The 72,089-nt window shown below is 42.1% G+C and overlaps 3 protein-coding genes across 6 annotated transcripts in view; 1 reads left to right on the plus strand and 2 right to left on the minus strand.

The window, feature by feature from the left end:
• Positions 1–20,040: 20,040 nt before the first annotated feature.
• tedc1 (tubulin epsilon and delta complex 1) lies at positions 20,041–39,530 on the minus strand. The gene is made up of 8 exons (XM_020501516.2): positions 39,322–39,530; positions 35,663–35,747; positions 35,342–35,547; positions 32,841–33,011; positions 32,552–32,641; positions 29,568–29,654; positions 22,688–22,873; positions 20,041–21,683 (listed from the first exon to the last, which is right to left on the minus strand). The coding sequence occupies exons 1-8, from the start codon at positions 39,454–39,456 to the stop codon at positions 21,252–21,254; spliced, it is 1,392 nt and encodes a 463-aa protein (XP_020357105.1). The 5' UTR covers positions 39,457–39,530; the 3' UTR covers positions 20,041–21,251.
• Positions 39,531–44,015: 4,485 nt separating this feature from the next.
• Positions 44,016–49,501, minus strand: dnal1 (dynein, axonemal, light chain 1). The gene is made up of 8 exons (XM_020499871.2): positions 49,369–49,501; positions 48,504–48,542; positions 48,219–48,328; positions 47,882–47,937; positions 47,691–47,746; positions 47,451–47,577; positions 44,659–44,799; positions 44,016–44,410 (listed from the first exon to the last, which is right to left on the minus strand). Exons 1-8 carry the CDS (start codon positions 49,369–49,371, stop codon positions 44,364–44,366), a joined length of 579 nt encoding a protein of 192 aa, XP_020355460.1. The 5' UTR covers positions 49,372–49,501; the 3' UTR covers positions 44,016–44,363.
• A 5,864-nt stretch (positions 49,502–55,365) lies between these two features.
• fut8a (fucosyltransferase 8a (alpha (1,6) fucosyltransferase)) overlaps positions 55,366–72,089 on the plus strand; it is a 164,329-nt gene continuing 147,605 nt past the window's right edge. For all 4 annotated transcript variants that reach the window (XM_031787870.1, XM_031787871.1, XM_031787868.1 and 1 more), the window contains exon 1: positions 55,366–55,515. The gene's annotated coding sequence lies outside the window, so the exon portion shown is untranslated. The remainder of the gene's footprint in view (positions 55,516–72,089) is intronic.

Below are 72,089 nucleotides of genomic sequence, written 5' to 3' on the forward strand. Positions count from 1 at the left end.
CATCAGCTGATATCTCAAAGTACTGTACAGAAACCCAGCCTAAAACTACAAACAGCAAGCAATGCAGGTGTTGAAGCACGGTGGCTAGGAAAAACTCCCAGAAAGGTCAAAACCTAGGAAGAAACCTAGAGAGGAACCAGGCTATGAGTGGTGGTCAGTCCTCTTCTGGCTGTGCCGGGTGGAGATTATAACAGAACATGGCCAAAATGTTCATAAATGACCAACAATGGTCAAATAATAATAATCACAGGCAGAACAGTTGAAACTGGAGCAGCAGCACGGCCAGGTAGACTGGGGACAGCAAGGAGTCATCATGCCAGGTAGTCCTGAGGCATGGTCCTAGGGCTCAGGTCCACCTCCGAGAGAGAGAAAGAGACAATTAGAGAGAGCATACTTAAATTCACACAGGACACCGGATAAGACAGGAGAAGTACTCCAGATATAACAAACTGACCCTAGCCCCCCGACACAAACTACTGCAGCATAAATACTGGCGGCTGAGACAGGAGGGGTCAGGAGACACTGTGGCCCCATCCGATGATACCCCCAGACAGGGCCAAACAGGAAGGAAATAACCCCACCCACTTTGCCAATGCACAGCCCCCACACCACTAGAGGGATATCGTCAACCACCAACTTACCATCCTGAGACAAGGCTGAGTATAGCCCACAAAGATCTCCGCCACGGCACAACCCAAGGGGGGGTGCCAACCCAGACAGGAAGATCACATCAGTGACTCAACCCACTCAAGTGACGCACCCCTCCTAGGGATGGCATGAAAGAGCACCAGTAAGCCAGAGACTCAGCCCCTATAATAGGGTTAGAGGCAGTGAATCCCAGTGTAAAGAGGGGAACCGGCTAGGCAGAGACAGTAAGGGCGATTCGCTGCTCCAGAGTCTTCCGTTCACCTTCACACTCCTGGGCCAGACTACACTCAATAATATGACCCACTGAAGAGATGAGTCTTCAGTAAAGACTTAAAGGTGAGACCGAGTTTGCGTCTCTCACATGGGTAGGCAGACCATTCCATAAAAATGGAGCTCTATAGGAGAAAGCCCTGCCTCCAGCTGATTGCTTAGGAATTCTAGGGACAATTAGGAGGCCTGCATCTGGTGACCATAGCTTATGTGTAGGTATGTACAGCAGGACCAAATCAGAGAGATAGGTAGGAGCAAGCACATGTAATGCTTTGTAGGTTAGCAGTAAAACCTTGAAATCAGCCCTTGCCTAGCACTGGAGTAATATGATCAATTTTTTGGGTTCTAATCAGGATTCTAGCAGCCGTATTTAGCACTAACTGAAGTTTATTTTGTGCTTTATCCGGGTAGCCGGAAAGTAGAGCATTGCAGTAGTCTAACCTAGAAGTAACAAAAGCATGGATACATTTTTGTGCATCATTTTTGGACAGAAAGTTTCTGATTTTTGCAATGTTACGTAAATGTAAAAAAGATGTCCTTGAAACAGTCTTGATATGTTCGTCAAAAGAGAGATCAGGGTCCAGAGTAACACCGAGGTCCTTCACAGTTTTATTTGAGACGACTGCACAACCATTAAGATTATTTGTCAGATTCAACAGAAGATCTCTTTGTTTCTTGGGACCTAGAACAAGCATCTCTCTTTTGTCAGAGTTTAAAGTAGAAAGTTTGCAGCCATCCACTTCCTTATGTCTGAAACACAGGCTTCTAGCGAGGGCAATTTTGGGGCTTCACCATGTTTCATTGAAATGTACAGCTGTGTGTCATCCGCATAGCAGTGAAAGTTAACATTATGTTTTCGTAATGACATCCCCAAGAGGTAAAATATATAGTGAAAACAATAGTGGTCCTAAAACGGAACCTTGAGGAACACCGAAATTTACAGTTGATTTGTCAGAGGACAAAGCATTCACAGAGACAAACTGATATACAGTATTTCCGACAGATAAGATCTAAACCAGGACAGAACTTGTCCGTGTAGACCAATTTGGGTTTCCAATCTCTCCAAAAGAATGTGGTGATCGATGGTATCAAAAGCAGCACTAAGGTCTAGAATCACGAGGACAGATGCAATACCTCGGTCTGATGACAACAGCCTTTTCAACCATTTTTGAGAGGAATAGAAGATTCGATATAGGCCAATAGTTTTTTATATTTTCTGGGTCAAGGTTTAGCTTTTTCAAGAGAGGCTTTATTACTGCCACTTTTAGTGAGTTTGGTACACATCCGGTGGATAGAGAGCCGTTTATTATGTTCAACATAGGAGGGCCAAGCACAGGAAGCAGCTCTTTCAGTAGTTTAGTTGGAATAGGGTCCAGTATGCAGCTTGAAGGTTTAAAGGCCATTATTATTTTCATCATTGTGTCAAGAGATATAGTACTAAAACACTTGAGTGTCTCTCTTGATCCTAGGTCCTGGCAGAGTTGTGCAGACTCAGAACAACTGAGCTTCGAAGGAATACGCAGATTTAAAGAGGAGTCTGTAATTTGCTTTCTAATAATCATTATCTTTTCCTCAAAGAAGTTCATGAATTTATTACTGCTGAAGTGAAAGCCATCCTCTCTTGGGGAATGCTGCTTTTTAGTTAGCTTTGGGACAGTATCAAAAATAAATTTCGGATTGTTCTTATTTTCCTCAATTAAGTTGGAAAAATAGGATGATCGAGCAGCTGTAAGGGCTCTTCGATACTACACGGTACTGTCTTTCCAAGCTAGTCGGAAGACTTCCAGTTTGGTGTGGCGCCATTTCCGTTCCAATTTTCTGGAAGCTTGCTTCAGAGCTCGGTATTTTCTGTATACCAGGGAGCTAGTTTCTTATGAGAAATGTTTTTAGTTTTTAGGGGTGCAACTGCATCTAGGGTATTATTGTGCAAGGTTAAATTGAGTTCCTCAGTTAGGTGGTTAACTGATTTTTGTCCTCTGACATCCTTGGGTAGACAGAGGGAGTCTGGAAGGACATCAAGGAATCTTTGTGTTGTCTGTGAATTTATAGCACAACTTTTGATGTTCCTTGGTTGGGGTCTGAGCAGATTATTTGTTGCAATTGCAAACGTAATAAAATGGTGGTCCGATAGTCCAGGATTATGAGGAAAGACATTAAGATCCACAACATTTATTCCACGGGACAAAACTAGGTCCAGAGTATGACTGTGACAGTGAGTAGGTCCAGAGACATGTTGGACAAAACACACTGAGTCGATGATGGCTCCGCAAGCCTTTGGAGTGGGTCTGTGGACTTTTCCATGTGAATATTAAAGTCACCAAAAATTTGAATATTATCTGCTATGACTACAAGGTCTGATAGGAATTCAGGGAACTCAGTGAGGAACGCTGTATATGGCCCAGGAGGCCTGTAAACAGTAGCTATAAAAAGTGATCGAGTAGGCTGCATAGATTTCATGACTAGAAGCTCAAAAGACGAAAACGTCATTTGTATTTTTGTAAATTGAAATTTGCTATCGGAAATGTTAGCAACACCTCCGCCTTTGCGGGATGCACGGGGGATATGTCACTAGTGTAGCCAGGAGGTGAGGCCTCATTTGACACAGTAAATTCATCAGGCTTAAGCCATGTTTCATTCAGGCCAATCACATCAAGATTATGATCAGTGATTAGTTCATTGACTATAATTGCCATTGTAGCACTATTTTGAGATGTGAGGTATCACGATCTCTTTCAATAATGACAGGAATGGAGGAGGTCTTTATCCTAGTGAGATTGCCAAGGCGAACACCGCCATGTTTAATTTTGCCCATCCTAGGTCGAGGCACAGAAACGGTCTCAATGGGGATAGCTGAGCTGACTACACTGACTGTGCTAGTGGCAGACTCAACTAAGCTGGCAGGCTGGCTAACAGCCTGGTGCCTGGCCTGCACCCTATTTCATTGTGGAGCTAGAGGAGTTAGAGCTAGAGGAGTCACCCCTCTATACCCCTATATCACCACCTATATAATTATATAATCTCTCTATACCCCTATATCACCCCTCTATACCACTATATCACCCCTCTATACCCCTATATTGTCACCTATATCACTATATCACCACCTATACCCCTATGTCAGCCCTCTATACCCCTATATCACCACCTATATAAGTATATCATCTCACTATACCACTATATCACCCCTCAATACCCCTATATTGCCACCTATATCACTATATCACCACCTATACCCCTATATCACCCCTATATCACCACCTATGTAAGTATATCATCTCACTATACCACTATTTCACCCCTCTATACCACCCCTCTATACCACTATATCACCCCTCTATACCCCTATATCACCCCTCTATACCCCTATATCACCACTCTATACACCTATATCACCACTCTATACCACCACCTATACCCCTATATCACCACCTATACCCCTATATAGCCACCTATATCACTATATCACCCCTCTATACCCCTATATCACCCCTCTATACCCCTATATCACCCCTCTATACCCCTATATCACCACTTATATCACTATATCACCCCTCTATACCACTATATCACCACCTATATCACAATATCTGTCACACCCTGACCATAGTTTGCTTTGTATGTTTCTATGTTTTGTTTGGTCAGGGTGTGATCTGTGTGGGCATTCTATGTTGTGTGTCTAGTTTGTCTGTTTCTGTGTTTGGCCTGATATGGTTCTCAATCAGAGGCAGGTGTTAGTCATTGTCTCTGATTTTGTTTTTACCTTTATTTTACTAGGCAAGTCAGTTAAGAACAAATTCTTATTTTCAATGAAGGCCTAGGAACAGTGGGTTAACTGCCTGTTCAGGGGCAGAACGACAGATTGGTACCTTGTCAGCTCGGGGATTCGAACTTGCAACCTTTCGGTTACTAATCCAACACTCTAACTAGGCTACCCTGCCGCCCCGGGAACCATATTTAGGTAGCCTGTTTGGTGTTGGGTTTTGTGGGTGATTGTCTCCTGTGTCAGTGTTTGTACCACACAGGACTGGTTTCGGGTTTTCACATTCATTGTTTTGTAGTTTGTTCATGTATAGGTTTTCTTATTTAAGAACCATGAACTTCAACCACGCTGCGTATTGGTCCGCCTCTCCTTCCCAGGAAGAACCCCTTTACAATATCACCCCTGTATCACCACCTATATCACCACCTATATCGCTATGTCACCCCTCTATACCACTATATCACCCATCTATACCCCTATATTGCCACCTATATCACTATATCACCCCTCTCTACACCTATATCACCCCTCTATACCCCTATATATCCACCTATATAAGTATATAATCTCTCTATACCACTATATCACCACTATATCACCACCTATACCACTATATCACCACCTATACCCCTATATAACCCCTCTATACCCCTATATTGCCACCTATATCACCCCTCTATACCACTATATCACCCCTCTATATCACTATATCACCCCTCTATCACCACGTATATCACTATATCACCACCTATACCACTATATCACCACCTACACCACTATATCACCACCTATATCGCTATGTCACCCCTCTATACCCCTAAATCACCACCTACATCACTACATAACCCCTCCATAACACTACATCACCCATCTATACCACTATATCACTACATCACCATAGTCAGCTGACTCACACACTCCTTGAATCTCAAATCAACCCTTAGGATAGCCTCTGACTACCCCCCTAGGTACTTTATCCTCTAACCTCCTAGGCACTTTACACCTCTACCCCCCTAGGCACTTTAATCCTCTACCCCCCTAGGCACTTTTATCTTCTACCCCCCTAGGCACTTTAATCCTCTACCCCCCTAGGCACTTTAATCCTCTACCCCACCTAGGCACTTTAATCCTCTACCCCCCTAGGAAATTGTATCCTCTAACCTCCTAGGCACTTTAATCCTCTATCCCCATAGGCACTTTTATCTTCTACCCCCCTAGGCACTTATGTAGATCTGAGAGGATTGGATAGGTGAATGCAAAATGGCACTCGCTTACACCTATCCAAGATCTACACAAGGGCCTGTGGGCTAGGGGTTGATTATTCTGTGTGACAGCCCACCCTCTCCTAGTAAATAAAATAGTATTTAAAACAGTTATGAATTATTTTTTACCTTTATTTAACTAGGAGAGTCAGTTAAGAACAAATTATTATTTACAATGATGGCCTACCCCAGCCAATCACGGCCAGATGTGATACAACCTGGAATCAAACCAGGGACTGTAGTGACGCCTCTTGCACTAAGATGCAGTGCCTTAGACTGCTGCGCCACTCAGGAGTCCGAATCTCCTGTTAGTAGAAGAACTTCAGCTTCCCTTGAAAAAGGCAAAGCCAAAATGGGTTTGCTGGTATTGCCATCAATAAATGTAAGAAAAAGCAAGAAAAGGTTTATTTGTACAGCCTATTCTCCTTCCATAGGGCTGAAAAGAGAACTCAGGGAAACAGTCTCTACTAAAAGTTAGTACATTATACATCTAAGGAGATACAGCGAGACCCACAGCCATACATCTCTATGTCACAAAAGGGAGTTCCACAGGGACTTCAAAACAGTTGTGCATTCAGATTTACTGGTAGTGGCTGAACACAGGGGCCGCTCACAGAGAAACAGTGCTGTCAGTGTATTACCCATCCAGGAGAGACAGTGAAACTACAGTCAGTAGGATTATATTACCCATCCAGGAGAGACAGTGAAACTACAGACAGTAGGATTATATTACCCATCCAGGAGACACAGTGAAACTACAGTCAGTGGGATTATATTACCCATCCAGGAGAGACAGTGAAACTACAGACAGTGGGATTATATTACCCATCCAGAAGACACAGTGAAACTACAGTCAGTGGGATTATATTACCCATCCAGGAGAGACAGTGAAACTACAGTCAGTGGGATTGTATTAACCATCCAGGAGAGACAGTGAGATACACAGCTATCCAGATATAATATCAGTGAACTAGTGAACAGGTATGTTGGGGAATAGGGGTTCAAAGCTACCACTGAGGTGAACCAGCTTTAGCCTTGGTGAATATAGCTCTGCTGTGTGTGTGTGTGTGTGTGTGTGTGTGTGTGTGTGTGTGTGTGTGTGTGTGTGTGTGTGTGTGTGTGTGTGTGTGTGTGTGTGTGTGTGTGTGTGTGTGTGTGTGTGTGTGCGCGCCCATGGTGACTGACATGGGTCCCAGTGTTACACCCCCAGCAGTAAAAAGGATTCTGAGGGTTACTGGAGGTTAGTAGGAAAGCCTGTTAGGGCTCCTCTTCATGCTCTAAGATATGAACACACATACAACTAAGATATGAACACACACACAACTAAGATATGAACACACACACAGCTGAGATTTGAACACACACACAGCTGAGATATGAACACACACAGAGCTAAGATATGAACACACACGGCTGAGATATGAACACACACATAGCTGAGATATGAACACACACAGCTAAGATGTGAACACACACAGCTGAGATATGAACACACACACAGCTGAGATATGAACACACACAGCTGAGATATGAACACACACAGCTGAGATATGAACACGCACAGCTGAGATATGAACATACAAACCGACCCAGAGGACTGGGTGATCTCGTTCTCCGAAGCCGTTGTGAGTTTGGTCTTTAATCAGGTCAACACTCACAAGGCGGCGTTCTCTGAGCATGCGCAGAACAGCTGTCAGGCATTTTCATGATCATCTTCAGTGTCTCCCTGTCCCAGTCTGTAATCCCCAGACCACCATCATTCTGTTCCCTCTAAGGCTTCATGCCACAATGACTACTGCCCTGTAGTACTCACATCTGTAATCATGAAGCTTTGAGAGGCTGGTTATGGCACACATCAACTCCATCATCCCAGACACCCTAGACCCACTCCAATTTGCACAAGACAACGCAATCCACACTGCCCTTACCCACCTAGATAAGAGGAATATGCATGTCAGAATTATGTTAATTCACTACAGCGTTCAACACCATTGTACTCTACAAGCACGTCAACAAGCTTTGGACCCTGGGACTAAACACCTCCCTCTGCAAATGGATCCCGGATCTCCTGACAGGCCACAGGTGGTGAGGGTAGGCAACATCACCTCCACCATGCTGACCCTCAACACGGTGGCCACACAGGGGTGTGTGCTTAGTCCCTTCCTGTACTCCTTGTTACCCACAACTGCGTGGCCACACACATCTCCAACACCATCATCTAGTTTGCTGACAACACGACAGCGGTAGGCCTGATCACCTGCGACGACGAGGCAGCCTTCAGGGAGGAGATCAGTGACCTGGCAGTGTGGTGCTGGGACAACAACCTCTCACTCAACATCAGTAAGACCAATGAGCTGATCGTGTACTACAGGAAATGGGGGGTGAACACGCCCCAATCCACATCGATGGGGCTGCATGGGGTGGGTCGAGAGCTTCAAGTTCCTCTGTGTCCAAATCACTAAGGACTTAATATGGTCCACACATGCGCACAGTCATGAAGAAGGTGCGACAGAACCTCTTCCCCTCAGAAGGTTGACATTTTTTGGTATGGGCCCTCAAATCCTCAAAAAGTTCTACAGCTGCCCCATTATGAGTAGCTTGACTGGCTGCATCACTGCTTGGTATGGCACCAGCACCGCCCTCGATCGCATGGTTCTACTGACGGTTTTGTCGACAGCCCAGTAAACCATCTGTGACGGCCCTATCTTCATCAAAATAGAGGCCGTCGAAATGGTTCCGTCATTAAAATATCTCAGAATAACAATAGACTAGAAGCTCACTTTCGAACAACACACCACTGAAACAACTAAGAAATCACAGCAAAGCCTGTCTGTCATCCGGCGTATGTGCAACCTGTCCATCAAACCCAAACTCCTCCTCCTACCATACCGGAGCATCATGGCCACCACTCATCGACTGCAGCATCTGGACTATTTCTGCCTGACTGTTCTTTTCTTCCTCTGTTTTATGTATTTGTGTGTGAGCTGTGCCAAGATTTTCCTCTTGTAGGACAATAAACATGATTCTGATTCTGATTACTGGGGCTAAGCTCTAAGCTTCCATCCAAGACCTCTACATCAAGCTCCCTGCCGTCCAGGACCTCTACATCAGGCTCTCTACCATCCAGGACCTTTACATCAAGCTCTCTACCATCCAGGACCTCTACATCAAGCTCTCTACCATTCAGGACCTCTACATCAAGCTCTCTACCATCCAGGACCTCTACATCAAGCTCTCTACCATCCAGGACCTCTACATCAAGCTCCCTGCCATCCAGGACCTCTACATCAAGCTCCCTGCAGTCCAGGACCTCTACATCAAGCTCCCTGCCGTCCAGGACCTCTACATCAAGCTCCCTGCCGTCCAGGACCTCTACATCAAGCTCCCTGCCGTCCAGGACCTCTACATCAAGCTCCCTGCCGTCCAGGACCTCTACATCAAGCTCTCTGCCATCCAGGACCTCTACATCAGGCTCCTTGCCATCCAGGACCTCTACATCAAGCTCCCTGCCATCCAGGACCTCTACATCAAGCTCCCTGCAGTCCAGGACCTCTACATCAAGCTCCCTGCCGTCCAGGACCTCTACATCAAGCTCCCTGCCGTCCAGGACCTCTACATCAAGCTCCCTGCCGTCCAGGACCTCTACATCAAGCTCCCTGCCGTCCAGGACCTCTACATCAAGCTCTCTGCCATCCAGGACCTCTACATCAGGCTCCTTGCCATCCAGGACCTCTACATCAAGCTCCCTGCCATCCAGGACCTCTACATCAGGCTCCCTGCCATCCAGGACCTCTAAATCAGGCTCCCTGCCATCCAGGACCACTACATCAGGCTCCCTGCCATCCAGGACCTCTACATCAAGCTCCCTGCCATCCAGGACCTCTACATCAAGCTCCCTGCCATACAGGACCTCTATATCAGGCTCTCTGCCATCCAGGACCTCTACATCAAACTCTCTGCCATCCAGGACCTCTACTTCAAGCTCTCTGCCATCCAGGACCTCTACATCAAGCTCCCTGCCATCCAGGACCTCTATATCAGGCTCCCTGCCATCCAGGACCTCTACATCAAGCTCCCTGCCATCCAGGATCTCTACATCAAACTCCCTGCCATCCAGGACCTCTATATCAGGCTCCCTGCCATCCAGGACCTCTACATCAAGCTCCCTGCCATCCAGGATCTCTTCCTAGGGTACTCTTCCTAGGGTCCAAACACATTAAGACACTTACTGTACATATAAAACAAAAGAGAAAACAGTACATCATGTAACATTATTACACCACTACTTATCTACACAACAAGATGTATAATACAACATTACAATGTACGTGTGTGTAGAGAACGTGTGCTAGTGTGTGTATCTTCACAGTCCCCCCTGTTCTATAAGTTGCATTTTTATCTGTTCTTTAAATCTGATTCTACTGCTTGCATCACTTACCTGATGTGGAATAGAGTTCCATGTAGTCATGGCTCTATTTAATACTGTGCGCCTCTCATAGTCTGTTCTGGACCCGGGGACTGTGAAGAGACCTCTGGTGGCATGTCTTGTGGGGTATGCATGGGTGTCTGTGCAGTTTGTCAACACCTCTTACAAAAACATGGGTGAAGAAGTCACTCTCTCCTACATTTTCAGCCAGGAGTGATTGACATGCATATTATTAATGTTAGCTCTGTGTGTACATCCAAGGGCCAGCCGTACTGCCCTGTTCTGAGCCAATTGCCATTTTCCTAAGTCCTTCTTTGTGGCACCTGATCACACAACTGAACAGTAGTCCAGGTGCTACAAAACAAAAAGTCCTGTAGGACTTGCCTTGTTGACAGTGTTGTCAAGAAGGCAGAGCAGCGCTTTATTATAGACAGACTTCTCCCCATTTTAACCACTGTTGTATCAACATGTTTTGACCATGACAGTTTTACAATCCAGAGTTACTGCAAGCAGTTTAGTCACCTCAACTTGCTGAATTCACATTATTCATTACAAGATTTAGTTTAAGTTTAGGGTTTAGTGAATGATTTGTCCCAAATACAATACTTTTAGTTTTTGAAATATTTAGGACTCATTTATACCTTACCAACTTACTAACTGCAGCTCTTTGTTAAGCATTGCAGTCGTTTCAGTCACTGTAGTAGCTGATGTGTATAGTGTTGACTCATCTGCATCCATAGACACACTGGCTTTACTCAGACTTTGCTTTTCCTAGATATGGCTACTATATTGTGATCATTACATCTGATGGATTTGGATACTGCTTTAAAGCAATTTTCTGCAACATTAGTAAAGATGTGATCAATACATGATGATTTCCTTCCTGTGCTGTTTGTAACTACCCTGGTAGGTTGACTGATAACCTGAACCAGGTTGCAGGCTCTGGTTACAGTTTGAAGATTTCTCTTGAGTGGGCAGCTTGATGAAAACCAGTCAATATTTAAAATCACCCAGAAAATATACCTCTCTGTTAATATCACCTACATTATGAAGCATTTCACACGTCATCCAGATACTTACTGTTAGCACTTGGTGGTCTATAACAGCTTCCCACCAGAATGGACTTTAGGTGAGGCAAATGAACCTGTAGCGATATTACCTCAACAGTATTTAACATGAGATCCTCTCTAAGCTTTACAGGAATGTGGTTCTGAATATAAACGGCAACACCTCCACCTTTGGCATTTCTGTATTTTTTGAAGATGTTATAACCATGTATTGATACCACTGTTTCATCAAAGGTATTATCTAAGTGAGTTTCAGAGATTGTCAGAATATGAATAACATCTGTTATGTTGTGGAAAAATTGCAAGATTATGTTAGAATGCTTTTATTGCATCAATGGTTGTTTTATTCAACAGAATATAGAATTCTGTTAACTATTGTGTGTTCTACTGAGGATGGGCCTCTGGGAGATAACACTGACAGGAGATTTACCATGTCTTTGGGTGATAAAACCTAAAGAGCATTCCAGAGCATGAGTTAATGCTTCTGTTCTATACGGGGCCAGACACTGGTCTATACAATGAAAACTGTTGACACAGCAGATGCTGTCTGGTATGTATTATAGGTATCTTTCATACAAATCTTAACCTTGTGACCCATTCTATGTATCGGTTGTTCGTCATGTAGGTTGAAATGGGTGTATCTTGGCTATAAAATACCTTTGTACTCTTGGCTCGCCGCTCTCAAAGGCTCATCAGAAATGGTGAATCGTGAATGTTGTTTCTAAAGAGACATATGTTAATGTGGGCTATTTTTAGCACTTTTATGGGATACTTGATTGTTTTCATTGCTTTACTAGGAAACTTAGCAGAAGTAGACATGCTCATGTTATTTATGTTAGTGCAGGGTGAGCTGCACACAGCCTCAGTGCTAACAGTATAACTCTGGTTTATAGGCACATGATTACTGCATACAATAGCTATGGGATTAGCAGAGGCATTCAGGGCAGTAAGAGGGACAGACATTAGGTGACTTACATTGTGTCTTCCAACTCCGCTGGGATAATGTACATTTTCAGAAGCATTATGACAACTCAGCGACACAATGGTAGGGATTAACTGAGCTGGGGTCATTGATATAGTCAATGTCTCAACGCAGCCTTATAATGCTGTGAAAGGATCCAGGAACCCAAATGACTTGGGTGGATTCCATCCTCCTTATAAAACCAGCTTTGCTTCCAGAAGGTATCAACATTTTCAATAAATGTTACACCCACAGAGATACAATAGTCCCGTAGCCAGTTATTGAGGGCTAAAAGTCTGCTGAACCGTTCAATGCCACGATTTAGGGAGGACAGAGGGCCAGATATTATGGGGCGTTTGTTGTGGTGTCAAGCAGAGACCCAATCACTTCTTTAAAATCCATATTCAGCTGTTCTGAGCTGCCCTTCATAATGTCATTGAATCCCACATGAACTATGATAGACTACATTTTCTGATGCTGGTTTAAAATGTTTGGGAGCAGCTTGTTGGGAGCAGCATTGTTGGGAGTAGCATTGTTGGGTTTAGAGCCTGCAAGAAAGGCATTTCAGTGTACTTGTGCACCTGGCAGTAAAACTTGAAACAGCTGAGATATGAACACACAGCTGAGATATGAACGCACACATACATCCCACTTAGCACAGACATTGGGTCTAGTTCCCATTTACATTTGGTTGAGTTGTCAACTAACGTGAATTCAACATAAAATCTATGAAAAATGTCACCGTCATTGGATTTAGGTTAAAGGTTGGATAAAAAAAAAAATGAAATTCCTTTAAGTTAAGGACTTTTTTCAAATCCAATCAGTTTTACGTGTTCATTCAACCACATCACATTGAATAATTTTGTTGAAATGATGTGGAATCAATGTTGATTCAACCTGTTTTGCCCAGTGTGATAGCTCAGACCTCACACTCACTTACACAGCTGAGATATTAACATACACAGACATGCAAACAAACACACACAAAACAATACACTATATTAACATACTATATATCACTTTAATCCAGCAGGACATCTGGCTTTCTCCAATCTGCTAATTTTGTGTTTATCAAACACCCTTCTAGTTTGGTAACTGGTTTCCTGTTTATCAAACACCCTTCCAGTTTGGTAACTGGTTTCCTGTTTATCAAACACCCTTCTAGTTTGGTAACTGGTTTCCTGTTTATCAAACACCCTTCCAGTTGGTAACTGGTTTCCTGTTTATCAAACACCCTTCTAGTTTGGTAACTGGTTTCCTGTTATCAAACACCCTTCCAGTTTGGTAACTGGTTTCCTGTTATCAAACACCCTTCCAGTTTGGTAACTGGTTTCCGTTTATCAAACACCCTTCCAGTTTGGTAACTGGTTTCCTGTTATCAAACACCCTTCCAGTTTGGTAACTGGTTTCCTGTTATCAAACACCCTTCCAGTTTGGTAACTGGTTTCCTGTTTATCAAACACCCTTCCAGTTTGGTAACTGGTTTCCTGTTTATCAAACACCCTTCTAGTTTGGTAACTGGTTTCCTGTTATCAAACACCCTTCCAGTTTGGTAACTGGTTTCCTGTTTATCAAACACCCTTCTAGTTTGGTAACTGGTTTCCTGTTTATCAAACACCCTTCTAGTTTGGTAACTGGTTTCCTGTTTATCAAACACCCTTCTAGTTTGGTAACTGGTTTCCTGTTTATCAAACACCCTTCTAGTTTGGTAACTGGTTTCCTGTTTATCAAACACCCTTCTAGTTTGGTAACTGGTTTCCTGTTTATCAAACACCCTTCTAGTTTGGTAACTGGTTTCCTGTTTATCAAACACCCTTCTAGTTTGGTAACTGGTTTCCTGTTTATCAAACACCCTTCCAGTTTGGTAACTGGTTTCCTGTTTATCAAACACCCTTCTAGTTTGGTAACTGGTTTCCTGTTTATCAAACACCCTTCCAGTTTGGTAACTGGTTTCCTGTTTATCAAACACCCTTCTAGTTTGGTAACTGGTTTCCTGTTTATCAAACACCCTTCCAGTTTGGTAACTTGTTTCCTGTTTATCAAACACCCTTCTAGTTTGGTAACTGGTTTCCTGTTTATCAAACACCCTTCCAGTTTGGTAACTGGTTTCCTGTTTATCAAACACCCTTCTAGTTTGGTAACTGGTTTCCTGTTTATCAAACACCCTTCCAGTTTGGTAACTGGTTTCCTGTTTATCAAACACCCTTCTAGTTTGGTAACTGGTTTCCTGTTTATCAAACACCCTTCCAGTTTGGTAACTTGTTTCCTGTTTATCAAACACCCTTCCAGTTTGGTAACTGGTTTCCTGTTTATCAAACACCCTTCCAGTTTGGTAACTGGTTTCCTGTTATCAAACACCCTTCCAGTTTGGTAACTGGTTTCCTGTTATCAAACACCCTTCCAGTTTGGTAACTGGTTTCCTGTTTATCAAACACCCTTCCAGTTTGGTAACTGGTTTCCTGTTTATCAAACACCCTTCCAGTTTGGTAACTGGTTTCCTGTTATCAAACACCCTTCCAGTTTGGTAACTGGTTTCCTGTTTATCAAACACCCTTCTAGTTTGGTAACTGGTTTCCTGTTTATCAAACACCCTTCTAGTTTGGTAACTGGTTTCCTGTTTATCAAACACCCTTCTAGTTTGGTAACTGGTTTCCTGTTTATCAAACACCCTTCTAGTTTGGTAACTGGTTTCCTGTTTATCAAACACCCTTCTAGTTTGGTAACTGGTTTCCTGTTTATCAAACACCCTTCTAGTTTGGTAACTGGTTTCCTGTTTATCAAACACCCTTCCAGTTCGGTAACTGGTTTCCTGTTTATCGAACACCCTTCCAGTTTGGTAACTAGTTTCCTGTTTATCAAAGACCCTTCTAGTTTTGTAACTAGTTTCCTGTTTATAAAAGACCCTTCCAGTTTTGGTAACTGGTTTCCTGTTTATAAAAGACCCTTCCAGTTTTGGTAACTGGTTTCCTGTTTATCAAACACCCTTCTAGTTTGGTAACTGGTTTCCTGTTTATCAAACACCCTTCTAGTTTGGTAACTGGTTTCCTGTTTATCAAACACCCTTCCAGTTTGGTAACTGGTTTCCTGTTTATCAAACACCCTTCTAGTTTGGTAACTGGTTTCCTGTTTATCAAACACCCTTCTAGTTTGGTAACTGGTTTCCTGTTATCAAACACCCTTCCAGTTTGGTAACTGGTTTCCTGTTTATCAAACACCCTTCCAGTTTGGTAACTGGTTTCCTGTTATCAAACACCCTTCCAGTTTGGTAACTGGTTTCCTGTTTATCAAACACCCTTCCAGTTTGGTAACTGGTTTCCTGTTATCAAACACCCTTCCAGTTTGGTAACTGGTTTCCTGTTTATCAAACACCCTTCCAGTTTGGTAACTGGTTTCCTGTTATCAAACACCCTTCCAGTTTGGTAACTGGTTTCCTGTTTATCAAACACCCTTCCAGTTTGGTAACTGGTTTCCTGTTTATCAAACACCCTTCCAGTTTGGTAACTGGTTTCCTGTTTATCAAAGACCCTTCTAGTTTTGTAACTGGTTTCCTGTTTATCGAACACCCTTCCAGTTTGGTAACTGGTTTCCTGTTTATCAAACACCCTTCCAGTTTTGGTAACTGGTTTCCTGTTTATCAAACACCCTTCCAGTTTGGTAACTGGTTTCCTGTTTATCAAAGACCCTTCTAGTTTTGTAACTGGTTTCCTGTTTATCGAACACCCTTCCAGTTTGGTAACTGGTTTCCTGTTTATCAAACACCCTTCCAGTTTTGGTAACTGGTTTCCTGTTTATCGCACATTTCACACAGACATGTAATTTGCTCTTAACAAATCTAACAGCCCTCCCAGGTGAAAGAGAAACATTAATGTTTGGCACACACTCAAACTAATCACATGCATGCACACCAATGACACACACATACACATACACAAGTTTTCAGGATTACACAAATATTAATTTTCACAAAGTTTGCTGCTTCAGTGTCTTTAGATATTTTTTGTCAGATGTTACTATGGAATACTGAAGTATAATTACAAGCATTTCATAAGTGTCAAAGGCTTTTATTGACAATTACATGAAGTTGATGCAAAGAGTCAATATTTGCAATGTTGACCCTTCTTTTTCAAGACCTCTGCAATCCACCCTGGCATGCAGTCAATTAACTTCTGGGCCACATCCTGACTGATGGCAGCCCATTCTTGCATAATCAATGCTTGGAGTTTGTCAGAATTTGTGGGTTTTTGTTTGTCCACCCGCCTCTTGAGGATTGACCACAAGTTCTCAATGGGATTAAGGTCTGGGGAGTTTCCTGGCCATGGACCCAAAATATCGATGTTTTGTTCTCCGAGCCACTTAGTTATCACTTTTGCCTTATGGCAAGCTGCTCCATCATGCTGGAAAAGGCATTGTTCATCACCAAACTGTTCCTGGATGGTTGGGAGAAGTTCCTCTAGGAGGATGTGTTGGTACCATTCTTTATTCATGGCTGTGTTCTTAGGCAAAACTGTGAGTGAGCCCACTCCCTTGGCTGAGAAGAAACCCCACATAAATGGTTTCAGGATGCTTTACTGTTGGCATGACACAGGACTGATGGTAGCGCTCACCTTGTTCTTCTCTGGGCAAGCTTTTTTCCGGATGCCCCAAACAATCGGAAAGGGGATTCATCAGAGAAAATGACTTTACCCCAGTCCTCAGCAGTCCAATCCCTGTACCTTTTGCAGAATATCAGTCTGTCCCTCATGTTTTTCCTGGAGAGAAGTGGCTTCTTTGCTGCCCTTCTTGACACTAGGCCATCCTCCAAAAGTCTTCGCCTCACTGTGCGTGCAGATGCACTAACACCTGCCTGCTGCCATCCCTGAGCAAGCTCTGTATTGGTGGTGCCCCAATCCCGCAGCTGAATCAACTTTAGGAGACGGTCCTGGCGCTTGCTGGACTTTCTTCGGCGCCATGAAGCCTTCTTCACAACAATTGAACCGCTCTCCTTGAAGTTCTTGATGATCCGATAATTGGTTGATTTAGGTGCAATCTTACTGGCAGCAATATCCTTGCCTGTGAAGCCCTTTTTGTGCAAAGCAATGACGATGGCACGTGTTTCCTTGCAGGTAACCATGTTTGACAGAGGAAGAACGATGATTCCAAGCACCACCCTCCTTTTGAAGCATCCAGTCTGTTATTCGAACTCAATCAGCATGACAGAGTGATCTCCAGCCTTGTCCTCGTCAACACGCACACCTTTGTTAAGAGAATCACTGACATGATGTCAGCTGGTCCTTTTGTGGCAGGGCTGAAATGCAGTGGAAATGTTTTTTGGGGATTCAGTTAATTTGCATGGCAAAGAGGGACTTTGCAATTAATTGCAATTCATCTGATCAATTTTCATAACATTCTGGAGTATATGCAAATTGCCATCATACAAACTGAGGCAGCAGACTTTGTGAAAGTTAATATTTGTGTCATTCTCAAAACTTTTGGCCACGACTGTACAACACACACACACACACACACACACACACACACACACACACACACACACACACACACACACACACACACACACACACACACACACACACACACACACACACACACAGATATTGGAGGAGATAAAGGCACTAGAATTAATCATCTGAGGGGTGAGGCCAGGACTGGTAATGTCAGCCAATAAGTGTGAGACTGAGGAGGGAGCATTCGCCAGGCGGCCTACTTAAACAACTTCAGTGAGAGAAAACATTCCAAAATCCTGACCTACTTCTGAACTTTAGCACGTTCTCTCCTAAAAGCTTAGCTCAAAAAAAACAACATAAGATACAAGAAAAAAAGAAACCCAGCAATTTAACAGCCAGCCCAGACAGGTCTTTATGTTGTCTCCTGCAGTGGATTACATCAACACACACACGCCACTGTGGCATAGACAGACTAGGTAATCAAACACCCTTCCAGTTTGGTAACTGGTTTCCTGTTTATCGAACACCCTTCCAGTTTGGTAACTGGTTTCCTGTTTATCGAACACCCTTCCAGTTTGGTAACTGGTTTCCTGTTTATCAAACACCCTTCCAGTTTGGTAACTGGTTTCCTGTTTATCAAACACACTTCCAGTTTGGTAACTGGTTTCCTGTTTATCAAACACCCTTCCAGTTTGGTAACTGGTTTCCTGTTATCAAACACCCTTCCAGTTTGGTAACTGGTTTCCTGTTTATCAAACACCCTTCCAGTTTGGTAACTGGTTTCCTGTTTATCTAAGACCCCTCCAGTTCAGTAACTGGTGTCATGTTTATCAAACACCCTTCCAGTTTGGTAACTGGTTTCCTGTTTATCAAACACCCTTCCAGTTTGGTAACTGGTTTCCTGTTTATCAAACACCCTTCCAGTTTGGTAACTGGTTTCCTGTTTATCAAACACCCTTCCAGTTTGGTAACTGGTTTCCTGTTTATCAAACACCCTTCCAGTTTGGTAACTGGTTTCCTGTTTATCAAACACCCTTCCAGTTTGGTAACTGGTTTCCTGTTTATCAAACACCCTTCCAGTTTGGTAACTGGTTTCCTGTTTATCAAACACCCTTCCAGTTTGGTAACTGGTTTCCTGTTTATCAAAGACCCCTCCAGTTCAGTAACTGGTGTCATGTTTATCAAACACCCTTCCAGTTTGGTAATTGGTTTCCTGTTTATCAAACACCCTTCCAGTTTGGTAACTGGTTTCCTGTTTATCAAACACCCTTCCAGTTTGGTAACTTGTTTCCTGTTTATCAAAGACCCTTCCAGTTCAGTAACTGGTTTCATGTTTATCAAAGACCCTTCCAGTTCAGTAACTGGTGTCATGTTTATCAAACACCCTTCCAGTTTGGTAATTGGTTTCCTGTTTATCAAACACCCTTCCAGTTTGGTAACTGGTTTCCTGTTTATCAAACACCCTTCCAGTTTGGTAACTTGTTTCCTGTTTATCAAAGACCCTTCCAGTTCAGTAACTGGTTTCATGTTTATCAAAGACCCTTCCAGTTCAGTAACTGGTGTCATGTTTATCAAACACCCTTCCAGTTTGGTAACTGGTTTCCTGTTTATCAAAGACCCCTCCAGTTCAGTAACTGGTTTCATGTTTATCAAAAACTCTTCCAGTTTAGTACTGGTTTCCTGTTTATTGCAAATTTCATACAGAAATGTACATTGCTCTCAACAAATGAAACACACCTAACAAGTGCAAGACAAACATTAATACTTGACACACAAACTAATCACATGCATGCACACCACTACCTAGGTTTTTGCGACAGATTTTCATGAGAATATTCTAAAATCTGCAGGAAACTATATGCGTATTTTCCCAGCAGAGATGGGTTTTCATGAAGAAAAAAAAAGATTAATTGCAAAAAAACTGTGATAATGATAATGTAGTGCACATAAAAATGACTTTTGCCATTAAATTCTGTACCAAATGAAAAATAGAATGGGTTTCCATCGCATTTTCCACCCTACTGATGGTTTTGTCCAAAAAACTGTTGCGTTATATTGCAAACTTGCCCACTCTAGTCTTGGCACATATGCTCTAGCCAACAGCTTGAAGATACAGTGCGGGTAGACTACATGCATTGTGAGATCATTATGAATAAGAGCAATATTCCTTTTGTTTGTCAAACGACATCCAAGCATCAATCATCATGTCACCAAAATAAGATATTTATTGGTAAGGAGAATGTGCACTTTCACCACCCTGTGAAATTCACCATAACTTATATTATCTGTAGCCTAATAAACTGCATGTTTTACAGAGTCGTAATGGGAGGACCTAAGAACATATCATCGCGTGACTCCAAGTTTACTTCTATATGATGGTTATTACACCGAATGAAAACATAAGATGCAACATGCAACAATTTAATCAATTCTACAGAGTTACAGTTCATAAAAGAAAATCTTTCAATTTAAATAAATGCATGAGGCCCTAATCTATGGATTTCACATGACTGGGAATACAGATATGCATCTGTTGGTCACAGATACTCTTTTAATAACGTGTTGCGTTTATATTTTTGTGGATATCAAAGTGGATATCAATATTTACTCAAAGGCATTTTCAACGTAATTTCTCCCAAAATACATTTTACTGACACAAAAAGATCCCACCATATCGAACAAACAAATTGTCTGTTGGCATTTATAAAATTGAACCGGCATATCCTGTTTCCATCAGTCAGATCGTGACTTTTTTCCCCTCCATGCATTAGGTAATTCATCTGCATGAAATGCTTGTTACTTACACACACACACACACACACACCTTGAAATTTGAGGAGGTGAAGGCACTAGGATGAATCCTCTGAGGGGTGAGGCCAGGACGGGTAACATCAGCTAATCAGTGTGAGGCTGAGACGGAGAGAGCATTCGCCAGGCGGTCTACTTATAAACCAACTTCAGTGAGAGAACATCCTAAACCCTGACCTACTTCAGAACTTTAAGACTGTTTTCTCTCCTGAAAGCTTGGCACCGAGAAAAGATAAGAAACAAGAAAAAAACAAAAACCAGCAACTTAACAGCCAGCCCACACAGGTGTTTATGTTGTCTCCCACAGTGGATTACATCAACACACACACACACATATCTTGATTTCAACTGATTCATGTGCATTTCAGATGTCATTTGAAATATATCACATGCAGTCCATCGCATCATAATACATTAGCAGTAGACATATAAATATAATTAATAGAACATATAGCCACAAATTGTCGAGCAGCTTTGCACCTTCTAGTCATTCTATTTCTATGAAAGTAGTCTGGGGACAGACAGTCTGTCAGCCACCGAGCTGAACAGCATCCTGTTCACTCGCTTGCACGCACAGACACCCTGAAGTAGCATCCTGTTAGTGTTTATCTCTTGAGAGGGAGAGGAGGGATGAGGACAACTCCAACCCCCTCCAGCCAGCTGGCTGTCTTCTCCTGGATCTGTCCCCGCTTTGCCTGCCTCATCTGGCCCAGTTCCCCCAGCAGGAAGTCCTCTCTCTGCTGCAGCTTGACGATCAGTGAGGAGGCCTGGACTTGGACCATCACTGTGCCTGTCCCAGACACCTTGCCTGGCAGCACTGCCCCATCACAGGCTTGTGGGAGCACAGACCCTGGCCTACAAGGCTGGTGATGGTTGGGAAGTGGCTGTGGCCCCTGGAGACTTGGCCTGTAAGTACAGCAACCAGATGTAGGAGTTGAAGTACAGGACTCAGCCAAGCCATGCAGCCTGAGAGCCACTCTCCTCTCAATCTCCTCCAACTCCTCAGCGTCTTGAAGAACACTCTGCGCTTTTCTGTTCTGTCGGGACAGAAGAAGAAAGGAGGCATTGACAAACAGTTCAGTGCAATGAATTGCAGGATAACTCTGCCTCTTTCAGTATATCATCTGAGACAATTACTTCCTACTAAAATGTTTTTATCTCTAAAACAAAATGACTGCTAGGCCCCAGCAGCATTTCATTTACACTGATGACTCTCATGGGGGAGGAGTGTGTGTGTGTGCTTGTGCATACGGCATTAGTGCATTCATGCGCGATAATGGGTGAGAATTTGTCAGACATTTTGATATTGCACCAGACACTTCCCACATTAGTGTAGAGAGAGAGAGAGCGAGAACGAGAGAGAAAAAGAGAAAGAGATTGAGAGGGAGGGAACGAGAGAGGATAATTAATGTAGCCTATATTATTAGGTGACCTAGATGTGCTGATTGTGAGGTTGGTAATAATTCCCAGCTGTATCAGTGTAATGATATGAATAAAATTGGAAGCTATGCAAGCCTAGAGTCTGGAGAGAAGCAATAAGCAAATAGGCTATATAGCATAATGAAATGTAATGCTGTACACAAAAGCACAGATTTAGGCATTCATATTCCAAATGAAAGAGCTCAATTCACAAGCCACTTCAATTGAGAAAATGATTCCAGAAAATGATTTCCCAAAGAGAGAAAGAGAGAGAAAGAGAGAAAAGGAGAGAGAGGAACAGGAGCACATATTGCCATCAGACCCACTCCCACTTGAACTGCATAATGCAAGTCCTCCAGAACATTGAAGTTCCCTCTTTTTGCTCTGACAAATTCTCTTTCTCAAAATGTCCTAAAACATTTCCTCTCCTCCTTCAGTCCAATGACCTGAAAGAACTGACGAGGTGAAAGCCAATCTAATGATGAGCTTCCACCTGTCCAGTCTTTTCCAATCATTGAAGACAGTAGAGGACGAGAGGACGGAGTTTCATACAATTTATAAAGAGCCAAACGTTGATTCCTTGCCAGTTGGTACTCACCTGCTGTGTGAGGGTGTGCATTACCTGTCTTGTGTATGTGTCCTTCAGCCCTGTGTGCAGCCTCAGCAGCATGTTGTCCAGTTGTTCCAGACCCTCCTTGTCCTTGTAACCGTAGGGAAAGCACCTATTGACAACTTGGTGTACAGGTGACATGTTCTCTACAGTGTCCTCCTCTCTCAGGTCTGAGAGCTGGCTGTCCACAACACTATCCTACAGAGAGAGGGAGGGGGGAGAGAGGGAGGAAGGAGCGAGGAGAGAAGGAAAGAGAGGGTTGAGAAAGTGAGAGAAAGAGAACCACTGTTCATAAATGCATGATCCTGGGAAATGAATATCAAACCTCAAAAGTTTTGTTATTAAATTAAAGATGCAATATGTAACTTTTGGGGTAACCCAACCAAATTCACATAGAAATATGAGTAATAGATCTGTCATCCTCATTGAAAGCAAGTCTGAAAAGCGGTAGATCTGTTCTATGTGCATTATTTATATGATTCCCGTTCTTAAGTTTAGTTTTTGCGTCTTTTACTTTCGGAATTGTACACCAGCTTCAAAAAGCTGAAAATACAATATTTTTTTGTTAGGGAAAATATATTTCACAGCGGTTTAGATGGTAGAATGATTCTCTACACTACACTTGCTTGTTTTGTTACATAAACTGAAATTAGGCACACTATTTGAATTTTAGCAACCAGGAAATGGCATGTAATAATAACAACATTCTTTGATTTTCTCTGAGCTCCTCCCTTCTATCTCTCCTTTCACTCACTGCTCCTGAGTGGCGCAGCGGTCTAAGGCACTGCATCTCAGTGCTAGAGGCGTCACTACAGACCCTGGTTTGATTCCAGGCGTTATCACAACCGGCCGTGATTGGGAGACCCTTAGGGCGGCACACAATTGGCCAAGCGCTGTCCGGGTTAGGGTTTGGCCGGTGTAGGCCGTCATTGTAAATAAGAATTTGTTCTTAACAGACTTGCCAAGATAAATAAGGGTTAAAAAAAATAAAAAAATAAAAAAGGAGCTTTTGTCAAGATCGGACTTCCTGTGAAATTGCAGCTCTCGTCCAATATTGATCCATGTGGGTCTAGTTCTAATCAACTGCCCAACAGCAGCCTCCCTCCTAGGAGAGAGGTCAGATAGAGTCCAGGCACATACATACTATAGGCATTGTCACAAATTGTACCCTATGTGGCCCTGGTCAAAAGTAGTATGCTATATAGGGTTTCATTTGGGACGCAGCCATGACTGTGGATAAACTCCATACAGGCTTATGGCAGACTCTCTACACTAACCCTCCAACAGACACCGATACATCATAGACCAGGTCCTGGAGCCTCCATACATTCAACACATACGCTGAACAAAATATAAAATGCAACATGTGAAGTGTTGGTCCCACGTTTCATGAGCTGAAATAAAAGATTATCCATATACACAAAATGCTTATTTCGCAAAAATTGTGCACAAATTTGTTTACATTCCTGTTAGTGAGCATTTCGACTTTGCCAAGATAACCCATCCACTTGACAGGTGTGGCATATCAAGAAGCTGATTGAACAGCATGATCATTACACAGGTGCACCTTGTGCTGGGGAACCGCAGACCACGTGTAACCACGCCAGCCAAGGACTTCCACACCTGGCTTCTTCACCTGCGGGATCATCTGAGACCAGCCACCCGGGCAGCTGATGAAACTGGATTTTCACAACCGAATAATTTCTGCACCAACTGTCAGAAACAATCTCAGGGAAGCTCATCTGCATGTTCGACCTTACCAGGGTCTTGACCTGACTGCAGTTCGGCGTCGTAACCGACTTCAGTGGACAAATGGTCACCTTCAATGGCCATTGGCACGAGGGATAAGTGTGCTTTTCACAGATGCATTCCGGTTTCAACTATACCGAGCAGATGGCATTGTGTGGGCGAGCGGTTTACTGATGTCAACATTGTGAACAGGGGTTATGGTATGGGCAGGCATAAGCTACGGACAACAAACACTAATGCACGGCCCTATGTCACAAGGATCTGTAGACATTTTCTGGAAGCTGATAATGTCCCAGTTCTTCCACGGCCTGCACACTCACCTGAATTGTCGCCCATGAGCCTGTTTGGGATGCTCTGGATTGACGTGTACGACAGCGTGTTCCAGTTCCCGCCAACATCCAGCAACTTCGTACAATCATTGAAGAGGAGTGGGACAACGTTCCACAGGCCACAATCAATAGCCTGATCAACTACGCAAATGAGATGTGTCGCCCTGCATGAGGCAAATGGTGGTCACACCAGATACTGACTGGTTTTCTGATCCACGCCCTACCTTTAAAAAATTAAGTATCTGTGACAAACAGATGCATATCTGTATTCCCAGTTGGGCTGTCCCTGACCAAAAAGATCTTAGTCGACCAGGATTCATCTGTTCTTTCGACCAATCGATTGGTTGAAATGTTAAAATTTGTTTGATTCTGTATATAGACACATCCTATGTTTGAATCAAATTTTTTTTATTTATTTTTTATTTCACCTTTATTTAACCAGGTAGGCTAGTTGAGAACAAGTTCTCATTTGCAACTGCGACCTGGCCAAGATAAAGCATAGCAGTGTGAGCATACAACAAAGAGTTACACATGGAGTAAACAATTAACAAGTCAATAACACAGTAGAAAACGAAGGGGGGGTCTATATACAATGTGTGCAAAAGGCATGAGGAGGTAGGCAAATAATTACAATTTTGCAGATTAACACTGGAGTGATAAAAGATCAGATGGTCATGTACAGGTAGAGATATTGGTGTGCAGAAGAGCAGAAAAGTAAATAAATAGAAACAGTACGGGGATGAGGTAGGTGAAAAGGGTGGGCTATTTACCAATAGACTATGTACAGCTGCAGCGATCGGTTAGCTGCTCAGATAGCTGATGTTTGAAGTTGGTGAGGGAGATAAAAGTCTCCAACTTCAGCGATTTTTGCAATTCGTTCCAGTCACAGGCAGCAGAGTACTGGAACGAAAGGCGGCCAAATGAGGTGTTGGCTTTAGGGATGATCAGTGAGATACACCTGCTGGAGCGCGTGCTACGGATGGGTGTTGCCATCGTGACCAGTGAGCTGAGATAAGGCGGAGCTTTACCTAGCATAGACTTGTAGATGACCTGGAGCCAGTGGGTCTGGCGACGAATATGTAGCGAGGGCCAGCCGACTAGAGCATACAAGTCGCAGTGGTGGGTAGTATAAGGTGCTTTAGTGACAAAACGGATGGCACTGTGATAGACTGCATCCAGTTTGCTGAGTAGAGTGTTGGAAGCCATTTTGTAGATGACATCGCCGAAGTCGAGGATCGGTAGAATAGTCAGTTTTACTAGGGTAAGCTTGGCGGCTTGAGTGAAGGAGGCTTTGTTGCGGAATAGAAAGCAGACTCTTGATTTGATTTTCGATTGGAGATGTTTGATATGAGTCTGGAAGGAGAGTTTGCAGTCTAGCCAGACACCTAGGTACTTATAGACGTCCACATATTCTAGGTCGGAACCATCCAGGGTGGTGATGCTAGTCGGGCATGCAGGTGCAGGCAGCGACCGGTTGAAAAGCATGCATTTGGTTTTACTAGCGTTTAAGAGCAGTTGGAGGCCACGGAAGGAGTGTTGTATGGCATTGAAGCTTGTTTGGAGGTTAGATAGCACAGTGTCCAAAGACGGGCCGAAAGTATATAGAATGGTGTCGTCTGCGTAGAGGTGGATCAGGGAATCGCCCGCAGCAAGAGCAACATCATTGATATACACAGAGAAAAGAGTCGGCCCGAGAATTGAACCCTGTGGCACCCCCATAGAGACTGTATGCACTGAGCTTGTGTGATGCTTTAAACCACACTGTTTGATTCAATCATTAAAAGAGACAAATGACTAGAGAGAGTCAGACCACAAATCGATTTGATTGTGCTGCCTGGCTCAGACTTTCTGCGTTGTGTTAAAAATAAAAACACAGTGTGCCGGGCTCCCATTGCCTCTCTGTCCTCCCTGCTGCAACATCCACCACAGAACATCAGTGTGTGTAGCGCTGTCCCTGTTGCTTGAGCTGCAACATAATTCAAGCCATTTCTGACTGAAAAGTTGTTTCCGAAATCCCTAATTCTTTTAGGAAAAACATTCCCTATTCCCTGAACCCTTGCTCTCTTCACATAAAACATGTGAGCATCGCATGCATGTGACCAATAGGGCCTGAGCTATAGCCTATAATAATCACATCAATAAATTGGTTATAACTAACTTCGAACATAGTAATGTCGACAGCAAAATGGATGTGGAGGACGTGAAAAATACATTGGAAATGGGTGAATGTTTACTGGTTGCTCAGGAGGGAAAGGGGAAGTCAGATGTGTGGAAGACATGTGACTTAGTTGTAGAAACTACAGGAGATCCAGATAAAGGAGGGTATAGGAACAAGCACTGCGTGAGTATAATGCGTACCAAACTGTTGCTGTTAGATTACAATATTATTTTTACTGACCATTTGGGACAGTGTGAACACTAAATAAATAAGTGTAACAGAGAGTCTCTTCTAACACCAAAAAAATAAATATATAAAGTCTTTATCACAGCTCCCTTTGTTATTTAATTTTAAAACTAAAATGCTTGATTGCATTTCACATCATTAATGTCTCGTATGCTGTGTGATGGCATGAACGAATGAATGATTGATTGATAGATACAGTAGCCTATATATTGAATTATAGGCCTAAATCAGTTACGGTATTAAGACTAAACAGGATTCGCTCTTAAGGTCTACAGCTCGATGGTGGTTATACAAGGAAACTATACGAAGACTACTAATGATAATGACATTACTTATTATTATAATGAGGATCATAATAATAACAACAATAATGAGATCAAGGAAAAGGGAAGGTTTTTTCTACAATTTGGAACAGTGTAAACACTAAATAAATGAAATAATACCAGAGGCTGGTCTCACGAAAGAAAACGGGTAAAGTCTTTATTACAGCAAAGCAAAGATTAAAAACAGACCATCTGTGATATTGTTGCGTGAGGCTTGGTGCTCACAGAATCAGTAGGCTATTAAACACACACTCAAACAGGCAACAGAAGCAGCTTCTGTCTTATTTCTGTACATGCATATGGATGATTTAGAAAGCCAGGCACATTTAGCAGTTAGGTTGTTGATTATAGACCTAATTAAGTTGGGGTTTCCTCTCTCCTCTTAGACAATAAGGCAAGGGCTGTTTTCTCATCTCCTAACTCTGCTGCTGCCTCCGCCACATTGTTCTCAACACCAATATGCTGGTTAACTTTGTTATGATGCACATAGCAACATGGTCTAGGAAACGTCGCAATAAAACAGCGTACTGATATGTTTCAGAACCGTGGACAACGACCACTATCCAGCGAGGGAGAATGCACGTTTGTTAGAAAATAATTGTTCTTACATAATATAACCACATACAATTTCAGTAGCACGTCTTATACTGACGGACTGTGCCACCCCCACGGCTTCCACAATGGATCAGTCCACTCAGACAGGCGCCAATCAGACGGGTGTCAGGTACACCATGATAAAAAAAGTTTTTTTGCTACTGCTCAAGTAAAGAAATCTCAGTCGACCAACAGCCTACAGACCAAACAATCGACCAGTGAACTAAACGGGGTCAGTCGTAATTCCCAGTCATGTGAAATCCAGATTAGGGCCTAATGATTTTATTTCAATTGACTGATTTCCTTATATGAACAGTAATTCAGCAAAATATTTGAAATTGTTGCGTTTAAATTTTTTTATATTATAAACCAGGTACTACGGGTCCTGTATGCTGATAGGCTGAAACAGCATTCCAGCAATTTGTAATGTCAGATAAAATATACCACTGCTATAATGCAAAAAAAATTGTTTATTGTTCAATTTATGTTGGTAACCAGTTTATAATTCCTCCTATAGGTCTCGAGAAATTCTGAAACGGATCATTAATTCACATTTGATCTACATCAAATCTTAAAAGTTATTCCCAGATGTGTCCCCCAAAAATGTTACCCAATTTTTAAGTGATAAGGCAGTGAACAGCAAGACTAGCGAGTTAATAATTGGGACATATTACATTTCTCACAAAAGGCAACAAAGCTTTATTTTTTTATTTGAAATTAAATGGCTTTGAGGTGGATTCATTTTCACATTAATGTAGTCAACTGGACTTCAATAATCAAAACCCTGGGAGTCCAACTGTGGGTTTCAAACATACTGATAGAAACACCATGAAGGGAAGCGGTTTCTGTTTTACTTTAGGGAAAACACTCAAAGGACTTCCGATAGGTTTATTTCTAATGAAACTGCACTTCATTTTGAACTTCTACAATCCTCAAATCCACTTCTCTGTGATCTGCATGCAGAGAGGGAATCAGAGCAGGATGCCAAAAACATCTCCTCTCCATGGAGGCTCTCTTAATAACTTCATGTCAATCTGAATCACACTCAGACAGAGATGAGAACTCAGAACGGTAGTGAATCATTCTGTCAGACACTGCAGAGGTAGTTCATGAGAGTGAGAAAGAGGATATGTAGTTCTGTAAATGTATGTACTTCTGTCCTTGAGCTGTTCTTGTCTATGTCATTCTGTATTATGTTTCATGTGTTGTGTTGGACCCCAGGAAGAGTAGCTGCTGCTTTTGCAACAGCTAATGGGATCCCAATAAAATACCAAAAGATACAGGTAGTACTAGTGGGAAAGAGCAGGTTAGAAGGAGGCTATTAGTTCCTTAATAATTGTGTTTCACTGTCTCTTACTGTCTCCATATTGGTTTTGTTTAAATGCCATGCAAAACCTAGTCAATTACACTGTAGAGTAGACAGAACATATTTTACATTTCTGGTTAAAAGCAGTGCTGAGGCACTGAGAAGACAGAGGAAGCACTAGCCTTACCATCCAGCACCAGAAGAGTGGCTCCTGTCTCTTCCACTCCAGGTAGGCCTCCAACAGCTGACTGAGAGTCTGTAGACGCTCCACCTCCTGCAACACACAGACAGACAGGGGACATTCTTTTAACCCAGCCTGCCTCAACCACTGTCAAACACACACAGACAGACAGGGGACATTCTTTTAACCCAGCCTGCCTCAACCACTGTCAAACACACACAGACAGACAGGGGACATTCTTTTAACCCAGCCTGCCTCAACCACTGTCAAACACACAGACAGGAGACATTTAGCTCATAATTAATGCTCTCAAAAATCTTCATTGGTTTAACCTGCCTGTCTTGTCTTCCTCAAAACATGTTTATTTGATTTCATCTGCTAGTGAGCTGAGCTCTATGGCCTACTTTAGTTTCTGCCAGGCATGTTTCCCTCTGAGTGTTACTCCATCTCCCCAGGTAGTTACTGCCTCTCCATTGTGTATTTTTCTGGTGTGGCTAATAATATATGACATTTAGGAGATGCTTTTATCCATAGCGACTTATAGTCATGCGTGTATACATTTTAAGTACAGGTGGTCCCGGGAATCAAACCCACTACCCTGGTGTTGCATGTGCTATTCTCTACCAACTAGCGTTACACGGTATACCGAAAACCTCTGTACTTTTTCACTACAAAAAAATGGTTCGATACTAGAATTTTTGTTACGTTTGGTACTTTTGTCAAATGTGTTTCACGTGATTGAGAGGATCAAGTCTGTCTGTCAGTGCAGCCCCTTTATAGTGTGAAGAGCAAAGTTTCTGCTCCACTACCTCACCCATTGCTAGAGCTGTCTGGGCTGCATTAGCGCCCCACTCATGATGCACAGAAGTTAACATGATTGAATACTTGAACACTTACAATGCAAGACGATACCGGTAGCTTCCAGCTTTAATTGTAGGGAAACTTTCATTGCTAGCTTAGGCTACAGCTGAATTCACTACCCTAGTACTTTGTTATGATCATATGCTGATTACATAATATATGCTGATTTCAAAGCTGATTGTCACCAAAAACTTTTTTAATTCACTTGGTCTCCCTCACCACCAAAAACTCATTCACTCCCTCGCCTTCTGTCTGGTTTCCACTAGGTTCCATAGCTAAAGTCAGATTCCATAGCCACGTTCTGCCTTGCAAATGACCTCAATCATTTCTTAAAGAGACTACACACTTTCATAAAATAAGAGATTGCTTCTTCTATGCAAATGTTGTTGATCAGTACAATAAAATATTGCATACTATTGAATACTATGCATTAGCCTGTATTGTGAATAGACCTAGGCTACATCTTGATTTACCCATTTATCTGTTATAAAAAAATATATAAAAAAAATTGTACCCCTTTTTTGTGGTATCCAATTAGTAGTTACAGTCTTGTCTCATCGATGCAACTCCCATACGGACTCGGGAGAGGCAAAGGTTGAGAGCCATGCGTCCTCCGAAACACGACCCTGCCAAGCCGCACTGCTACTTGACACACTGCTTGCTTAACCCGGAAGCCAGCTGCACCAATGTGTTGGAGGAAACATCGTACAACTGGCGACCGAAGTCAGATCGCAGGCGAAGGGCCCGCCGCAAGGAGTTGCTAGAGCACGACGGGACAAGGAAATCCTGGCCGGCCAAACTCTCCCCTAACCCGGAAGACACTGGGCCAATTGTGCGCCGCCTCATGGGTCTCTTGGTCACAGCCGGCTGTGACACAGCCTGGGATCGAACACAGTGCTGTAGTGATGCCTCAAGCACTACAAAGCAGTGCCTTAGACCTCTGCGCCACTCGGGAGATTTACCCAGTTTATCAATATAGAGATTTATCATTCAAATAAATGATTACCATTATGTTGTTTTGTATTTAGTCAAATTTTATGTATGATTGTATAATTGATTCAATTAATGCATACATGGCTGTCTCAAAGAAATATGCAATGATAATTGAATGAAAAAGATGCCCAACGACTGAAGAGCGGCAGGTAGCCTAGTGGTTAGAGCGTTGGGCCAGTACCTGAAAGGTTGCTTGATCTAATTCCCGAGCTAACAAGGTAAAAATCTGTCATTTTGCCCCTGAACAAGGCAGTTAATCCATTGTTCCTAGGCCTTCATTGTAATTAAGAATTTGTTCTTAAATAAAAAGAGAGCAGTAGCTGAGTGTGTCTGGATCAATTGCCATTCTGTGACTTTGGCTAATCCACCTTTTTTTGTGGTATTGAGTATCGTGATACTAAACCTGGTATCGAAATCAAAAATATGGTATTGTGACAACACTACTACCAACTGAGCTACAGAGGACACCAGAGCTCCTGCACTGCCTCCCTGGCTGGCATTGGTACAAAGCACTGTTTCGGTCAAAGGCTAAGTAAAGGTACAGGATGATCCTCCCTGTGGAGCTTTCCAGCTATTAAAGAAACAAAGTAGTAGAGATCTCTCTCTCTCTCCCTCTCCCTCTCTGGCATTGCACATCACTCACATCTCTCCCAGGAGGGCTGCACCAGGGCCTTCACTACTTATAGTGTCAAAACACACTCTGGGAGGCACAGGCTCTTTGGTCATGTCTAGATTTTTCTTTCCCTCCCTTTTCAGAAAACAAGCACTCAAAAATAAATCTTTCTCCTCGTCTCTCCTCGTGCCCTTCCTAGGACTGACTCCCACTGCAACAAACTGTGCCCTAAGAAACACCTGTTACATGGTGAGGATGTACCCCTTAAACCCTACTGCTTAAAAGATCTCTCACTGTAAGGAAAAGGCTTCTGTTCCTCAACCAACAGATTTCTAAAGCGTGGAGAGATACAGTGGAGGAAGGATATCCTTTTACCCACCAGCAATGTTTGCAAGAACTCTTTACAAAGAGGAAATAGGTATACTGTGCCTCTCCTTCCTCATCTGTGATCTGTGGTTTGCCTGTGTCTAGTGATGGTAGCTGTGTTGAACATGATGGGGACAGGGGCAGGAGGACCTGTCACCTTTTTCAGGGCAGTTGAGCACATGCTGTGATGGTCATCAGAAGAGGGCTGGGAGGTGGACGTGGAGGGCATTGTGCTGGAGGAAAGGACCTAAAAAAATACGAGTCAGAGGCTATGGTGGTTATCCATTTCACCAGAACACACAGATTGAGAGACATTGGAACAAACCAGTATGACGATAATGATGTTCACACTCCATTGGTTGCATTATTGTGAAGTGTCTTTTGGGTTTTTAGAAAAGTGTTTTAAAAATGAGAAGTATTATTACGGTCCAGGTTGAATGACTTGCCTGGTGAAGGAGTCTAGCTCTTTCCTCTTGAATGGAGAGCAACCTCCGCCACTGGAACCTGAGTTTCCCATACTGCCATTGGAGTCTCCTGAGGAGTCCGTCTTCCTTCAGGTCTCCTTGGCCATCTACATCCCCAAGGGAGCCTCCCTCTCTGGGGCTACTCAGTGAGATCTGAGATAAATCAAATGTGATTTCTCACATCTGCCGAATACAACAGGTGTAGACCTTACAGTGAAATGCTTACTTACAAGCCCTTAACCACCAACGCAGTTAAGAAAAATATGTGTTAATAACCTCTTGAAGCTAGGGGGCACTATTTTTTATTTTTGGAAAAATAACGTTCCCAAAGTAAATGGCCTATTTCTCAGGACCAGATGCTAGAATATGCATATAATTGACAGCTTAGGATAGAAAACTCTAAAGTTTACAAAACTGTAAAAAATATTGTCTGTGAGTATAACAGAACTGATATTGCAGGCGAAAGCCTGAGAAAATTCCAATCAGGAAGTGACTCTTATTTTGAAAGCTCTGTGTTCCTATGCATCCCTATTGACCATTGAAACGGATATCAACCAGATTCCTTTTTCTATGGCTTCCCTAAGGTGTCTACAGCCTTTAGACGTAGTTTCAGGCCTTTATTTTGAAGAATGAGCGTGAACGACCACATTACGTAAGTGGTTAGGTGGGGGCTCTGAGTGATTTTTGCGCAAAGAGGCGGCCATTGTTCCTCCCGGTCCTAGTGAAAAGCCAACTGTCCCGGTTGATATATTATTGAATAGATATTTGAAAAACACCTTGAGGATTGATTATAAAAAACGCTTGACATGTTTCTGTCGACATTATGGATATAATTTGGAATATTTGTCTGCGTTGTTATTTCCGGTGGATTCCTGGGCATAACGCACCAAACTAACGGAGGTATTTGGATATAAAAAATATCTTTATGGAACAAAAGGAACATTTGCTGTCTAACTGGGAGTCTCGTGAGTGAAAACATCCAAAGATCATCAAAGGTAAACGGTTAATTTGATTGGTTTTCTGATTTTCGTGACCAAGCTTCCTGATGCTAAGTGTACATAATGCTATGCTATCGATAAACTTACACAAACGCTTGTATTGCTTTTGCTGTAAAGCATAATTTCAAAATCTGAGACGACAGGGTGATTAACAAAAGGCTAAGCTGTGTTTCGCTATATTTCATGAATATGAAAGACTTACAGAAAACGTTTGACCTCTGTCATTGCCAACAAAGGGTATATAACAAAGTATTTAGAAACTTTTGTAGGTGACCAAATACTTATTTTCCACCATAATTTGCAAATAAATTCATTACAAATCATTTTTTTTTCTCATTTTGTCTGTTATAGTTGAAGTGTACCTATGATGAAAATTACAGGCCTCTCATCTTTTTAAGTGGGAGAACTTGCACAATTGGTGGCTGACTAAATACTTTTTTGCCCCACTGTATATGGACATAAATGAACTTTATCGAACATTCATTGTGGAACTGGGATTCCTGGGAGTGCATTCTGATGAAGAGCATCAAAGGTAAGTGAATATTTATAATGCTATTTCTGACTTCTGTGGACTCCACAACATGGCAGATATTTGAATTTGGCGCCCTGCAATTTCACTGGGTGTGTTCCCAAACAGGTTAAAGAGCAACCATAAAATAACAGTAGTGAGGCTATATATAGGGGGTACTGGTACAGAGTCAATGTGAGTGGGCACCGGTTAGTTGAGAGAATTATGTACATGTAGGTAGAGGTAAAATGACAACGCAAATAGTCTGGGTAACCACCAGCTGCTCAGGAGTCTTACGGCTTGGGGGTAGAAGCTATTAAGAAGCCTCTTGGACCTAGACTTGGTGCTCCGGGAGGGGACTGAGCATGCACACCTGAGGGGCCCCCATGTTGAGGATCAGCATGGCAGATGTGTTGTTGCCTACCCTTACCATGTGATCGAGTTGCAGAGGTGTTTAGTCCCAGGGTCCTTAGATTAGTGATGAGCTTTGAGGGCAGGAGTGCCTTTACCTCACCCTCTGACAATCACGACCAAAGGCTTGAGTCTAAAGAGTAAAGGTTTGTCTGGAGGGCACTCCACAAGATAGATCCATCTCAACATCTCCAAAGTGGAGGGATCATAGGGTAATTACAAGTCATCTTTAAATATTCATGGAATTTTGAATGATTTTCAGATTAGGGTGATTGGTGGGTTAAGTGTTTAAGACCAGAACGTAAGAGACTAATTCTAATTTATTTATGAGAAAGGGGGAAATGTTTTTTTGTTCTCTCATCTCCTTCCACTTACAGACATGGATTTCTAGTTCTATTGAGTCAGAAGCTCATCATCAGTAGAACAACACTGCCACCTGCTAGACAAATATGGCACTGCCACTTCAAATCAGTGTAAAAACAAAAATATTTTACTTTTGTTAATACGGGTGGATTTAATTCATACACAAAACATATTTTGCTGTAAGACTTGAAAAAGAATGTCACCGTGGGTGGGAGTGAGAGGATATCCAGCTCCAGGGATCTTGCTCTCAGCAGGGCCTCCAGCATGCTCCCTGAAGACAACACCCACCCAAACGCCACCAGCAGCTCTCGGCTCCCAACTTCACTCCTGGGACGGAGCCCGGCAGTCGTCACAACAATCCAGCTGGCACCGTAACCACACTGCCAGAGTGCCTCTCTCACATGACTGTCTGCAGAGACACAATCACAATGATTAATTGAAGACAGAGTATGAAATGGACATAATAGCTACAATGGACACTATTCATACAGCATACGCACTCCTCCATAAATAATTACACTTACCCAAGTCTGAAAGTGTTGTGCAAGAACATTCCAGTAGCAGTGTTTTCAGAAGAACACTATGAAGGAGCTTCCAGAACTCCACCACCTGAAATACACATTCCAAGGTAAGCAACCACCTGATGACTAAAGGAGATAAACAAATATCCCTCCTGTCATATGATAGAGCTCTGGTCCAAGGACATGCATCTATCAGCGCACTGAGTGCAGCCCCTTGATAGTGTGAAGAGCAAAGTGACTGCTCCACTTAACACACAGCTGACTGGTTATACGCTGTATCAGCAGGATTTCGTAGCTGTCTACATAGCATCACATACCGATGCTGGCACTAAAACCGCACTCAATGAGCTGTATTCCGCAATAAGCAAACAGAAAAATGCTCATCCAGAGGCGGCGCTCCTAATGGTCGGGGACTGTAATACAGGGAAACTTAAATATGTTTTACCAAATTTTTATCAGCATGTAAAATGTGCAAACAAAGGGAAAAAAACTCGAGACCACCTTTACTCTACACACAGAGACGTGTACAAAGCTCTCCCTTGCCCTCCATTTGGCAAACCCTTGGACTAAATACCTCCCTCTGCATCTGGATCCTGGACTTCCTGACAGGCCGCCCCCAGGTTGTAAGGGTAGGTAACAACACATTCGACACACTGATCCTCAACACAAGGACCCCTCAGTGGTGCGTGCTTAGTCCCCTCCTATACTCCCTGTTCACTCATGACTGCACAGACAGACACGACTCCAACATCATTGAGTTTTCCGATGATACAACAGTGGTAGGCCTGATCACCGACAAGACAGCCTACAGGGAGGTCGTCAGAGACCTGGCTGTGTGGTGCCAGGACAACAACCTCTCCCTCAATGTGTTCAAGACAAAGGAGATGATTGTGGACTACAGGAAAAAGAGGACCGAGCACGCCCCCATTCTTATCGACAGGGCCGTTGAGGAGCAGGTTGAGAGCCTCAAGTCCCTTGGTGTCCACACCAACAAACTAACATGGTCCAAGCACACCAAGACAGTCGTGAAGAGGGCACATCACCAACAAACTAACATGGTCCAAGCACACCAAGACAGTCGTGAAGAGGGCACAACAAAACCTATTCCCCCTCAGTAGACTGAAAAGATTTGGCATGGGTCCTCAGATCCTCAAAAGGTTCTACAGCTCACCATGGTGATGGTTGCATCACTGCCTGGTATGGCAACTGCTCGGTCTCCGGCCGTAAGGCATTACAGAGGGTAATGCGTACGGGCCAGTACATCACTGGGGCCAAGCTTCTTGCCATCCAGGACCTCTATACCAGGTGGTGTCAGAGGAAGACCCTAAAAATTGTCAAAGACTCCAGCCACCCTAGTCATAGACTGTTCTCTCTGCAACCACACAGCAAGCGGTACTGGAGCGCCATGTCTAGGTCCAAGAGGCTTCTAAACAGATTCTACCCCCAAGTCATAAGACTCCCAAACATCTAATCAAATGGATACCCAGACTATTTGCATTTCCTGCCCCTTTTACGCCGCAGCTACTCTCTGTTATGATCTATGCATAGTCACTTTTATAACTCTACCTACATGTACACTACCGGTCAAAAGTTTTAGAACAACTACTTATTCAAGGGTTTTTCTTTATTTTTAATATTTTCTACATTATAGAATAATCGTGAAGACTTCAAAACTATGAAGAAATATATGGAATCACGTAGTAACCAAAAAAAAGTGTTAAATCAAAAATATTTCATATTTGAGATTCTTCAATTAGCCACCCTTTGCCTTGATGACAGCTTTGCACACTCTTGGCATTCTCTCAACCAGCTTCATGAGGTAGTCACCTGGAATGCATTTCAATTAAAAGTTATTTGCTTCTTAATGTGATTGAGCCAATCAGTTGCGTTGTGATAAGGTAAGGGGGGTATACAGAAGATAGACCTATTTGGTAAAAGACCAAGTCCATATGATGGCAAGAACAGCTCAAATAAGCAAAGAGAAATGACAGTCCATCATTACTTTAAGACATGAAGGTCAGTCAAAACAAAAAATTAAAAAAAACTTTTAATGTTTCTTCAAGTGCAGTTGGAAAAACCATCAAGCGCTATGATGAAACTGGCTCTCATGAGGACCGCCACAGGAAAGGAAGAGACGGAGTTACCTCTGCTGCAGAGGATAAGATCATTAGTGTTACCAGCCTCAGAAATTGCAGCCCAAATAAATGCTTCACAGAGTTAAAGTAACACACATCTCAACATCAACTGTTCAGAGGAGACTGTGTGAATCAGGCCTCCATGGTCAAATTGCTGCAAAGAAACCACTACTAAAGGACACCAATACGAAGAAGAGACTTGCTTGGGCCAAGAAACACAAGCAATGGACATTAGACCGGTGGAAATTTGTCCTTTGTTCCGGAGTCCAAATTGGAGATTTTTGGTTCTAACCGCCGTGTCTTGTGGGTGAACAGATGATCTTCGCATGTGTATTTCCCACCGTGGACTCACCTTTCCTCCCGTGGACTCACCTTCAATACTACCCTGATCAGCTTATTCTGGGCTATCTGGAGCTTCCCCTTCATACATTTAGATAAGCCCCCAAACCAGGAAGTACTATCATAGTCAAAATGGCATTGAATGTGGGCAGTAACTAGCACTTTCATGGAGTCCTTATCAAGCAGCTTGGACTTTCTAGCCAAAAATTTAGTCCTGGCATTAACCTTCCCTAGCACCTTATTGGCCATGCTCACACCTCCCAAGCTTGCTGGTGTCACTGTCTGTGATTTATTTAGAAGTCAAGGCACACTTCACCAGCATGGCTACCACAGCATTCTGCAGCGATACACCATCCCATCTGGTTTGGGCTTAGTGTGACTGTCATTTGTTTTTAAACAGGACAATGACCCAACACACATCAAGGCTGTGTAAGGACTATTTGTGTAAGGACTATTTGACCAAGTGATGGAGTGCTGCATCAGATGACCTGGCCTCCACAATCCCCCAATTTCAACCAAATTGAGATGGTTTGGGATTGGTCGGACCGCAGAGTGAAGGAAAAGCAGCCAACAAGTGCTCAGCATATGTGGGAACTCCTTCAAGATTTTTGGAAAAACATTTCAGCTGAAGCTGGTTGAGAAAATGCCAAGAGTGTGCTAAGCGGTCTTCTAGGTAAAGGGTGGCTACTTGAATAATTTTGATTTGTTTAACACCTTTTTGGTTACTACATGATTGATTCCATGTGTTATTCAATAGTTTTGATGTCTTCACTATTATTATTATACAATGTAGAAAGTAGTAAAAAGAAACACCTTTGAATGAGTAGGTGTTCTAAACCTTTTGACCGGTAGTGTACATATTACCTCAAATACCTCGACTAACCAGTGCCCACGCACATTGACTCTGTACCGGTACCCCCTGTATATAGTCTCACTATTGTTATTTTACTGCTGCTCTTTAACTACTTGTTACTTTTATTTCTTATTCTTATCCGTATTTTTTAAACTGTATTGTTGTTTAGGGGCTTGTAAGTAAGCATTTCACTGCTAGGTCTACACCTGTTGTATTCGGCGTATGTGACAAGTAAAATTTAATTTGACAAAAGTGGTCCAGCACTAGTAACATCTGTACTTCGACGAGCTTCAAATGTATACTGAATCCAGTCACTATACAGCTCAACAACTCACCACATCCTCTCCTTTGTTAAACTTAGCCCGTCTGAACGTTTCTGCACTTGGTACACACTCCAAACCTAGTGAATATAGAAGTTTACAAAGTGATTCAATCACTTCTTTCGCTTTGACACTCTTATCACGTTGCATTTTAAACTTTGTGGACAAATCGATTCTTCAACTTGCCCGGTGACGCTAAAAACTTCCGGGTAGTACAGTCGTCATAGGTTCACTTCCGTATTTGGGTACATCTACACGTCTGATTGGGTAGTAAATGTAATGGAACTGTACGACGTGTTTGTAAATTCACTCTGGAGTGCCAGAGTGCACTCGTAATATTCAGGGCGTTGTTAGATTGTCAGTTTATAAATTCAGAGCATTTCGCTCTTGGAGTGTTCAGAGCGCACACTGGACGCTCTGGCCGAGGAGAATGGTTGATCCGAGCGTACTGACCTCAGAACGGCAGTAAAGCACCCAAACTAACTGGCTAAAGTTGACTAGCTATTCCCAGACACAAATGAGAGAACACATCACTCTGACCATTTTCCTCACCCTAGCAGAGCTGGTTAGGCTGTTTTAATGTTATCTAGAGCAGTTGGTGACTGTAACTGTTCTGCTGGCGACAATTTAATAAAGTTTTTTTTTTGGGGGGGGGGGGGTTATAGACGCCGGTCATATTCAACGGGTTTTGAGCGTTTGTAATTTCATCAGTTATCTTGTGCTCTGGCACACTCAGAAGAGAGTGCTCTGAAATTGGACTAGATAGCCAGAGTGAATGGAATGTATGATTGTACCCCTAATCAAAGCTGATAAACTACACTAAACAAAATATAAATGCAACATGTAAAGTGTTGGTACCCTGCTCAAATATTTTACATGCACAAAAGGGATATTTCTCTCAAATGTTGTGTGCACATTTGTTTACTTCCCTGTTAGTGAGCACTTCTCATTTGCCAAGAGAATCCATCCGCACATAAAGAAGCTGATTAATAAATAGCATGATCATTACACAGGTGCACCTTGTGCTGGGGACAAAAGGCCACAAAATGTGCAGTTTTGTCACACAACACAATGCCACAATGTCTCAAGGGTACATGCAATTGACATGCTGAATGCAGGAATCTCCACCAGTTATTGCCAGAGAATTTAATGTTCTGAAACAAAGCTGAACATGTTACAGTTCTTCCATGGCCTGCATACTCACCAGACATGTCCCCCATTGAGCATGCTTAGGATGCTCTGGATTGACGTGTATGACAGCGTGCTCCAGTTCCCGCCAAAATATCCAGCAAATTCGCACAGGCATTGAAGAGGAGTGGGAAAACATTTCAGTTTTGCCAACTCCTCAGTAAGGAAGGTATCTATTGGTTGTCCTAAAAGTCGCTAAATGACGGCATCGCCTAATTTGCATAATTGGCCATGGTCATGTAATTGTGATGGATGCTGAAGGAGAGAGTACTAACTTTGTGGGAGACAAAAAAAAGTGAGTAAAAAAACACCCTAAATATGTTTAGAACGACAAATGAACTTTCTTCTGTCGATTCGTTTTTTTTAAATGTCACAATTCCAACCCTCCTCCTTTATCCAGGCAAGTGACTCAAAAGAGACACTCTGGCAGAGCTAGATTTCATAGATGTGATATGAACACCGCAATAACAAGAGTAGACTTACTTATTGTTTATACCTGAATACATTACGCCATTGTCTTGTCAAATAATCGTGTATGTACATATTTATAATGCCCTCATGAAAGAACCCCATAGAACACCACAAAACATGACTTCAATAGTTTTTAATGCAACATACCAAATTTCAACATTTAAAATGCCATTTAAAAAAAATCATAAATCTCTCTATATATTTATTTTATACAAAACATGCCTAATAATATACAAACTTAAGAAAAAAAAGTGCTATTAGCTAAGACGTTTTAAAATACAGTATTCCTCCATGCACAGAAAATACTTCAAATTGTTCTCCCCTGGCCTTCCCCCCGTTTTGTGTGCAACCTCATATTCCTCCTTGAAGGCTGCATACAGGTCCGAATCTAACGTCCTTTATGCATACAGGTCCGAATCTAACGTCCTTTATGCATACAGGTCCGAATCTAACGTCCTTTATGCATACAGGTACGAATCTAACGTCCTTTATGCATACAGGTCCGAATCTAACGTCCTTTATGCATACAGGTCCGAATCTAACGTCCTTTATGCATACAGGTCCGAATCTAACGTCCTTTATGCATACAGGTCCGAATCTAACGTCCTTTATGCATACAGGTCCGAATCTAACGTCCTTTATGCATACAGGTCCGAATCTAACGTCCTTTATGCATACAGGTTCGAATCTAACGTCCTTTATGCATACAGGTCCGAATCTAACGTCCTTTATGCATGCAAGCCGAGTGAGAGGTCCTTTACGCATGCAAGCCGAGTGCGAGGTCCTTTACGCATGCAAGCCGAGTGCGAGGTCCTTTACGCATGCAAGCCGAGTGCGAGGTCCTTTACGCATGCAAGCCGAGTGCGAGGTCCTTTACGCATGCAAGCCGAGTGCGAGGTCCTTTATGCATGCAAGCCGAGTGCGAGGTCCTTTATGCATGCAAGACGAGTGCGAGGTCCTTTATGCATGCAAGCCGAGTGCGAGGTCCTTTATGTATGCAAGCCGAGTGCGAGGTCCTTTACGCATGCAAGCCGAGTGCGAGGTCCTTTACGCATGCAAGCCGAGTGTGAGGTCCTTTATGCATGCAAGCCGAGTGTGAGGTCCTTTATGCATGCAAGCAGAGTGTGAGGTCCTTTATGCATTCAAGCCGAGTGCGAGGTCCTTTACGCATGCAAGCCGAGTGTGAGGTCCTTTATGCATGCAAGCCGAGTGTGAGGTCCTTTATGCATGCAAGCAGAGTGTGAGGTCCTTTATGCATTCAAGCCGAGTGCGAATCAGGAAGCGTGAGAAAATAAGACCATCAGCACCCATACAAAAATGTAAATGTGCTTTTTGGAGCAGGGCATCAACATGCACATAGCCCGCCTTGGTTGGTTGCTTAAAAATAAATACAAAATGTCTTGCTCACGAATGGGAATGTAACCTTGTCCCCAGGCTAGAGAGCCGGCTGATAGACAAGACCAATGGGCATGTACCTTATAGAATGTTTGTGTAGTTACCTCAGAGGAGGCTGTTTCATAAGTGCAACAGTGACATACAGTGGGGCAAAAAAGTATTTAGTCAGCCACCAATTGTGCAAGTTCTCCCACTTAAAAAGATGAGAGGCCTGTAATTTTCATCATAGGTACACTTCAACTATGACAGACAATATGAGGAAAAAAAATCCAGAAAATTACATTGTAGGATTTTTAATGAATTTATTAGCAAATTATGGTGGAAAATACATATTTGGTCACCTACAAACAAGCAAGATTTCTGGCTCTCACAGACCTGTAACTTCTTCTTTAAGAGGCTCATCTGTCCTCCACTCGTTACCTGTATTAATGGCACCTGTTTGAACTTGTTATCAGTATAAAAGACCCCTGTCCACAACCTCAAACAGTCAAACTCCCATCTCCACTATGGCCAAGACCAAAGAGCTGTCAATGGACACCAGAAACAAAATTGTAGACCTGCACCAGGCTGGGAAGACTGAATCTGCAATAGGTAAGCAGCTTGGTTTGAAGAAATCAACTGTGGGAGCAATTATTAGGAAATGGAAGACCACTGATAATCTCCCTCGATCTGGGGCTCCACGCAAGATCTTACCCTGTGGGGTCAAAATGATCACAAGAACGGTGAGCAAAAATCCCAGAACCGCACGGGGGGACCTAGTAAATGACCTGCAGAGAGCTGGGACCAAAGTAACAAAGCCTACCATCAGTAACACACTACGCCGCCAGGGACTCAAATCCTGCAGTGCCAGACGTGTCCCCCTGCTTAAGCCAGTACATGTCCAGGCCCATCTGAAGTTTGCTAGAGAGCATTTGGATGATCCAGAAGAAGATTGGGAGAATGTCATATGGTCAGATGAAACCAAAATATAACTTTTTGGTAAAAAGTCAACTCGTCGTGTTTGGAGGACAAAGAATGCTGAGTTGCATCCAAAGAACACCATACCTACTGTGAAGCATGGGGGTGGAAACATCAGGCTTTGGGGCTGTTTTTCTGCAAAGGGACCAGGACGACTGATCCGTGTAAAGGAAAGAATGAATGGGGCCATGTATCGTGAGATTTTGAGTGAAAACCTCCTTCCATCAGCAAGGGCATTGAAGATGTTAAGTGGCTGGGTCTTTCAGCATGACAATGATCCCAAACACACCGCCCGAGCAACAAAGGAGTGGCTTCGTAAGAAGCATTTCAAGGTCGTGGAGTGGCCTAGCCAGTCTCCAGATCTCAACCCCATAGAAAATCTTTGGAGGGAGTTGAAAGTCCGTGTTGCCCAGCAACAGCCCCAAAACATCACTGCTCTAGAGGAGACCTGCATGGAGGAATGGGCCAAAATACCAGCAACAGTGTGTGAAAACCTTGTGAAGACTTACAGAAAACGTTTGACCTCTGTCATTGCCAACAAAGGGTATATAACAAAGTATTGAGATAAACTTTTGTTAAAATACGTATTTTCCACCATAATTTGCAAATAAATTCATTAAAAATCATACAATGTGATTTTTCTGGATTTTTTTTCTCATTTTGTCTGTCATAGTTGAAGTGTACCTATGATGAAAATTACAGGCCTCTCATCTTTTTAAGTGGGAGAACTTGCACAATTGATGGTTGACTAAATACTTTTTTGCCCCACTGTACATACATCAAACATTGTAACTGTACTAACTCTTTCGTATTACTTTTTATTTCATGAAATCCATGGAGCTGTAAAAGTTTCAGCAATGTGCTTCTATGAGAGGTCATCTCCCAACCAGTGGAATGAGCTTATTCAACATCTAAAAAGAGATCAAATAGGATAATAGGATATTGCCTGGTGGATTGATTCTCAATGATGCTGGTATAGAAACCATTTCAATAAAAATATTTTTAAAACAACAATCTGTAAACTGTAAGAGATTAAATAGAATGTGTTAACTGTCTCCCTCGTCATCATCATCCGCCTTGATCACTGGGTTCCCTAAAGAGGAGAGATGGAGACCAAAGCTGTAAGGATTGTTTGACACATCAATAGCAAAAACTACTGAAATAAGCAATGTGAAATGACAGCAGGCTGTTCTATACGGAGCCACACTATTTAAAGATAGGCTCAAAATAATGTACTTTGGATCAGCCCGATAGTAAGTAAGTAGCTTAGGATGACATCAATACAGTCCTAGGAATATAGCATCCTATTAGAGAAAACAAATAGAAGGTGGACAATCTTACCATCTAGTTTCTTCAGCTTGGGCAGCCTCTTGGTGGCCTCATCTAGCCAGTTCCCCTCAGCGGAGTACTTCTCCTCCAGGGGGTTTCCAACAAACACCATGTCCACTAAGGATGGAAGGTCAGCTAGCTTCACGAACTCAGCTGTAATGGAAAACCACAGTTGTAATGGCGACCATCAAACATGTTATCAGAATTGACTTTATTCATGAGGCAGGCATGATAATGAGGATATTACCATTGTAATTACCACTCTAAGGTGGGACATTTTTTCCACCGTCCACAACACAGAAGTGACTGTGCATGCAACCACAAACAGTGTAGTGTAGCTAACATCAAAATCAAATCACATTTTATTAGTCGCGTACACAGTTTAGCAGGTGTTATGGTGGGTGCAGCGAAATGCTTATCTTCCTAGTTCGTATTGATCAATGCAGTAAATATCAACACACACACACACACACACACATACACAATAACCAAAAATGTAAAACAATCACAAATTTAGTACAGCAGGAGATATATAAATAGTACAGTTGAAGTCAGAAGTTTACATACACCTTAGCCAAATACATTTAAACTCAAATTCCTGACATTTAATCAGAGTAAAAAGTCCCTATCTTAGGTTAGTTAGGATCACCACTTTACTTTAAGAATGGGAAATGTCAGAATAATAGGAGAGAAAATGATTTATTTCAGCTTTTATTTCTTTCATCATATTCCCAGTGTGTCAGAAGTTTACATACACTTAATTTGTATTTGGTCGCATTGCCTTTTAAATGCCTGAAGGTACCACGTTCATCTGTACAAACAATAGTACGCAAGTATAAACACCATGGGACACACAGCCGTCATACCGTTCAGGAAGGAGACGCGTTCTGTCTCCTAGAGATGAATGTACTTTGGTGCAAAAAGTGCAAATCAATCCCAGAGCAACAGCAAAGGACCTTGTGAAGATGCTGGTGGAAACGGGTACAAAAGCATCTATAGCCACAGTAAAACAAGTCCTATATCGACATAACCTGAAAGGCTGCTCAGCAAGGAAGAAGCCACTGCTCCAAAACCGGGCATAAAACAGCCAGACTACGGTTTGCAACTGCGCATGGGGACAAAGATTGTCATTTTTGGAGAAATGTCCTCTGGTCTGATGAAACAAAAATATGACTGTTTGGCCACAATGACCATTGGTATGTTTGGAGGACAAAGGGGAGGCTTGCAAGCTGAAGAACACCATCCTACCTGTGAAGCACGGGGTGGCAGGACGAACCAGACTTGTGGAGGTCTACAATTTTTCTTTTGATTTTCCCATGATGTCAAGCAAAGAGGCACTGAGTTTGAAGGTAGGCCTTGAAATACATCCACAGGTACACCTCCAATTGACTGAAATTATGTAAATTAGCCTAACAGAAGCTTCTAAAGCCATGACATAATTTTCTGGAATTTTCCAAGCTGTTTATCTTCTTACGGATCATTGGGACGCTAGCGTCCCATCGACAACATCCGGTGAAATTGCAGAGTGCCAAATTCAAATGACAGAAATCGTAATATTAAACGTTCATGAAAATACAAGCGTAATACATAATTTAAAAGCTTAACTTCTTGTTAATCCAGCCGCGTCGTCAGATTTCAAAAAGGCTTTACAGCGAAAGCACACCATGCGATTATCTGAGGACAGCGCCCCGCACACAAAAGCATTACATACATTTTCCAACCAAGCAGATGTGTCACAAAAGTCCGAAATAGTGATAAACTAAATCACTTACCTTTGAAGATCTTCATCTGGTTGCAATCACAAGGGTCCCAGCTACATAACAAATGGTCCTTTTGTTCGATTAAGTCCTTTTTTAATAAAAAAAAAGTATGTTTCAATGGCGCGCTTGACTCGTTCAAAATGCATACAAAATGAATCCCGTAAGTTACCAATAAACTTCTTCTAAACAAGTCAAACAACGTTCCTAATCAATCCTCAGGTACCCTTTTATATAAATAAACGATCAAATTTAAGACGGAGAATACCGGAGACCATTACCGGAGATAAATAACGAAGTACACGCACTCACCGGAACGCGTTACAAACACTACAGCCAAAATGGGAGCCACTTAGAAGAACTACAAAAAACAAGCCTGAAACTCTTTCTAAAGACTGTTGACATCTAGTGGAAGCCCTAGGAACTGCAATCTGGGAGGACTTCCTTTTATATTCCCATTCCCAGCCATTGTAATCAGAGGTGAGCTGAAAAAAAAGAACAATCTGGATGGATTGTTCTTGGGTTTTTGCCTGCTATATGAGTTCTGTTATACTCACAGACATTATTTTAACAGTTTTGGAAACGTTAGAGTGTGTTATCCAATACTACCAATTACATGCATATCCTAGCTTCTGGGCCTGAGTTACAAGCAGTTAACTTTGGGCACCTCATTCATCCAAACTTCCGAATACTGCCGCCTAGCCCGAAGAAGTTTTAAAGGCACAGTCAACTAAGTGTATGTAAACTTCTGACCCACTGGAATTGTGATACAGTGAATTATAAGTGAAATAATCTGAAATAATCTGATAGTAAACCATTTTTGTCATGCACAAAGTAGATGTCCTAACGACTTGCCAAAACTATAGTTTGTTATCAAGAAATTTGTGGAGTGGTTTAGAAATGAGTTTTAATGACTCCAACCTAAGTGTATGTAAACTTCCGACTTCAACTGTATGTAAACATTATTCAAGTGACCAGTGTTCCATGACTATGTACATAGGGCAACATGGCACACTCTTGGCCCATGGAAATGAAACCATTGCCTACCCCACTCCTTGACCAGGTTGTTAGACATGTAGAGGACCTTGAGCTTCTTCATAACATGAATTCCTTTTAGCTTCTCTATCAGGTTGTAGGAAATCCACAGTTCCTCTAGCGTGTCACCAACAGCCTCCTGCAGACAGTACAAGGTGATTTAATTTCCTAATCCTATGCAAGAACATTCTTGGGCTAAGATTACAACATAGCAACAAGTAATATAGTAGATCACAAAAATGCCATAATCACCAGTCCGTTTAGATTTTTGATGTTGTTCCGCCCTAGTGATAATATCCGTAGGTTTTCTGTGAGATAGAGAAAAGGCACCACGTCTCAGCTTTTTAAATGATTACACATTTTACACCTTCTCTCCGTTTACATTAAAGGCCCTAGTTGAAGTGTTGTTTCCATGAAGACACATCAGTGTGACGCATACTCACTGAGGCCATTCAAGTTGGCAATTTTCTCAATGCAGTTTGTAGACAGGGACAATTTCCTGTTCAGAAGAACACAGTGACAGGAAGTGGAGAATCAACACAGTGATAGGAAGTGGAGAATCAGATTTATAGAAGAAAAGAACAGCAGCATAACATTCTTATAGAGTGTGTGTGTGACCACCCATCTATTGAAATAGGTTTCAGACCAAAGCTGGATAAAGTTTCACAGATGAGAATCAGATTTATGAATGAATAGAGCCCCAGATATTCCTATATTGAATTACCATCCTTGTACTATGAAATTAGGTCTCAGAATTAAGAGGAATAAGGTTTCACTCACTCGCAGTTGATGAGGGTGGAGAGAGAAGCATCCATCTTCTCAATAGGAGGAATCTGACCATACAGCTTCACTGCTTTCGCCTCCCCCACCTTCTCTCCTGCCTTCTCCTCCTGTTGAAATCACACAAGTTCGCCAACTGTTCTCCCTTTTTATGTAGGAGAGAACTAGACTGGTCCAAAATCTGTTTGTGCTGTAATGCCAAATCCTATTGGCAATTACCATGAGAGTTAACAAAACAGCACAAACAGAACTTATCTGGGACCAGGCTAAGAGAGATGCACTTACCCATTTCACAAGGGCTTCTTTTATGGTTGTTGGTTTTGCCTGTGAAACAATAATACAAACTTCTAGTTCAACTGATAAAATCTCAGTCAGTAGTCATGCAAATCCATCAGCTAATCGTGCAGCTATACTGTTGCAGCTATGACCGGCCTTTGCCTTAGATACGTTTACAACAGCGTTATGCCTAGCTTATTTTAATGTAATAAATGCTACCACTGACAAACAGCTGTCAGTTATAGAAGTGAATCATGCACAAATCAATCATTCGGATCCTAGCAAAGCTAACGTAAACAGAACATAGCACCCTAAAGTTAGTTGAGTGTCTTTAGCTAACGTTAATAGCTAACGTTAGGTAGCAAGCTAGCTAACGTTAGCAGTAGCTGTACACACACGAGTTGATCTTCATACTGTCAAGATGTCAAACTGATGCAATATATTAACGTTATGTTACATTCACAAGATCACGGCTGGAGAATGATTGCCATTTCCTAGCAGACAGGTTACGGGAGAGACTACATGGACACAGCTAACGCTTAAACGTAAAAACCTAACACTGACCCTAACCCACATTTTTTTTAGAAATGATGAATCGAAATATCGGTTTAGGCGTCAGGTGTGTCCTTTCAGCCCTTTCCCAGGTTAACATTAACTAACGTCGTTCAGCTAGCTAAAGTTAACGCCTTAGGTGGGGCTGAGACTCGTGCGTCGTTCGTGTTTATGGCAGTAGCTAGCAAACATTTAATAGTACTATAGCTACAACGTTAACCTTGTTTTTTTTTACAAATGTATTTATGCAAAATAATCTTTCAAGATAGCAAGTTACTGATAAACGACATTCACAAAATATTTTATGAGCCAAACAACTGACCATGTTGTCCTCTCCGGTTGCTATGACACAGACTGAAGCTTCACAAGTCACGACGCATGTGCAGGAGCTCGAGCAAACATCTTTCCCACGCCCGATACCTATACCCTCCTCCTCATCTTCTTTTTCTTCTTCTTCTTATTTTTCCTTCTTCTTCTTCTTTGGTATTATGGCGGTCAACAAACAAATGTTATAAGTGCATGCCGCCACCGACTGTATTGGCTGTGTATCATCATACTGTTATGTTAAATCTTTACACTGTAAAAAAATTGTCCTACCAACTAATACTGCACCCACTAAAACCTCACCACTATTCCACGGAGATCGGGCTGCCTACTGAGAATTCGTAGGCGATCGGAAAAAAAACACTGCCTTCCATTCTACTAGCTAACATGCAATCGTTGGGAAATAAAATTGACGACGTACGAGTTAGATTACCAACGGGACATTAAAAACTGTAATATCTTATGCTTCATCATATGTTCACCATATATGCATAGTCACTTTAACCATACCTACATGTACATACTATCTCAAAAAGCCTGACTAACCGGTGTCTGTATATAGCCTTGCTACTGTTTTTTTTCTTCAAATGTCTTTATACTGTTGTTTTAATTCTTTACTAACCTACACACACACCTTTTTTGTGCACTATTGGTTAATGCCTGTAAGTAAGCATTTCACTGTAAGGTCTACGGCGCACGTGACAAATACATTTGGATTTGATTTGATTCATAGAGTCGTGGCTGAACGACAACATTATTAACATACAGCTGGCTGGTTATATGCTGTATCGGCAGGATAGAACAGCGGTGTCTGATAAGACAAGGGGGCAGACTATTTATATTTGTAAACAACAGCAGGTGCGTGATATCTAAGGAAGTCTCAAGGTTTTTCTCGCCTGAGGTAGAGTATCTCATGATAAGCTCTAGACAACACTATCTACCTAGAGAGTTTTCATCTGTATTTTTCATAGCTGTCTACATACCACCACAGACTGATGCTGGCACTAAGACCTCACTCAATGAACTGTATTCCGCAAATGTCACCTTTATTTAACCAGGTAGGCCACAAATGCGACCTGGCCAAGATAAAGCAAAGCAGTGCGACAAAAACAACAACAAAGAGTTACACATGGGATAAACAAATGTACAGTCAATAACACAATATAAAAATCTGTATACAGTGTGTACAAATGAAGTAAGGAGGTAAGTGGCAAAGTAATTACAATTGAGCAATTAACACTGGAGTCATAGATGTGCAGATGAGGATGTGCAAGTAGAAATACTGGTGTGCAATAAGCAAACAGGAAAACGTTCATCCAGAGGCGGCACTCCTAGTGGCCGAGGACTTTAATGCAGGGAAACTTAAATCCATTTTACCAAATTTCTATCAGCATGTTAAATATGCAACCAGAGAGAAAAAAACTCCAGACCACATTTACTCCACACACAGATACGCTTACAAAGCTCTCCCTCGCCCTCCATTTGGAAAATCGAATCATAATTCTATCCTCCTGATTCCTGCTTACAAGCTAATATTAAAGCAGGAAGCACCAGTGACTCGGTCATTAAGAAAGTGGTCAGAAGAAGCAGATGCTAAGCGACAGGACTGTTTTGCTAGCACAGACTAGAATATGTTCTGGGATTCTTCCAATGGCATTGAGGAGTACACCAAATCTGTCATTGGCTTCATCAATAATTGCAACGACGATGTCATCCCCACAGCGACCGTACCTACATACCTCAACCAGAAGCCATGGATTACAGGCAACATCCACACCGAGCTAAAGGCTGGAGCTGCCGCTTTCAAGGAGCTGCAGCTCAAACAGGCAAAGTGTCAATACAGGACTAAGATCGATGCATATTATGCATATTATCTATGCATAGTCACTTTAATAACTCTACCTACATGTACATATTACCACAACTAACCAGTGCCCCTGCACATTGACTCTGTACCCCCTGTATATAGTCTCCCTATTGTTATTTTACTGCTTCTCTTTAACTACTTGTTCCTTTTATTTCTTATTCTTATTCATATTTTTTAAACTGCATTGTTGGTAATGGGCTTCTAGGTAAGCATTCCACTGTAGGGTCTACACATGTTGTATTCGGCACATGTGACTAACACAATTTGATTTGATCTGATCTGATCCTACTCTAGGCCAACAGACAAGGTATTCTCAGTCTCACCATTGCCATCGGGTCTACGTCTCAACAAACAATATTATTTTAACAATACCTCGAACTAAGGTGTTAGGGGAATATTCAGGAGACGAATATCTGATCTTGACAGTGCCATTCTTATGTTTTCACATTATCTCACTTCCTTCCGGTGTCTTACCACACCCCTCCCCCAAAATATACATTTGTGTAAGGACCGACGCCGGAGATGAGAAGCAGGTACTGGGAGTCAACATTTAATAAGGAACAGGCATGAAACAAGACAGGCACAGCGTTCGACAAACAATGCTGAAGCGGGGAACAGATATAAGGGAGGTAATGACAGAGGTGATTGAGTCCAGGTGAGCCCAATAATCGCTGATGCGCGTGACGGGGGAAGGCCGGTGTGTGTAATGATGTTTGCAGGAGTGTGTAATGCTGGGGAACCTGGCGCCCACCAGCGCCAGGGGGGAAGAGCGGGAGCAGGCATGACACATTTGTATCCCATTCTGTTCAGGAGGATATTAGTGGATTCATATGTAACAATGTTGTATTTATTTGGATGGTTTGTTTACTTACTAAACCGGGATAAGCTTTTATATCTTTCATTTTGAACATCAACATTTAAACTGTGAAAATGCATTTTGTCAATACATTGGGCTTGGCCCTCCTATGTTGAACATAATAAACGGCTCTCTATCCACTGGATGTGTACCAAACTCACTAAAAGTGGCAGTAATAAAGCCTCTCTTGAAAAAGCCAAACCTTGACCCAGAAAATATAAAAAACTATCGGCCTATATCGAATCTTCCATTCCTCTCAAAAATTTTAGAGAAGGCTGTTGCGCAGCAACTCACTGCCTTCCTGAAGACAAACAATGTATACGAAATGCTTCAGTCTGGTTTTAGACCCCATCATAGCACTGAGACGGCACTTGTGAAGGTGGTAAATGACATTTTAATGGCATCGGACCGAGGCTCTGCATCTGTCCTCGTGCTCCTAGACCTTAGTGCTGCTTTTGATACCATCGATCACCACATTCTTTTGGAGAGATTGGAAACCCAAATTGGTCTACACGGACATGTTCTGGCCTGGTTTAGATCTTATCTGTCGGAAAGATATCAGTTTGTCTCTGTGAATGGTTTGTCCTCTGACAAATCAACTGTAAATTTCGGTGTTCCTCAAGGTTCCGTTTTAGGACCACTATTGTTTTCACTATATATTTTACCTCTTGGGGATGTTATTCGAAAACATAATGTAAACTTTCACTGCTATGCGGATGACACACAGCTGTACATTTCAATGAAACATGGTGAAGCCCCAAAATTGCCCTCGCTAGAAGCATGTGTTTCAGACATAAGGAAGTGGATGGCTGCAAACTTTCTACTATTAAACTCGGACAAAACAGAGATGCTTGTTCTAGGTCCCAAGAAACAAAGAGATCTTCTGTTGAATCTGACAATTAATCTTAATGGTTGTACAGTCGTCTCAAATAAAACTGTGAAGGACCTCGGCGTTACTCTGGACCCTGATCTCTCTTTTGAAGAACATTTCAAGACCATTTCGAGGACAGCTTTTTTCCATCTACGTAACATTGCAAAAATCAGAAACTTTCTGTCCAAAAATGATGCAGAAAAATTAATCCATGCTTTTGTCACTTCTAGGTTAGACTACTGCAATGCTCTATTTTCCGGCTACCCGGATAAAGCACTAAATAAACTTCAGTTAGTGCTAAATACGGCTGCTAGAATCCTGACTAGAACCAAAAAATTTGATCATATTACTCCAGTGCTAGCCTCTCTACACTGGCTTCCTGTCAAAGCAAGGGCTGATTTCAAGGTCTTACTGCTAACCTACAAAGCATTACATGGGCTTGCTCCTACCTATCTCTCTGATTTGGTCCTGCCGTACATACCTACACGTACGCTACGGTCACAAGACGCAGGCCTCCTAATTGTCCCTAGAATTTCTAAGCAAACAGCTGGAGGCAGGGCTTTCTCCTTTCTCCTGTCTCAGCCTCCAGTATTTATGCTGCAGTAGTTTATGTGTCGGGGGGCTGGGGTCAGTTTGTTATATCTGGAGTACTTCTCCTGTCCTATTCGGTGTCCTGTGTGAATCTAAGTGTGCGTTCTCTAATTCTCTCCTTCTCTCTTTCTTTCTCTCTCTCGGAGGACCTGAGCCCTAGGACCATGCCCCAGGACTACCTGACATGATGACTCCTTGCTGTCCCCAGTCCACCTGGCCATGCTGCTGCTCCAGTTTCAACTTCCACCTGACTGTGCTGCTGCTCTAGTTTCAACTGTTCTGCCTTATTATTATTCGACCATGCTGGTCATTTATGAACATTTGAACATCTTGGCCATGTTCTGTTATAATCTCCACCCGGCACAGCCAGAAGAGGACTGGCCACCCCACATAGCCTGGTTCCTCTCTAGGTTTCTTCCTAGGTATTGGCCTTTCTAGGGAGTTTTTCCTAGCCACCGTGCTTCTACACCTGCATTGCTTGCTGTTTGGGGTTTTAGGCTGGGTTTCTGTACAGCACTTTGAGATATCAGCTGATGTACGAAGGGCTATATAAATAAATTTGATTTGATTTGATTTGATTGGCCATTCACTTAAAACATTATTATTATTACATTTTAAATGTCATGCACTATGACAACTTGCAGGAAAAGTTTGAAACCCTGGCCTCTCAACAATGGCTGTATTACAACGTTATTACCACTGGATGGAACTAGCACAACAGTGTTGGTTTATGAAAACAAGACCACTTTCTGTGGCTATGCTATCTAGTGTATACTAGAGTAACAGGTCTATAGGTTATTTGGCTAGCTTCTTCCAGGTGTACATTTGCCAAACAGTCAAGGTTGTTTTACAAAAACTGCATTATTGGCAAGCATAGAACATTGAGCATTTCTAATTTACCAGGGTTTATGACTATATGGCTGCGGTTCAGGGCCCATATTAAAGAAGTGTCTCAGAGTAGTAGTGTCTGGTCTAAGATTGGATCCTCCCTATTCATGTAGTCTTATTCATTATGATTTGAAAGGCAAAACTGATCCTATACCAATACTCCTAGTAATCTGGTGTACTTTATGAATACAGGCACAGTGTGCTTCTGTTAGAAATGTTATCTTAGGGCAGGTATTAGGGAAATGAGTCTGTCCAAATGATTTGCATATCATAAAGGGACTATAACATAATGGTTGTTTGGACAGTGTCAGCTTAATGTCAGGGAAATGTTCGTTAGCCAATAAAGCGTCTGTTTCCTGGACAGTATGCTAAACAGATGCCATGACATGATATACACCCACCTGCCACCGACTCTTTCTAAGTCTGGGATAAAATCCACTTTTATAGCTTGTGAAATAGCCTAGTCCTAGTCCTACTCCTGTATACCTGACCACACTTAGTTTTTTTTTTTAAAGGGGACCCTAAAAAGGGTTCATCGGCTGCAGTAGTAGAACAGTAGAAGAGTTTTGGGTTCCATGTAGAACCCTTTCCACAGAAATTGAATTTTATGATTGCACACTATCTTCAGATTTTTCAGAGCCTCGCAAATAAATATAATTAAGACACCTGCTTGTTGAGCTGTTCAATTTGAGCTGTTCAATTTCAACGTATATTCTGGTAATACCAAATAGCCTCATATAAAAAGGGTAGAACACAATAAAGTTCAAAAGGTTCCGATTTTTAAAATGACGACGCATCATTGTCGCCTAGTCCAGAAGACTGGATGGAGTGTGGGCAGATCGAACCGGTCATTGAATTGACGCAAGCATGCGCAATGGGGCTCTGTGGCAATTCGAGTCTCCTCATTAGAAGCCAAGCATAGCGGAGTGACTACTCGTCAGGCGCGCAGCAGTCCTGCTCCTACCCAGTTCCTGTTTCCGCCTTCTGTCTTCAGACAGTTTACAACTCAAAGCATCATGTTCAGGCAGAATATAGACCTTGAAGAAATGCAAGCTCAATGAGATAAAGCCAGGTAAGCCAATTTCTTATACATTGTGTTGCAGACAATAGGAATTGGTGTCTGCGCCGTCTCCCTTCTCCCTCCATCCCTGGCCTGTTGCTATTTGCGTGCTTCGACCGCAGCCGAAAGGTAACAAAATAGCGGACACGGATTTACACTAACGAGTTGTCGGACAAGGTTCGGTTAGAATTCGCATCTTCCTTATGAAAGTCATTCATGCACAGGAAGTTTTCGGAGAGTAATTCGTTCAGTTTTGCTACATTGTGCATATAATGGTTATGTTAATTAACATTTGATTAGGTATGAGAAATACAATTCAATCACCATCCAGGGACAATGAACTGCGACGTTTCTCCATCTTACGTCTTTAAATGAATAATGCTGTATTGACATAAGACGCTCACATTTACCAAGAATGACAAGTATATTGTGACGCTTTCTTATAAACAAACGAAATGCTTATGTTTTGTGTGGCTATATTGGACCGTTATTTTGTGAAGTCAGCCTGCATCGGCCGCTGCCTCCTTGTCCGTCTTGCTGGGTCGAATCAAAGCAGATCGTGAGCCACCCCGCTATTTTTTAGACATTGGTTGAAACCGATGAAAAGTAGCCTAACCTACCTCTTTTTGGGAAACGCATTCAGTTGTGTTTGTGCTGTTGATCCACCATAGACTATAGTTGAGTAAAACGCATATAATGTTGATGTTGCTATTTGTTATTAGTAGGTCATAAATCAGAACGTTAACTGATACACAAACACACACATGCTCGCACGTACACGCACGCACACAAACACACACACAAACACATTCTGTTCTTAGTGGTTTTGTTGTCATAGCTGGTGGCTGAGAATGTTTCTCCCATACTATGTTCATTGTTTACATTTTGTTTTGGACCCAACTCAGTAATCATGCTGTGCTCTACTACATGATTATTTCATTTCACATGGTTTCATTCCCTGACCGCTGTGTTATTACCACATACCACAGTAGGACTTGTAGTAAAATAGATGGATACGCCTATAGGTCTATTTACATGTGCACATCTAACAGACTTAACCTTTGAACTCAATGAAACCCCTGTGGTCAGTTATGATCAACTGGCTCACAGCTGGTGGATCTGAAATAGGATATCTTGAGATGTAAACATGCAATTAGGGACTGGAGCCCAGCCAACTTGCCTGGTCCATCTGTGGGATAGTAGCCATCGAATGACTCTTCAATCTGGACACATTACTGTGTGAGTGGTATGCCCATAATAAAGTAGTATTAGGCCTTTAATGTAGGCTAGTATTAGGCCTTTATTGTAGGCTGGTACTAGGCCTTTAATATAGGATAGTACTAGGCCTTTAATATAGGCTAGTATTAGGCCTTTATTATAGGCTAGTGTAATGCATTTAATGCTAGAATTCTGACCATTTCATATCTTTGATGTGCTTCAGAATTGAGAAATGATAGCATTTCACAGCTTAATTTGTCTCAGAGAATTGAGATGATATTCTGCTAAATCAAATGTCCCGCTTTGCCAAGCGTACCACAATAATGATCTATGTAATGTGAATGTCTCGTTCTGTCCTCTGTTTGGGGTGATTGCACAACGTTTCATTATATTAACAAGGCCTTTGTATGCACAATTGCCAATTCATAAATCTTTAATTTCCTGTAACTATTCACTCTACCCCGTTACAGACAGATATTAATTAAGTAAACCACAATGATGACAGAGGCTACACCCCATTCTGATTCTGATTTTTTTCACATTTTTGTTTTTTTCAATCATCTGACAGATTCAAGTCACAGGAAAGAGAGAGGGTGTGAATGGTTGAGAGAAAACAGTGTGGTCATTTTACCTTATTTGAATTCTTCCCAGGATGTATAGTGGATATCCTGGACACTATAGTAATGGTTACACTTGAAAGCACCTGGCCTACCACATGACCAGTTTAATTTGTCTCATAGGCAACAGAAGACTGAATAAGACCCTGCTTGTCATGCTCGTTTTATACTAATCATATTTCACATGTATTACATGGTTCAAAACTGACCCAGGTTGTCCTTGTTGAAAATGCTTGATTGTGAAGGGAGTGACCAACAGCAACTTAGACCTTGGACTGGCTGTCAAGTATGGCTAACAGTAACAACACACTTGATGTATGTGATCTGCTGCTACCCAACTCATGCAGGAAGTTAATATTGTGCTTTGTTGAAGTAGCAACTGCCCATTGTGACCACACTAGAAAAGCTTTTATGTTATTGAGATTTGGGATCATTTCCTTTCAAACTCTACACTTGATCATGCCCTCTAAATGAAAAGCCATTTCCACTTGCCTGTATTTGTATAGTGACTGCACGTTACTGCAAATTACTAACATGTATATAGGGGTAGGCTATATGATAGATAGATAGATAGATAGATGTGAATTTTAATTTTAAGTCATTTTTCAAATGTGTTTTTAACTAATACAAACATCACCATGTGAAGATATTTGTAAATGTGTTCTATGTACAGTACCAGTCAAAGGTTTGGACACACCTACTCATAATAGAATAATAGTGAAGACATCAAAACTATGAAATAACACATATTTGAGATTCTTCAATGTAGCCAACCTTTGCCTTGATGACAGCTTTGCACTCTCTTGGTATTCTCTCAATCAGCTTCATGAGGTCGTCACCTGGAATGCATTTCAATTAACAGGGTTGCCTTGTTTTTTGTTGTTGTTTTTTTTAACCTTTATTTAACCAGGCAAGTCAGTTAAAAATAAATTCTTATTTTCAATGATGGCCTAGGAACAGTGGGTTAACTGCCTGTTCAGGGGCAAAACGACAGATTTGTCGTCTCAACATCTCAACATCAACTGTTCAGAGGAGACAACATGAATCAGGCCTTCATGGTCAAATTGCTGCAAAGAAACCACTACTAAAGGACACCAATATGAAGAAGAGACTTGCTTGGGCCAAGAAACACAAGCAATGGACATTAAACCAGTGGAAATCTGTCCTTTGGTCTGATGAGTCCAAATTGTAGATTTTTGGTTCCAACCGCCCTGTCTTTGTGAGACGCAGAGTAGGTGAACAGATTATCTCCACATGTGTGGTTCCCACTGTGAAGCATGGAGGAGGAGGTGTGATGGTGTGGGGGTGCTTTGCGGGTGATACTTCAGGTGATTTATTTAGAATTCAAGGCACACTTAACCACCAAAACTACCACAGAATTCTGCAGTGATATCACTTGTTTTTCAACAGGACAATGACCCAAAATACACCTCCAGGCTGTGTAAGGGCTATTTGACCAAGGAGAGTGCTGCATCAGATGACCTGGCCTCTACAATCACCCAACCTCAACCCAATTGAGATGAGTTGGACATCAGAATGAAGGAAAGCAGCCAACAAGTGCTCAGCATATGTAGGAACTCCTTCACGACTGTTGGAAAAGCATTCCTCATGAAGCTGAGAGAATGCCAAGAGAGAGAATGCCAAGAGTGTGCAAATGGAAGGCCAAGAGATAATGCCAAGAATGTGCAAAGCTGTTATCAAGGCAAAGGGTGGCTACTTTGAAGAAAAATATATATAAAATATATTTAGATTTGTTTAGCACTTTTTGCTTACTACATGATTCCATGTGTTATTTCATAGTTTTGATGTCTTCACTATTATTCTACAATGTAGAAAATAGTACAATAACGAAAACCCCTTGAATGTGTAGGTGTGTCCAAACATTTGACTGGTACTGTATATATTATAGGTACTTTGTTTTATTATTTGTATTAGTAGTTGTAGCAGTAGTTTTTATTAGTTGTAGCAGTAGTTTTTATTAGTTATAGCAGTAGTTTTTATTAGTTATAGCAGTAGTTTTATTATTTGTAGCAGTAGTTGTAGCAGTAGTTTTTATTAGTTGTGTTAGTAGTTGTAGCAGTAGTTTTTATTAGTTGTGTTAGTAGTTGTAGTTTTTATTAGTTGTGTTAGTAGTTGTAGCAGTAGTTTTTATTAGTTGTGTTAGTAGTTGTAGCAGTAGTTTTTATTAGTTGTATTAGTAGTTGTAGCAGTAGTTTTTATTAGTTGTGTTAGTAGTTGTAGCAGTAGTTTTATTATTTGTATTAGTAGTTGTAGCAGTAGTTTTTATTAGTTGTGTTAGTAGTTGTAGCAGTAGTTTTTATTAGTTGTATTAGTAGTTGTAGCAGTAGGTTTTATTAGTTGTATTAGTAGTTGTAGCAGTAGTTTTATTATTTGTAGCAGTAGTTGTAGCAGTAGTTTTTATTAGTTGTAGCAGTAGTTTTTATTAGTTATAGCAGTAGTTTTATTATTTGTAGCAGTAGTTGTAGCAGTAGTTTTTATTAGTTGTGTTAGTAGTTGTAGCAGTAGTTTTTATTAGTTGTATTAGTAGTTGTAGCAGTAGTTTTTATTAGTTGTATTAGTAGTTGTAGCAGTAGTTTTTATTAGTTGTATTAGTAGTTGTAGCAGTAGTTTTTATTAGTTGTATTAGTAGTTGTAGCAGTAGTTTTTATTAGTTGTAGCAGTAGTTTTATTAGTTGTATTAGTAGTTGTAGCAGTAGTTATAGGCCTATTAGTAGTTGTACAATAACTTTTTTATGCTGTTAATGTAAGTAAAAAAAATATATATATATATTATTTCATTGTTATTATTGTTAGACGGTAGTTGCCATATTTTTCTTGTTACTAATTATTTTTGTTGTTTTATTATAAAATAATATACTTTTGGACTCTCTTGAAAACGAGTCGGTGCATCAAGAGATATCATCCGGCAACATTTCAAATAAATAACTTTAATGATGTGGTCCATTGAAAGATTGTTCTACCTGTCACTCCACCCAGGGGCAGACTGGTATCTGGCATTTCGGTCCATTTTTAGCCTAGTGGGACTGTCTAACTTGTTTTTATTTGGCGCAAAATTAGAATTATCTGGCTAATAATGAAAGGGAAAGGGCATTCAGTTGTACAACTGAATGCATTCAACTGAAATGTGTCTTCCACATTTAACCCAACCCCTCTGAATAATGAGGGCTTCAAGGAAAAATGGCCGGTGTGCTAGAAATGCCAGGGCCGATTATTGGTCCCAGTCCACCCCTGATCTCCACACCTTCTCAGCAGTCAGCACAATAGCATCAGATACCTTGAGTGTCAGAAGGACTACCTGGCAACAACCTGTAACACCTACACATAGTGTCAGTAAATGATGGGTGTGGTCATTAGTCAGTCAATCAACCACCTCTCCTAATGAAGAACAGAACAGGGTCTCTCTCCCTATGGGCAGCTTGGTTACAGGACATAGTTTCCCTCCCTATGGACCTATAGACAATATGATATACACAGTGCCTTCAGAAAGTATTCATACCCCTTGACTTATTCCACATTTTGTTGTGCCTGTTGTGCCTGAATTTAAAATGGATATATCTACACACAATACTCTGATAATGACAAAGTGAAAACATGTTTTTAGAAGTGTTTGTAAATGTATTGAAAATTAAATACATAAATATCAAAATTACATTACTAATTAATATCTAATTAATTACAATATCTAAGTATACACACTACTGAGTCAATACTTTGTAGAAGCACCTTTGCAGCAATTACAGCTGTGAGTCTTTCTGGGTAAGTCTCTAAGAGCTTTCCACACCTGGATTGTGCAACATTTGCTAATTATTATTTTCAAAATTCTGTCAAAATGACTGTTGGTCATTGATAGACAGTCATTTACAGATCTTGCCATAGATTTTCAAGCAGATTTAGGGTAAAACTGTAACTCGGCCACTCAGGAACATTCACTGTCTTCTTGGTAAGCAACTCCAGTGTAGATTTGGTTGTAGGTTATTGTCCTGCTGAAAGGTGAATTTGTTTCGCAGTGTCTGGTGGAAAGCAGACTAAACCAGGTTTTCCTCTAGGATTTTGCCCATCCATTCATTTTTATCCTGAAAAACTCCCCAGTCCTTAACAATTATAAGCATACCCATAACATGATGCAGCCACCACTATGCTTGAAAATATGAGTGGGACTCAGTAATGTGTTGTATTGGATTTGCCCGAAACATAACACTTTGTATTGCCTCATTCTTTTGAAGTATTAATTTAGTGCCTTACTGCAAACAAGATGCATGTTTTGGAATATTTGTATTCTGTACAGGCTTCATTCCTTTCACACTGTCAATTAGGTTGGTATTGTGGAGTAACTATAATGTTGTTCATCCATCATCAGTTTTCTCCTATCACAGCCATTTAACTCTGTATCTGTTTTAAAGTCACCACTGGCCTCATTGTTAAATCCCTGAGCGGTCTCCGTCCTCTCTGGCAACTGAGTTAGGAAGGATGCCTGTATCTTTGTAGTGACTGGGTGTTGATACACCATCCAAAGTGTAATGAATAACTTCACCATGCTCAAAGGAATATTCAATGTCTGCTTTTTATATATATATATACCCATCTACCAATAGATGCCCTCTTTGCGAGGCATTGGAAAACCTCCCTGGTCTTTGAGGTTGAATATGTGTTTGAAATTCACTGCTCACCTGAGGGACATTACAGATAGGTGTATGTTTGGAGCACAGAGATAAGGTACTCAAGACATTTCAGCTTTTAATTTGAATTCATTTGTACATAGTTCGAAAAACACAATTCCACTTTAATGTTATAATTCCACTTTAATGTTATTGTGTGTAGGCCAGTGACAAAACTTTTTTTTTTGAAGGCACTGTATAAAGTCAAGGTGTTATTTTCCCTTAAGAGTTTCAGGATTATGGAAAAAAGCTAATGTATGGTCCGTACTCCCCACGCCACCTCCTTGAGCTTTTGTAACCCTATGACTCATATCTGCCACAGACAGGTAGAGACATAATAGCATAGAATAGATGATGGGCCATCTCCAAGTATTTAATCATAACTCTGTCTGTTTGCATCATCCTGGGCTTGGGTTGATTAAACCTTGGTTTCCGGGATAATTTATATGCGACCACCTGTGTGCCCCACCTGTATAAAGTGTGTAATCTGTATAAAGTGTATAATCTGTATAAAGTGTGTAATCTGTATAAAGTGTGTAATCTGTATAAAGTGTGTAATCTGTATAAAGTGTATAATCTGTATAAAGTGTGTAATCTGTATAAAGTGTGTAATCTGTATAAAGTGTATAATCTGTATAAAGTGTATAATCTGTATAAAGTGTTTAGTCTGTATGAAGTGTATAATCTGTATAAAGTGTTTAGTCTGTATAAAAGTGTTTATTTTCTATAAAATGTATAATCTGTATGAAGTTTAAAATCAGTTTTGGGGTCGAAAATTAATACAGTTTCATATATGGGATATTATCTTTGACGATATATCGTATAGTATCATTTTGACAATAGTGCAATGTTATTTTTGCACTAGTTGGGTGTACCAGCACCTAAACTCCAGTATTTTTCCTTCATAGTTTATTTTCCATATTTTTAAATAGGGAGCCCTTTTATTTGCATGACTGATCAAAACTCATTTTCTCATGGCTCTCTCTCAGACATATGGTGAGCAAAATGTTTGGAACACCGAATTGCAATACAATCAGAGTATCGAATCGCAATATATATAGAATCATGACAATCACAATACAATCACAATACATATTGTATCGGCACCAAAGTATCGTAATAATATCATATTGTGAGGTCCCTGGCAATTCCCAGCCCTAATGTATAAGGTGTCTGTAGTATAGCCGCAAGGCTGGAACCTTGATAATAAATAGTCTCCTTTATATTCCAATGTCCCTGTTTGTTTCCCATAGTATATACAGATGCACTAGGCCTAGAGTAAATATATGCATTCTGGCACTGCTCACTGTGTTATATAACAAGTCTATCTTATAGCCGAGGCTACAATGTATTTTGATAAGATGGCAGATGTCTAAGAGGCCATTGTTGCCTTGTTCACAAATGGAATACTCATATTACATTTTACTTGAAAACTCAGCAAGCTTTGTTTGGCAGTGAATGTGTGAATTTAGATATAACAATACATCAGCCCAAAAGTGTTATTTTCCATATCCTTGTTCTTTTGTATTCCCGAAAAGTTTGAAACATATCATGTTTGCTGTAGGAGCAAGCTCTAGTCTCTCTGGGGTAGTGTCGCTGAAATGGTTATCTGTAAAACTCTGTAAACCTTACAGTCACAGTGTTTGTTAGTCAAACATTACCAGAACGGCTTGTGTTATCTGCCCAAGTCCCTGCAACAACATGTGGCTTTCTCCAGTCTGTAGCCTACCACTCACTGTGGCCTCAGTGTGCAGGAGGAAGTTGAGGCGGATCTGATACCGGTCAGGGTGAGGTCATATGGGGATCCTAGTCCACATCACAGACCCTCACAGCCTCACCTACACCACTGACTGTTACACACACAGCCTGACAGTGTTTGTAGCATATTGGGGGGAGGGGGGTTGTATAATTAACGCTCTATGAAACATTGTCAATCAAAAACGCCTCACGTTTATTACGTTATGGCAACATATTCAGTTATGGTTGATCATCCAGGCTCCAGCATGCTCCATGTTTACTGATCAGACAGCAGAGAAACACTTGCTAGGAAATAAGGACTACTCTAACAAACAAAACATATTCTCTCTTATTTCAGTCTCTCTCTCTCTCTCACACTCTCTTTTTATCTCTCACTGTATTTCTTTATCCTTCTCTCTCTCTTTATTTTTCTCTATTTCTCTCTGTCTTTCTCTAGCCCACTCTGCCCCACCTCTCTCTCCCTCTCCCTCTCCTTGCTCTCTTTCGCTCCATACCCCTTCTTTCCTAGGGATGGACATTTTACATTTTTGGACTGTTCGAGACCTTTTTTGGCCTTTTTTGTTGTTGAATAGTACTGGAATGAAAAAAAAAACAAGAAAAAATATATCTTTAGAACAATGGCGGCACTGGGACATTTTTGGTGCATGCCAACAGTGACCAACAACTCCTAATTTATCATAACCATTATAGATAACGAATCCTAATTGGTAAATTGCCTCATATACTGTATATTCATTCAATACAAAAACAAGTGCCATTTAAGATTAATTGGTTATATTATATAGTGGAACACAATCTTCAAAAAGGTAGTAACCTCAGCAGTGTGGTAATTGATTGTAGAAGCCTATGGCTGCGCAATGGCATTGTAAGGTTCTGTATTTATTTTCTTAGTCAACCTTGTGTTCTGTTTCGTTGTGTTCTTGCATGTAGCCCTGTTTCTTTGTGTACTTGAACGTAGCTCTGGCTTAAATTTTTATTCATTGATTTAATCTGTGTTAGTTACTCACCTGGTCTCATCAGCTCCTTATTTAGTTAATTTAGCTTATTTTCCGGACCCATATCACAGTCAAGGCACAAATGTTATAGTTTTAAAAAATGACGTAATATAAAATTATAAAATAGAACATAATAGTGCAAAGGGATTCGCATCTCGTGTCTGGAACATACGTTTATTCTCATTGAGTGGTTCTTTGAAACTGGGCTCAATTTGTCAAGTTAGGACACATTTTTCAGGGTTACAAACCAACATCAGTCTTATTTTCGATATAGAGACGTTCGATTTAGTTTATTTATGTTCTTTGGAATTTTGTAAATGGATTAACAATTCTACATTGAACACTAACGTCAGTTTCCACAACCACAAAGTCATAAACCCTGCCTGTATCTACAATTTCACTTCTTAAAGTATAATTTTAAACCTAACCTTAACCATACTGCTAACCGTATGCCTCGCCCTAACCTAACCTATTTCCCTACTTAAGTTAACCAGTCCATTTTGAATTTGATATACCATTGTTGTCATTTGACAAGGAATGTAGCTCGTGTATCCCGTCAGTTAGATACGTTTGTATAGTCATTTATTTCTGTAGGTGCGCGTGTGTACAGGGAGCGGGACCCGTTCGAACGCAATTGAGTGAGTGCGACATGATGGGGAAACGGAATTTAGGGGGCAGAACTGTGATGTTTGGCTTGGTTTATTTTTTGTTGTGTCCCGCAAATGCACATGTACAAATGGAACACAAAGTCAAAGCACATTAACGTTGTCTTCAAGACAACATTTCGAACAAACAGTAGTTAAACAAAATGTGGTCTCTGGTTAAAGATCGTTTTTTGATGTCCGTTCGAGTACTGGAGTGCTCGATTACTCATGCCTATCCCTTACCCCGTCTAACTCTCTCGCTCTCTTTCTTACACTCTCCACTCTCACTCTCTCTTTCTGCCTCCCTACCCCCTTCTCCAATTTTCCAGTGTTGTCGATATCCAGTGACAACTCTCAGTGGTTTCAAATTTCCTAGGCAATGCCAGCAAGTAGGCGGAAATAAAGAAGTGCTCATTAGTTTTAATGATAGTGACGCTTTTCCTTTTTTCTGTTTAAGGAGAGAAAATCTCTCTAACAGGTGATTTTGCATGACTTTTGGCAGAGGAAGAGAGGTTAGTGCATGTGAGTGTGTGTGAGCGAGTCAGTGAGTGTGTGTGTGTGTGTGTGTGTGTGTGTGTGTGTGTGTGTGTGTGTGATGAATGATCAACTGAGAAGTGACAGAGAGAGAGGAGCTAATCACAGACTGGATCTCTGGCAGAGAGCCTAATGGTAGCTTACAATGCTTTACACATGATGAACAAAGGCTCTCTTGCTCCCTCTTTCTTTCGCTCTTTGCTCACTTTCTCTATCCTCATTAACCCTTCCCCCCTTTCTGTCTTTCTTTCTTTTGTTCTCTCTCGCTCTCTCTCTCTCTCTCTCTCTCTCTCTCTCTCTCTCTCTCTCAATTCAATGGGCTTTATTGGCATGGTAAATGTCTCTCTCTCTTTTTCTCTCTCTCGTGTTCTCTCTCTCTCTCCCTAGCACTTCCTCTCGCCCCCTGTTCTCTCTTATCCCTTTCTCGGTCTCTCTCTCGCCTAACCCATTAAGATGTGGTGAAAACCCACAAAGCCCAATCTTGGCATCTGTGTTATTCATGCAGAGAATTCAAAGATGATTGAGCCATCATGTCTGATTTTACTGGAGACACTAGAGAAAAATATAAAGAAGGGAGAGTGTGTGTATAAAGTCAGAACATAACGTGTATAAAGTCAGAACATCTGCTGTCTCTCCAACTGTCTGTCACCAAGGGAGTACCCCAAGGCTCAATCCTAGGCTCCACGTTCTTATCAATTTACATCAACAACATAGCTCAGGCAGTAGGAAACTCTCTCATCCATTTCTATGCAGATGATACAGTCTTATACTCAGCTGGCCCCTCCCTGGGTTTTGTGTTAAATGCTCTACAACAAAGCTTTTAGTGTACAACAAGCTTTCTCTGCCCTTTCTCAAGCTTTCTCATGTGGTTCGGTAAGAAGAATACCCCTTTCCCTACCTGTGTGATTAGTAAATCAAATCAAATCAAATCAAATTGATTTATATAGCCCTTCGTACATCAGCTGATATCTCAAAGTGCTGTACAGAAACCCAGCCTAAAACCCCAAACAGCAAGCAATGCAGGTGTAGAAGCACGGTGGCTAGGAAAAACTCCCTAGAAAGGCCAAAACCTAGGAAGAAACCTAGAGAGGAACCAGGCTATGTGGGGTGGCCAGTCCTCTTCTGGCTGTGCCGGGTGGAGATTATAACAGAACATGGCCAAGATGTTCAAATGTTCATAAATGACCAGCATGTTCGAATAATAAGAAGGCAGAACAGTTGAAACTGGAGCAGCAGCACGGCCAGGTGGACTGGGGACAGCAAGGAGTCATCATGTCAGGTAATCCTGGGGCATGGTCCTAGGGCTCAGGTCCTCCGAGAGAGAGAAAGAAAGAGAGAAGGAGAGAATTAGAGAACGCACACTTAGATTCACACAGGACACCGAATAGGACAGGAGAAGTACTCCAGATATAACAAACTGACCCTAGCCCCCCGACACATAAACCACTGCAGCATAAATACTGGAGGCTGAGACAGGAAGGGTCAGGAGACACTGTGGACCCATCTGAGGACACCCCCGGACAGGGCCAAACAGGAAGGATATAACCCCACCCACTTTGCCAAAGCACAGCCCCCACACCACTAGAGGGATATCTTCAAACACCAACTTACCATCCTGAGACAGGGCCGAGTATAGCCCACAAAGATCTCCGCCATGGCACAACCCAAGGGGGGGCGCCAACCCAGACAGGATGACCACATCAGTGAATCAACCCACTCAGGTGACGCACCCCTTCCAGGGACGGCATGAGAGAGCCCCAGTAAGCCAGTGACTCAGCCCCTGTAATAGGATTAGAGGCAGAGAATCCCAGTGGAAAGAGGGGAACCGGCCAGGCAGAGACAGCAAGGGCGGTTCGTTGCTCCAGAGCCTTTCTGTTCACCTTCCCACTCCTGGGCCAGACTACACTCAATCATATGACCCACTGAAGAGATGAGTCTTCAGTAAAGACTTAGAGGTTGAGACCGAGTTTGCGTCTCTGACATGGGTAGGCAGACCGTTCCATAAAAATGGAGCTCTATAGGAGAAAGCCCTGCCTCCAGCTGTTTGCTTAGAAATTATAGGGACAATTAGGAGGCCTGCGTCTTGTGACCGTAGCGTACGTGTAGGTATGTACGGCAGGACCAAATCAGAGAGATAGGTAGGAGCAAGCCCATGTAATGCTTTGTAGGTTAGCAGTGAAACCTTGAAATCAGCCCTTGCTTTGACAGGAAGCCAGTGTAGAGAGGCTAGCACTGGAGTAATATGATAAATATTTTTGGTTCTAGTCAGGATTCTAGCAGCCGTATTTAGCACCAACTGAAGTTTATTTAGTGCTTTATCCGGGTAGCCGGAAAGTAGAGCATTGCAGTAGCCTAACCTAGAAGTGACAAAAGCATGGATTAATTTTTCTGCATAATTTTTTGACAGAAAGTTTCTGATTTTTGCAATGTTACGTAGATGGAAAAAAGCTGTGAGTATTAGTACCTCTGAGGGTTTAGAGCTTGAGGTAGTCAGCTCATCCAAGTACTTGGGAGTATGGCTAGACAGTATACTGGCCTTCTCTCAGCACATATCCAAGCTGCAGGCTAAGGTTAAATCTAGACTCAGTTTCCTCTATCGTAACCATTCCTCTTTCACCCCAGCAGCCAAACGAACCCTGATTCAGATGACCATCCTACCCATGCTAGATTACGGAGATGTAATTTATAGATCGGCAGGCAAGGGTGCTCTCAAGCAGTTAGATGTTCTTTACCATTCAGCCATCAGATTTGCAACCAATGTTCCTTATAGGACACATCACTGCACTCTATACTCTTCTGTAAACTGGTCATCTCTGATTACCCGTCGCAAGATCACTGGTTGATGCTTATTTATAAAAACCCTCTTAGGCCTCATTCCATCCTATCTGAGATACCTACTACAACCCTCATCCTCCACATAAAAGACCTGTTCCTCTCGCTACAGATTTAAAATACATTTCAGGATGTGTGTGTTTATGCAAGCATCGTGTGTGTACATTTGCGCGTGCCTGCCTGTGCTTGTGTGTTCCCTGCAGTGTTTGTCCAGGCCCTGGGCTAGCCAGTCAGTGGTTCGTCCAAGCCCTAGGCTAGCCAGTCAGTGGTTCGTCAAGGCCCTGGGCTAGCCAGTCAGTGGTTCGTCCAGGCCCTGGGCTAGCCAGTCAGTGGTTCGTCCAAGCCCTGGGCTAGCCAGTCAGTGGTTCGTCCAAGCCCTGGGCTAGCCAGTCAGTGGTTCGTCCAGGCCCTGGGCTAGCCAGTCAGTGGTTCGTCCAGGCCCTGGGCTAGCCAGTCAGTGGTTTGTCCAGGCCCTGGGCTAGCCAGTCAGTGGTTTGTCCAGGCCCTGGGCTAGCCAGTCAGTGGTTTGTCCAGGCCCTGGGCTAGCCAGTCAGTGTGTTTGACCCATCAGCCCTGACAGTCACAGTGCCCACAGCCCAACCACAGGGACCTTTGGTCAGCTATAAATACAAATCTCTCTCTCTCTCTCTCTCTCTCTCTCTCTCTCTCTCTCTCTCTCTCTCTCTCTCTCTCTCTCTCTGGCTGCAGTGTGGAGTCAGCGCATCATCCCAAATGGCATCGTATTTCCCTATTTAGTGCACTACTTTCCACCAGGCTCCATAGGACTCTGGTCAAATGTTGTGCACTACATAGGGAATAGGGTTGCATTTGGGACGCAACTAAAGTGGCGCATCTCTCATGCAGCTTCCGGGAAGCAGCTCTCCTCTGCTCTGTCATCACCAGGGAGCGACAGGGGAAGTCAGGAATAGAACAACAGTCCTCATATGACCTACTCCTGCACAGACTAGCACTTCTTCATTTGTTATGCTACATGAAGAAATACATGCAGGTTTTACAGGCAGTCAGGCTGCTGTATACTACTCAGGCCTTCTACTCACAAAACAGTGTGTGTGTGAGACTCTTTCCTAGACATGCTTGGTCAAACACAGCCCCCTTCAGAGTCCCAAGGGGTTAGACAGGGACAGTCCCCACACAGTGACACAGAGAAGATAGAGAGGAGAGGGAGGGAGAGCGTTGGTAGTAGAGGGAGGGAAACAAACTCATAACAGGCCCCTCACAGTCACACATGGCAAGAGAGAGATAAAGAGAGAGACAGAGAGGGGGGTGATGAGAGCGAGAGATAGCATTGGTAGTAGGGGGAGGGAAAAGACTCATCATAACAGAGTACTAGTTTGTCCTCTATCTCAGTGCAATCCTAACACTGTAGCCACTTGCTGCAGCTGGCTACAAAGAATGACAGAGCGAGAAAAAAGAAAGAAAGATAAAGTTTGAATGTTCCGTAATCCTGTTTGGCTCAGCTGAACAAGAGGCAATGGAAAGGGAGAGAGAGAGACAGAGAGAGAGACAGAGAAGCGAGGGAGAGAGAGAATGAATGTGGAAAAACCTCCGTCACCTCAGGAGAAAAACACATACCACAGCTACTCAGTGTTTACTAAACCAGAACCACACTGGCACCCTCACTCCTAATCCACATTGCTGGTGTCATGTCACACCTATATATACAGTACCAGCCAAAAGTTTGGACACACCTACTCATTCAAGAGTTTTTCTTTATTTTAATATTTTCTACATTGTAGAATAATAGTGAAGACATCAAAACTATGAAACAACACATATGGAATTATGTAGTAACCAAAAAAGTGTTAAACAAATCCAAATATATTTTATATTTGAGATTCTTCAAAGGAGCCACCCCTTGCCTTGATGGCAGTGTTGCACACTCAACCAGCTTCACTTGGAATGATTTTTCCACTGTCTTGAAGGAGTTCCCACATATGCTGAGCATTTGTTGGCTGTTTTTCCTTCACTCTGCAGTCCAACTCATCTCAAACCATCTCAATTGGGTTGAGGTCGGTTGATTGTGGAGGCCAGGTCTTCTGATGCAGCGCTCCATCACTGTCCCTCTTGGTCAAATAGCCCTTACACTGCCTGGAGGTGTGTTGGGTCATTGTCCTGTTGAAAAACAAATGATAGTCCCACTATGGTAGCCATGCTGGTTAAGTGTGCCTTGAATTCTAAATAAATCACAGACAGTGTCACCAGCAAGATCATCCATTCACCTACTCTGCGTCTCACAAAGACACAGCGGTTGGAACCAAATGTCTCAAATTTGGACTCGTCAAATCAAAGGACAGATTTCCACTGGTGTAATTTCCATTGCTTGTGTTTCTTGGCCCAAGCAAGTCTCTTCTTATTATTGGTATCCTTTAGTAGTGGTTTCTCTGCAGCAATTCAACCATGAAGGTGTCATGACTGACCACAAGAATTCAAATAGGTCAGATCAGGTTTGCAATGACTAACTTCAATCAGACTCCCTTTCACCTGTAGAGGGGGAGGATAGAACTAGTGCGGATTGGCACTCACACCCTGTTGTGAATCAAGGGAGAAGATCCAGGCCTGTGCTTTGTCAGACAGACCTTTTCCCACTGAAACTCTTAACACTTTAAAAAGTGAATACTGCTACAATATTTTGAATGTAGAATGCAGGGAATTTTGTGTTGAAAAGTGTGTAGCAGAACAATTGATTGCCCACCTCAACAACAGCCCCTACACATTACACTCCATGCAGTTTGGCTTCAGAGCAAAACACTCCACAGAAATGGCCAACTGCTTTCTTCTGGAAATTGTGAAGTCCAAGATGGTCAAAGGGGGCGTTGGTGGGGCTGCGTTTCTGGACCTAAGGAAGGCTTTTGATACTGTTAATCATGAGGTTCTCATCACAAAATTGTCTAAGTTCAACTTTTCCCCCGATGCCTTGAGATGGATGAAATCATACTTCAAAGGCAGAACTCAGCGTGTCAGAGTGAGCAATGAGCTGTCACCCACTCTTAGCTATGATGTGGGCGTGCCCCAAGTGTCAAGTGCTGGGGCCCCTCCTGTTCAGCCTGTACATTAATTATCTGCCTTCTGTCTGTACTGGGTCTGAAGTTCAAATGTATGCAGATGATACAGTGATATATGTGCATGCAAAGAGAAAACAACAAGCTGCACAAGAACTCACTACTGTAGTGGTCCATGTTACAAAGTGGCTCAGTGACTCATGTTTGCATCTCAATGTGAAAAAAACTGTCTGTCTGTTCTTTACAAAGAGGGAAACTGATGCTACTGAGCCAGATGTCTATGTGTCAGGGG

The sequence above is a fragment of the Oncorhynchus kisutch genome, linkage group LG14 (genome assembly GCF_002021735.2).
Source record: "Oncorhynchus kisutch isolate 150728-3 linkage group LG14, Okis_V2, whole genome shotgun sequence".
In the NCBI taxonomy this organism is placed as follows: Eukaryota; Metazoa; Chordata; class Actinopteri; order Salmoniformes; family Salmonidae; genus Oncorhynchus; species Oncorhynchus kisutch.

Excerpts from the sequence above, each read along its gene's own strand:
- dnal1 (XM_020499871.2), bottom strand. Across the intron at positions 47,578-47,690 it reads TCAAAAATCTAAACGGACTG|GAGGCTGTTGGTGACACGCT; the intron begins GTGATTATGGCA and ends TACTGTCTGCAG. Across the intron at positions 44,800-47,450 it reads CAACCTGGTCAAGGAGTGGG|CTGAGTTCGTGAAGCTAGCT; the intron begins GTAGGCAATGGT and ends TTTCCATTACAG.
- tedc1 (XM_020501516.2), bottom strand. The coding sequence starts at position 39,456 with ATGCAACGTGATAAGAGTGTCAAAGCGAAAGAAGTGATTGAATCACTT. Across the intron at positions 35,548-35,662 it reads CACAACACTTTCAGACTTGG|ACAGTCATGTGAGAGAGGCA; the intron begins GTAAGTGTAATT and ends GTGTCTCTGCAG. Across the intron at positions 33,012-35,341 it reads TCCTCTCACTCCCACCCACG|ATCTCACTGAGTAGCCCCAG; the intron begins GTGACATTCTTT and ends GATTTATCTCAG.